Source organism: Carcharodon carcharias, chromosome 6, assembly GCF_017639515.1.
Source record: "Carcharodon carcharias isolate sCarCar2 chromosome 6, sCarCar2.pri, whole genome shotgun sequence".
In the NCBI taxonomy this organism is placed as follows: domain Eukaryota; kingdom Metazoa; phylum Chordata; class Chondrichthyes; order Lamniformes; family Lamnidae; genus Carcharodon; species Carcharodon carcharias.
In genome coordinates, this window is record NC_054472.1 from 42106840 (window position 1) to 42178928 (window position 72089).

Here is a 72089-nt window from a genome sequence, read left to right on the forward strand (position 1 = left end):
TTTATTGTGTTGCCTGCTCTAGCCCAGAAAACTCCACTACCTAGAAAATTCACATTCATAGTCACTTTGATGGCCACCTGGCACTGTCTTCACTCTGCTGTGAGGCTGCAAGACTGGTTCAAGAGGCAGCATAGTTTTTTGACCATCCCCTTGGTAAAGTACAGCTGTCAGACACTGCTTCTGGCTTAGTTAGAGGCAGGAGAAGTAATCCCCTGAAGGGTAAGGCGGAGAAACAGCCTTCCTCCTCCAACTGTGAGCAACTTGTCTTTTTTGCTGCCTCTGCTCCATCTCCCTCTGATGCCTGAGGGGAACTGAAACAATACCCATCCTAGACTGGGAGCAAATAGTGCATGCAGAGGAATTCTAGAAGCACCCAATGCTATCCCAATTTCCAGCACCACTGCCAGCAGACAATGCCAACTTTTTTGAACTCCTCCAGCAACCTAGCACTTACACAAACTCAATTAAGCAGTAAAAAGCAACAAACATGCAAGCTGGATTATGATGCTTTTGAAAAGCACTGGCCAGAGGTCCCTGATGCTGCTGAATGTGTCTGTTAAAGAGAGGGTTTTAACTCGAACAATGAGATTGAAAACAAAATGTTGGTGTCAAATTAGTGTTAGATGTTGACATGTCAGAATCTGTCTTCAGTGCTTCCTTCCAACACAAGCACGTAATGCTCGCACTGTCACCCATATGGCATTAATGGGCATTGTGTTCAGCATGGATCAACTTGCACTGGGCAGGAGCGGCAGGCACATAGTTTTTCACCTAAACTAATATCGCTACAAAGCCAAATTTTGCAGCCCCACTACGTTGAAAGTATTTTCAATGTTTTACATGCTTTCAAAAGAATTGTTTCTGATATTTCAGCTTCTACCTTAATCACATGTGCATGTACCAATAATATTGCTGTCTGTAAAATTTAAATAAAAATGTAGGATAATCAGTGCATTTTGCTTCTTGATTTGCTATCTGTGAGGTAGCTCAATCTGATTGGCAGCTTACCCTGCTGGATACCTAGAAATCCCCTTGATTTGGCACCAGATTCAAACTAATGTCAGGGAAGGAGAAATCCACACTACAGAAATTGCAGCCGCAAAATCTGGACATTATTTGTTACACCACTTTCCCATCTGCCCATGTTTGTGTGCTGCCAGGCAAGTGGTTTTTTCACTCATAAATGGTAAAACAAGACTTAATGGGTAACAATAAAACTACTGCCTGGTTGATTGCAGCATTTTGTGTTGCGTTTGGTGAAAAAGATAGCATGGCAGGATCTGGATTTAACGTGTGGCTGCTGATGAGAGAACTGGTGACTTAACTAGACTAAGGGCATCCCAGACATCTTGGACACCAATATGTACTGCTGTTGGTGAATTGGCTCTATCGCATCCCTCCTCCTCTGATGAGGCTCTGTGATCAGACAATCATTGAATCATAAAATGATTACTGTAGAGTAAAGGGTTAACTCTAAGAGCAGACTGAGCATGTGCAAAAGAAGCTACATCACAATGATGTCACTCACTGAGTGAAAATGCTGAGTTGTATCTCAGAGGGAGCTCTAGCTATATGTTAGTTCTATTTAACCTTTGTAAATAGCATATAAATAAATGTTTTTGAACAAAGACCTTCAACTCAGTCGAGATCTTTTATAGAATAAGAAACTATTGGATCCTGATACTAAACCCATGACTGCAGAATTACAACACAGGAGGACATTCAGCCCATTGTGCTGGTACTCTTTGCAAAAGCAATACACCGAGTCCAACCCTCCTGTCTTTTCCCCATAGCTCTGCAATTTTTTTTTCACATAATTATTCAATTCTCTTTTGAAAGCCATGGTTGAATTTGCTTCCACCATAGTCTCAGGCAGTGCATTCAGATCCTAATCATTTTCTGTATAGAAAAGCTTTTTCTCGTATTGCTGTTGTTTTATCCGTTCACCATCACTCTGTTTCCTGTCACTCAACCAATTTTGTATCCATGCTGCCACTGTCTCTTTCTTTCCATGAGCTCCAACTTTGCTGATAACTATTATAGGGCACTTTTTCAAAATGCCTTTTAGACACCCAGTATGCTGAATCAACCACATTACCCTCATCAACCCTCTCTGTTACCTTATCAGAAAATTCAAGGAAGTTAGTTAAACACGTTTTATTCTTAACAGATCTGTGCTGGCTTTCTTTAATTAATCCAAGTGACTGTTAGTTTTGTTCTGAATTATTGTTGCTAAAAGCTTTCCCATCACCCAGATTAAACTGACTGGCCTGTAGTTGCTAGACTGATCACCCTTTTTGAAATAATTTGCAATTGCCCAGTCCTCTAGCACCAGTCCTGTGGAGGATTGGAAGATATGGCCAGTGCCTCCATAATATTCACCTTTGCTTTCCTCACTATCCTTGGATGCGTTTTATCTAGTCCCGATGACTTATCAACATTAAATACAGCCAAACTAACTAATCCCTCCTCTTTAACAAGCTTTAGTCCACCCAACGGCTCAACTGCCTTCTCTTTCACTATTGTCACGAATCACTGGGGATAGTGCGCTGTAATATCAAGCCCCACTGTTCCGCGAGCCGAGACAAATGTGTAAAGTTGACAAAACCACCAGATTGCCCCAATTCTATCTAACTGTTTAATTTAGGTTAACAGAATATGAGCACCAGATTTGTAAACTTATTAAGTAAATAACTGTTTATTGAACAAATTGTCTTTAACTAGTGACAAAAGGAAGAAATATGAACTGCTAACTTCTAACACTATAACTTAAGCTCCCTTCTTAAATCCCTATACACATACACACGACACACAAGACACTGAAAACGTGGATTTTAAGGGTGAGATAAAACAGTTCAATAGCACCAATTCCTGACCACAGGATTCAATGGGTTGATTTTGCTTGATGCCTTCCAAATTCCTTTCAGTTCTTGTTGATGACACAAGGTCTTCCAACATTTTCAGTATTTAGTTCACTGGTTGACAACTTGCTTTTCAATGTCTCTGGGTGGTTTTCCCCTTTTCCTTTGACAGGGGTTTTCAGAGAGAGAGCAGGTTATAGAGATATGAGAAGAAAAGCCAGCTAGTTATTATTGTGCAATTACTGGAATCTTCCACACACAGGAGAAAGAGGTTTTAGGTCTTGTTCCTTCAGGCTAGGAGCTATTCAGCTGCACTGCCTTTCAACCCTGGTCATCTGGTCAGGAGCTAATTAAAATGCTGTTGTCAGCTGCCTTGGCCCAGGACTCCTTTTCGGCATCATCCTGTCTTTCACAGCACACTCTGGTCCAGACCTGCAACGTTGTATATATCCCTCATCCTGTTACAGTGGATATGTCTTTCAACCTGCAGCCATTTTAGTTCACAGTCCCAACAGAAAATAAAAATATATGTTCCTTACACAATGACCTGGGCAGCATCTTCGTCCTTGGTAAAGACAAATGCAAAGTAGTCATTTAATACCTCCGCCATGCCTCCACTTCCATGTGTAAATCCCTTTTTAGGTTGCTAATCAGCTCCATTTCCCCTTTTGCAACCTTTTGACTATTTATATGCCGATTTAAAAAAAACTTTCAGATTTCCTTTTATGCTAATTTAAAACTTCTTCTCATACTCTGTCTTTGTTTCACTTATTTGTTGTTTCACTGCACCTTTGAAACTTTTATATTTAGCCTGGTGTTCAATTGTATTATCCACCTGACAGCACCTTTGATTAACTTAGCCCACCAAAACAAAGCCCATCTCCTTGTTGGACTGGAGACATACTGATATACAAAATTCTTCTGAACACACACTCAAAATTCTTGCTCCTCTCTGCCCTTTAAGCTATAATTATTGTGTGGATCTAACTGCACAGTATTCAGAACTGAGCACTGGTAGGAGAGTGAGATGCAATCAGGGGACTCCTGCACTACATGTCTGGTCCTCCTTGACTGCCTGCCAGTCACCCATTCCTATGTAGGCATAGAGGGAAAGGGTTAAAGCAAACCTGGAGACAGCTTCAGATATCTCAGACCTTGACGTGATTTGCTTTTTAAACTATCAAAACCATGAACATATTGTCCACTATTCATCACAACAATTTCTTTACTGTGATATCCCACTCCTCAAAGACTGTCTGGCAGCTTAAAGCCTACTAAATCAGTTAGGGAATGAAAATTGTGCATCACCAGAGGTTGCATTTCTTCACATATCTTCCTGGGCTAACAATCTATTCAGACATTCCTAGTATCTGTTACTGTTTCATTCGGAATAATTATAATGTAATAAATTAAAGTAATATGAATTTACTATTTTATCAATTTTAGTGCCTCGACCAGGAGCAGGGTGTTGCATGGATAAAAAATGAGAGACTTCCAGCATTCTTTAAGAGTGACTGTTACTTTGAGTACAGGTGAAAGTTCCAAAAATCTTTCTCTATGTGTGATTATTGTGATAAGATTTTCCTTTGTTGCAACAATGATAATCATATTTTTAATTGTTGCACAGTATTGCATTAATGTACAGCTTAGTATTAAATTTATTCTTTCAGGGATATGGGTATTCCTGGTTAGGCCAGTATTTATTGCTTATCTCTAATTGCCCTTAAGAAGGTTGTGGCGAATGGCTGCAGTCCATGTGATGTAGGTACACCCACAGTGCTGTTAGGAAGGGATTTCCAGGATCTTGACCTAACAACACTGAAGGAATGGCAATATAGTTCCGAGTCAGGATGGTGTGTAACTTGGAGGGCAACTTTCAGGTGATGCTGCTCCCATGCATGCACCTGCTACCCTTGCCATTCTAGGTGGTAGAGGTCCTGGGTTTGGAAGGTACTGTCAAAGGACGCTTGGTGCGTTGCTGCAGTGCATCTTCTATATGAAACACACAGCAACCATTGTGCATTAGCAGTGCAGGGAGTGAATACTTAAACTGATGGATGGGGTGCCAATCCAGCAGGCTGCTTTTCCCTGGATAGTGTCAAGCTTCTTGAGTGTTGTTGGAGCTCCACTTCTATCATTTTTATATAATGATATAAAAACACCAATTACTCTAAAGGGTTTCATTTATTTAGAGTAGAGTAATTTTCCATAATCATGCTCATTGATATAAAGCTCTGCTAGTTAGTACCAAGCCTCTTGGTCTCCAACAACTGTTCCAGATACTCATTCAGTTCCCTGATGGCTTCAGTGGTTTTCCCGTGGGCTTTGAGAATGGCAATCTTACGCTTCCATGCTGCTGTGTTTGTTGCATCTTCCTGCAAAATTGCATCATACATCTTGTTGGCATCTTCATACCTTTCCAGGGATTCGAATTGCATTTTAGTCAATCGCTTCACCCGGTGGCTGTCTGGATATTGTTTGTGGGGTTCATGCAGTCACAGCGCTGCCAAGACACATGAGAATAAAGTTAGAACCATACAACAGCAGAGCTGTTGTCTGCATGTGCACTGCTTAAAAGCAAAAGTAAAACTAAAACTGGATCGCATCCTTTCAAGTGATGTCATGCTGCAATCCCTTAAAGGCATATTACAACTTCCCCATTCTTTTTAAAGATACTTTCCCCACCCCTTCTAAAGAAATAGAACTATTTACAATGCATGTTCTTGTTAGTTACCATTACATAAATGTATAGACCATGGGTCTCTAAAGCATAGAGGTAATCTGCTGGCACACCCAGATCTTGTAATGGTAACCTCGTCTGGAGGTGCCTTTAATTGCTCACAGTGATCTGTTGAGTTATCATTCTTGGGTGTTGTTCCTGGTTTCATTTGGGAACTTGTTCCAGATGCAATAGGAGTGGTTGAGTAGTTGAAATAGATCTGATTTGTCCTTAGTTACGCATCACTGTTGTGCCTTTTTGTGTAATGACTTCATAGGACCTTGGTTCTGAATGAATCCTTGTCGCCTTTGCTGGTTGCCACGTGACTTCAGTGCAATCCTGGATGTGAACTTGTTGTCCCAATTCTAAACTTAGCAGTTCTGTACCTGCATTTTTATCGTGCAAGTTGGCCATGTTCTTTTGCAGTTTTAAAAGTTGCTCTCTAGTTTCTGAGAGAGTAGAATAGATAAGAGTATGTAAATTGCCAAACATGCATTTTGCTGGTGATAGAATAGTTGCATTTAAAGATGTTGCTCTCAGATATAACATTGCAATGTATTGATCTGCTTGGTTTGTGTAGATGTGAAAATTAGGGATTTTGCCATATGAATCATTCGTTCAGCTAGGCTGTTAGACCTCGAGTAATGAGGAAAGGAAGTAGTGTAAGCTATGTTCAGCTTCTCTCTCTCATCCTGAAATTACTTACCAATAAATTGTTATCGTAATGATCTCTCTAGGTGCACCAAATAAAATGGAAATAGCATTGAGTGTGAGCAGCAGTTGTGCATGACATATCGTGCATTGTTGAACACTGGGGACTTGGTAAAGTAGTCGACCACAACGATGACATTAGTGTCATGGACATGAAAGGGGCCAGATGCTATTTTGGACCGAGGATAGGTAGGAATCAGTCGTTCTTTGTGCTAACTTGGCATATGCTCTTGACGTGCCATGCACTTCTTGACATCGACTTCAATGTTACTGCTCCTGCTCAACCAAAAGACTGTGTTTTGATCCTTGACCAGATCCAGGGTCGTGGGCAGGTGGCGGCGGGGCTGAGGTGGGGCGAGATCTGGTTAGGTATCAATAAAGTTGAGGAGGAGATACTGAGTAACCAACCTTAAGTAACACTAACAAATGGTTAAACAGAGTAGAATAACTAATCAACGTGCCAGACAATTCTTAGGTTTATTTAACCCCTATTTACAAACAATCCACCTTACCCGCCCACCGGGGATCAGGCGTTAGGCCTCCCACCCTGGAGATATACAATACCCATCTCGTGCGGCCTCTCCGTCCTCCGTCTTGGGTCTTGTGACATCTCTACGGGTGGTCTTTGTGAGACAATTCTCTGACTACTGGTCTCCGAAGATCTGTAAAAGTTCCAATGTCAGAGATATTGTAAGTCTTGAAGCAAGCTGGGCGAAGGATTTGTACTTATCTCTCAACTTAGTCTACTGCATTCGTTGCTCCCAATGTGGTCTCCTCTACATTGGAGAGACCAAACGTAAACTGGGCGACCGCTTTGCAGAACACCTGCGGTCTGTCCGCAAGAATGACCCAAACCTCCCTGTCGCTTGCCATTTTAACACTCCACCCTGCTCTCTTGCCCACATGTCTGTCCTTGGCTTGCTGCATTGTTCCAGTGAAGCCCAACGCAAACTGGAGGAACAACACCTCATCTTCCGACTAGGGACTTTACAGCCTTCCGGACTGAATATTGAATTCAACAACTTTAGGTCGTGAGTCCCCTCCCCCATCCCCACCCCCTTTCTGTTTCCCCCTTCTCTTTTTTTTTTCCCAATAAATTATAAAGATTTTCCTTTTCCCACCTATTTCCATTATATAAAATAAAAAAAAAAACCCACTAGAGCTATACCTTGAGTGCCCTACCATCCATTCTTAATTAGCACATTCGTTTAGATAATATCACCAACTTTATCTTTAACACCTATGTGTTCTATTGTACTATTGTTGTTGACATCTTTTGATATTCTGCTTCTATCACTGCTTGTTTGTCGCTACAACCACACCAACCCCCTCCACCTCTCTGTCTCTCTATCTCTCCGCCCCCCACACACACACCTTAAACCAGCTTATATTTCAGCTCTTTCCTGGACTCGAACTCAAGTTCTGTCGAAGGGTCATGAGGACTCGAAACGTCAACTCTTTTCTTCTCCGCCGATGCTGCCAGACCTGCTGAGTTTTTCCAGGTAATTCTGTTTTTGTTTTGGATTTCCAGCATCCGCAGTTTTTTTGTTTTTATCTCTGTGTTTAATTGACTGCCACTGCTCTTCAAGAAATGCCTACCTCCTTGAAGAAGTTCTGTTCCTCTCTGCGACAAGATTTCCGGATTTCTCTGTTGCCTTGTTCACCTTCATTGCTTTCCATTTCTCTCCTAGTGTTTGACAAGGTGTTTACTAAAACCCGCTTTCACAGCCATATCTCCTTTCTCAGTGACTGTCTCCGTCTCCGACTTACCCCACATGGATTTCAACTGAAATTCCACCCCTCATGTTTCGAACCCACCCAGGATTACAGGTATCTCCGGGACATAAAACGTTTCTCGGACTGCTGTTCCCGTCACATTCTGAAATCCACTCTCAGTGCCATGCGCCGCCATATGAACACACTCGACCTCTCCCTCCAGCAGCACCGCCGTACCCTTTTTCAAAGCTGCGCGTGCCCCCAGTTTCATTTTATCCTTCGGCTCATCCGACGCCTCAACAAGAAACTTTTTCTCTTTCTCTCAAGTGCTAAGGAACGCAAGCTCCAACAACTCATCGACACCAACACCCATCTAGGACCCTCCACCCCTGCCTGTCCCTCCGTCCCCACCCCATCTTCCAATCCCAACCCCAGCCGTGTATTCACTATACCCCCTGACCTTCCCCTCTCCGATGCTGAACGTTCAGTGCTCAGCAAAGGACTTAGTTTCATACCCTTACGCCCTCACCTCAATGAATTTCGGGCTCGGCATGATACTGAACTCTTCTTCCGCCGTCTTCGTCTCCGGGCTCACTTCTTTGGGCAGGAGTCCTCTCCCAGTTCAACGGATCCTTTTACCCATCTTCAATATTCTCCCTCCACCTGGACCCCTCCCTCTGGATTCTTACCTTCTCTCGATCTTTTCATTGAGAACTGTCGGCGCGACATTAGTCGTCTCAATTTCTCTGCTCCTCTCACCCATTCTAACCTGTCTCTCTCTGAACTTACTGCACTCCATTCTCTCAGGTCCAACCCTGACATTGTCATCAAACCCGCTGACAAGGGTGGTGCTGTTGTTGTCTGGCGCACTGACCTCTACCACGCGGAGGCTGAGCGTCAACTCGCAGACACTTCCTCCTACCTCTCCCTGGACCATGACCCCACCACTGAACATCAAGCCATTGTTTCCAGGACTGTCACTGACCTCATCTCCTCTGGGGATCTCCCTCCCACAGCTTCCAACCTGATAGTTGCCCAACCTCGGACGGCCCGCTTCTATCTCCTACCCAAAATCCACAAACAGAACTGCCCCGGTAGACCGATCGTCTCAGCTTGCTCCTGCCCCACAGAACTCATTTCTCGTTATCTTGACTCCCTTCTCTCTCCCCTTGTCCAGTCCCTTCCCACCTACATCCGTGATTCCTCTGACACCTTACGTCACATCAACAATTTCCAGTTCCCTGGCCCCTACCGCTTCCTCTTCACCATGGACGTCCAATCCCTCTACACCTCCATCCCCCACCAGGATGGTCTGAGGGCCCTTAGCTTCTTCCTCGAACAGAGGCCCGAACAATCCCCATCCACCACTACTCTCCTCCGTCTGGCTGAACTTGTTCTCACGCTGAACAATTTCTCCTTCAACTCCTCTCACTTCCTCCAAATAAAAGGTGTGGCTATGGGTACCCGCATGGGCCCCAGCTATGCCTGTCTCTTTATGGGGTATGTGGAACATTCCTTGTTGCAGTCCTACTCCGGCCCCCTTCCACAACTCTTTCTCCGGTACATCGATGATTATTTCGGTGCTGCTTCATGCTCTCGTCAGGACTTGGAAAAATTTATTAATTTTGCTTCCAATCTCCACCCCTCCATCATTTTCACGTGGTCCATCTCTGACACTTCCCTTCCCTTCCTTGACCTCTCTGTCTCAATCTCTGGTGATAGACTGTCCACCAATATCCATTACAAACCCACCGACACCCACAGCTATCTCGACTACAGCTCCTCACACCCCACTTCCTGTAAGGACTCCATCCCATTCTCTCAGTTCCTTCGCCTCCGTCGCATCTGTTCCGATGATGCTACATTCAAAAACAGTTCCTCTGACATGTCCTCCTTCTTCCTTAACCGAGGTTTTCCACCCACGGTCGTTGACAGGGCCCTCAACCGTGTCCGGCCCATCTCCCGCGCATCCGCCCTCACTCCTTCTCCTCCCTCCCAGAAACATGATAGGGTCCCCCTTGTCCTCACTTATCACCCCACGAGCCTCCGCATTCAAAGGATCATCCTCCGCCATTTCCGCCAACTCCAGCATGATGCCACTACCAAACACATCTTCCCTTCACCCCCCTCATCGGCATTCCGTAGGGATCGCTCCCTCCGGGACACCCTGGTCCACTCCTCCATCACCCCCTACTCCTCAACCCCCTCCTATGGCACAACCCCTTGCCCACGCAAAAGATGCAACACCTGCCCCTTCACTTCCTCTCTCCTCACCGTCCAAGGACCCAAACACTCCTTTCAAGTGAAGCAGCATTTCACTTGCATTTCCCCCAACTTAGTCTACTGCATTCGTTGCTCCCAATGTGGTCTCCTCTACATTGGAGAGACCAAACGTAAACTGGGCGACCGCTTTGCAGAACACCTGCGGTCTGTCCGCAAGAATGACCCAAACCTCCCTGTCGCTTGCCATTTTAACACTCCACCCTGCTCTCTTGCCCACATGTCTGTCCTTGGCTTGCTGCATTGTTCCAGTGAAGCCCAACGCAAACTGGAGGAACAACACCTCATCTTCCGACTAGGGACTTTACAGCCTTCCGGACTGAATATTGAATTCAACAACTTTAGGTCGTGAGTCCCCTCCCCCATCCCCACCCCCTTTCTGTTTCCCCCTTCTCTTTTTTTTTTCCCAATAAATTATAAAGATTTTCCTTTTCCCACCTATTTCCATTATATAAAATAAAAAAAAAAAACCCACTAGAGCTATACCTTGAGTGCCCTACCATCCATTCTTAATTAGCACATTCGTTTAGATAATATCACCAACTTTATCTTTAACACCTATGTGTTCTATTGTACTATTGTTGTTGACATCTTTTGATATTCTGCTTCTATCACTGCTTGTTTGTCGCTACAACCACACCAACCCCCTCCACCTCTCTGTCTCTCTATCTCTCCGCCCCCCACACACACACCTTAAACCAGCTTATATTTCAGCTCTTTCCTGGACTCGAACTCAAGTTCTGTCGAAGGGTCATGAGGACTCGAAACGTCAACTCTTTTCTTCTCCGCCGATGCTGCCAGACCTGCTGAGTTTTTCCAGGTAATTCTGTTTTTGTTTTGGATTTCCAGCATCCGCAGTTTTTTTGTTTTTATCAATAAAGTTTTGTTTGAAGTAGACAAAATCTGAGATTCGAGACGCTTACTAATTGAATAAAACCACAAGATTCCACAGGTTTTGAGCAATCAAAAATAAACTTTACTATACAAGTTCAGAAAGATAAAACAATTTTCAATATTTATCTTCTCCTCTAACATTTGACTATTTGTATGAGGTACATGTGAATTAACAGGCAATACTACACAATAAATGTTAGATGCAACCAAACCGAATCCATGGACTTCTCAACAATCCACCCAGATGTTTGTCACAAATAAAAACCGAAAATGCTGGGAAAACTCAGCAGGTCTGGCAGCATCTGTGGAGGGAAAAGCAGAGTTAATGTTTCAAGTCTGTATGACTGCTTCAGAGCTAAAGAGAAGTAGAGATGTCATGGATGTTATACTGTAAAGGGGATGGAGCAGTTGGAGCCAAATAGAAGGCCAGGGATAGGTGGGAGCTCAGGAGAGATTGACAAAGATGTCATGGACACAAGACAAAGGGAATGTTAATGGTAAAGAAGGTGCTGATAGTGGTGGAAAGGTAAGAAAGCAGAATGTGTTAATAACAGAACAAGGCTCAGCACTCTGTGAAAGGATAACATAGAAAAAATGACAGATGACCATGTAGGAGTGAAAAAAGTACTCAAAAAAGGACTTAAAAATAAATAAATACAAAAAATGAATTAATAAATTTTAAAAATTAAAATAAAATTAAGTAAAAATAGATAAAAAAATAAATAAATTGGTTTTTAAAAAAGGGATAAAGTTGGAGGAGAGAGTTCATGGTGCGAAGTTGTTGAACTCAATGTTAAGTCCAGAAGGCTGTAAAGTGCCTAATGGGAAGGTGAGGTGCTGTTCCCCCAGTTTGGGTTGAGCTTTACTGGGACATTGCAGCAGGCCAAGGACGGACATGTGGGAATGAGAGCAAGATGGTGTGTAGAGATAGCAAGCGACAGGAAGGTCTGGGTCATGCTTACAGACTGAGTGAAGGTGTTCCACAAAGCGGTCACTCAGTTTGTGTTTAGTCTCCCCAATATAGAGGAGATCGCATTTTAAGCAGTGAATACAGTAGACCAAATTGAAGGAGGTGCAAGTGAAGCGCTGAAAGGAGTGTTTATGACCTTGGACCATGAGGAAGAAGGAGGTAAAAAGGTAGGTATTGCACCTTCTGCGATTGCATTAGAAGGTGCTGTAGGGAGTGATGGAGGAGTGGACCAGGGAGGGAACTGTCCCTATGGAATGCTGACAGAGGGTGGTGGGGAGGGCGAGGGGGAAGATGTGTTTGGTGGTGGCATCATGCTGGTGTTGGTGGAAATGGTGGAGGATGATCCTTTGAATGCAGAGGTTGCTGGGTTGAAAAGTGAAGACAACAGAGGGAGCCCTATCATGGTTCTGGGCAGAGGGTAAGGGGTGAGGGCTGAGGTGAATCGGACATGGTAGGGGGCCCTGTCAGAACTCTCGGTTAAGGAAAAAGGAAGACATGTCAGAAGTGCCGTTTTAGAAGGTAGCATCATTGTAACAGATGTGACGGAGGCAGAGGAACTGGGAGAATGGGATGGAGTCTTATCGGAAGCAGGGTGTGAGGAGCTGCAGTCGAGGTAGCTATTGGAGTCGTTGGACTTGTAATGAATATTGCTAAACAGTCTATCACCAGAAATGGAGACAATGAGGTCAAGGAAGGGAAGGGAAATGTCAGAGATGGACCATGTGAAGGTGAGAGAGGGGTGGAAATTGGAAGCAAAATCAATAAATTGTTCCAGGTCTAGACAAGAGCATGAAGCAGTACCGATACAGTCTTCAATGTACTGATAAAAAAAAAGTTGTGGTAGGAGACCTGAGTAGGACTGGAACAAGGAATGTTCCACATATCCCACATAAAGACAGGCATAATTGGGACCCATGCAGGTACCCATAGCCACACCTTTTACTTGGAGGAAGTGAGACAAGTTAAAGGAGAAATTGTTCAGTCAGAGAACAAGTTCAGCCAGGCAGAGGAGAACTAACCATTCCCACTGAAACTTCTTTCTCACGAAGATTTTTAATCTCCACATTTGAAGATCCCACCTTGGAATTCTTTCCAAAAGTCACTCCTACTCGGACGGCTTCAAAAACGGTCCACATACAGGGTTTCAATATCGCCTTCTCAGATTCTGTTGCCCTGGATTTCTCAGTGTAACTCTTTCGGGTACAAACACGTTTCCATCTGTTTCAGATGAAGTTACATTGTTTCATAGTTTTGCCATTGTGAGATTTGAACTCTTGATCTTGGGGTTACAAACCCAGTACCATAACCACTTGGCTATTCAAGCATCACCTTGCAGGCACAATTTCAGCTCTTCGGGCTGTGCAAAGCAGACCACTACTGCTCCAAATGGGTACTTCACCCCAGTGGCCTGCAGCACGGAACCAGAACCTTTGGCTGCTTTCTTAGATCTTCGAGGCTTTTCCTAAGTCCTCTTTAATTATCAGACTGGGACAGCATTAACAGTAGCCCGTCTCCAGGGTTTCAATCTCATCTCCTGTGACTCCGTTCCCTTGGGTTCCTGAGTATGCATTCAAACACCAAATACAGGTACAACTTCAGATCTTTGGCCATGCTGATCAATATGCTACTGCTCCAAAGGGCCCAGGAGGCTCTCTCCAATTACCAGAGCTTCATCTGAGCCCTATTTACTCAAAGTCTGTTCTCTGCAGCTCTTTTTTTAATTTGGAGCCTATCTCTCCCTACTGCTTTCTTTTAACTTAACTTAATGGGACCTGTTCCTGTCGTCTTATCCCTTATCTGGGACTTCATTTTTGGATGTCTCCTGTGCCCCTCTCCCTGGGACCCTGACTCAACAATGGTGCTCTGGACCAGGTCACCTGACCTAAATTTTCGCACCATTCTTCTCTCTTTCTTCTGCGCAGGTCTGTAGGGCTGGTCCTCAGGCTGAAAAAAGTGAAAAGGGCAATACCGCACATATGGGGGGATGCATAGTGGTATTGTCACTGGACTAGTATTCCAGAGACCCATGAGGACCTGGGTTTGAATCCCACCACACCAGAAAGTGAAATTTGAGTTCAATAAAAATCTGGAATTAAAAGCCTGATGATGACCGTGAAACTATTGCTGATTGTTGTAAAAACCTATCTGGTTCACTAATGTCCTTTAGGTAAGGAGATTTGCCGTCCTTACCTGGTCTGGCCTACATGTGACTTCAGGCCCATAGCAATATGGTTGACTCTTAAAAATGCCCACTGAGCAGGAGCAATTAGGGATGGACAATAATTGCTGGCCTGGCCAGTGATGTCCACATCCCATGAAAGAATTTTTTAAGATGTGGCCAGTTCCCAGCCGGCGCATGCGCAAAAGGTCCAAGGTTCATTGGGAATTGGAGTTCCCAACCTCCAAATTCAGCAAGATAATTTTGCATTTCATCACAACTGTAACCCTTGGAAGAAAGAAAGCTTCACTACAGTGTATGTTTCTCTACAATGTCATTACAATTTCTTCACAAGAAGTACTTAACATCATAAATTCCTAACAAATAGCTTATCACTGATAAACTTCTCATTCTGTTGCACAATTACAAATATTGTTTTATAAAGTTACAAAGGTTTCACCAAAACAAAAACCAGTATATGTAACAAGTAGGATCCGCAGGATTTACGCATCGTAGAATCATCATAGTATTATCCTTTTCTCCCATACCATTTCTTTAACTCTGGGTAGAACCCCAACAATTACATGCTTTTTGTCACAATTTTTCATGGTCAACCAAAGATAGTAAAATATTTTTTTTCTCAATGTCTTAACCAGCTTATATCTCTATTTTGTACAATTGTTTCCAACCTGGCTAGTGTGCCTGCAAACTCGCATTCTGCTGGTTTTCCCCACTTCAAATATGGACAGACATTAGTCATGCCATATGCTACAAATGACTTTTGCACAGGTTTCTCAATTTTAATATAGAAGAGCACGGTATTTTTCTTACTCTTTTCCCCTTGTTAATGGAAACATGCCTTCAATGAGTCCTTCATGTTTGCGACAGAAACTGTGTTTGTTTGGCAACCAGCTTCAAAATTATCATCTTCGATCACTTCCTCCATAACACGCTTTCCCTTTTCAAAGCTTTGATTAACAACAGAATAAGAATAACTTGCACCGAGGGACCTTTCCTCTCTTTACACAAATCATTTTTAATTTTATCTAAGATATATGCTGCAGTCTACTGAACACGTTCACATTTTCCCATTGACGTTTCAGAAATTGAACTTTCATTTCCATGTCTTTCACAATTTTATCCAAGTAGTTGTTTACTTTGTTTTCCGATTCTTTTTCAAACTTGTTAATCTTTTCATTCAGCTTAGCAAACACTCTAGTGAGTTTAGTTTTCTTTGTTTGAGTTATCTGTGAAACCTTTTATATAAGCTTAAGGGCGTCACCTTCCTTCACTGTTGCTGGGTCAAAATCCTGGAACTCCCTCCCCAACAGCACTTTGGATGTACCTACACCACAGTGGCTCAAGAAAACAGCTCACCACCACCACCACCTTGTCCAGGGTAATTAGGGATTGCTGTTGGCCTAGTCAGCGACACCCACATCTCATGAAGGAATAAAAAAATACCTGGGCCTTCGGTTCATTTCGGAATCTTTCTTCCATGGTCACTGCTCGCTCCTTAGACTTTTCTAATTCACTAGTTAGATCCTCAATCTGTTTCTTTGGATTTGATTTTCTGCTTTTAAAGTCTGAATTTGCCCATCCATACCACACATCTCATCTTTCATGTGCCCTAGATTGCATCGAAGTTCAATAATCTCATTGTTCTTTTCATGCTGAATTCCTGACAGTTCATCAGTTTTAATTCTACATTCAACCAGCTGTTCTGATTCATCAGCAATTCCTTTTCCTGTTCAAGGCATTTTTCACGATACTTAACAGAGATTTCTGATACTTGAAAGTCATCAAGTTTTCACTGAAGATCTGTTTTGTCGAATTTGCTTCTAGAAATTTGTCATTTAGACATTTCAAGTCCTCCTTCATGTATTTTACTTCCTGTGACTGACACTCCAGTTTTCTCACCAATTCTCATTTTTCATTAGCAAACCCCTCTTTTGTATGTGAACGTTGGTTTTCTGCACTAATCAGATTTTCCTTCAATTGCTTCTCATGTTTAGCCACAGTAATGTTTAAAGTTTGGCAAGGTCAGCACGATCAAGCACCTGCTGCAATACAGTCGTCACCATGGCCCCTGAGCGGGCGGGCACAATATTCTACCCACGCGTACCTACTGACAATTAGCAGGCCTATTAAGGCCATTAAAGTAATAATTAAATGCACTTTTTCACTGCCCATCCAATCTTACAGTTGGCGGGCAGGCAAATCGGCCAGGTGGCCTTTGGATTTTTTATGAAACCTCATCCACAGGCAGGATGAGGTTTCCAACAGGAATTAAAAATGAATTAAAAATGTTTGAATATAATTTATAACATGTCCCTATCCATGTGACAGAGTCACATGAGGGGACATGTTTTTAACATTTTAAAATTCTTAATTCATGTTTTTAAAATTCTTCGGCTCGCCCTCCTCCCGCCCCGCCCCCCCCACCCCAGCAGCACTCAGCATTGCAGTGCGCGATTCATGCAGGCTGGCTGTTAATTGGCCAGCCAGCATGAAATCGCGATCAGGACCTGATCGTGGGTGGTGGTTGGTTTCGCGACCGCTTCCGGGCCTGCCCAACGAGGTAAAAATCGTGCCCCATGTTACTGTCTGCACTAGCCAAATCTTTATCAGAAAAAATTCAACTCTTCAGTAGGTGAACTAGGAACAAAGGCTACTGTAACAATTCAGTTCACTAATTCACTTCGTAAAATGACTTTAAACAAGTGATCAGGCTGATAAATCTCCTATTAATACTTTTTCTTTCATCAAACCATTTAGAATGCAAATTGTACCACCAGCCACCATCAATGACTGACCTGCCCTTATATCCCTCACAATGTTACTTTGATAACTTGTTTTGTTGGAGGAGTTAGGGATGACTTCTCCCCTCGACACAAAATATCTAGAATTTCCAGGAGTAAAAACAAAATGCTGGAAAAACTCAGCAGATTTGGCAGCATCTGTGGGGAGAGAAACAGAGTAAATGTCATAGACAACCCTGCACAGCCCAGTTCTACCTCCTTCCCAAAATCCACAAACACAACTGCCCTGGTAGACCCATTGGGGAGAATTTTCAGCTCGGTGAGCGGGGACAGGGCCCGCTTGCCGAGGCGTAAAATGACACAGGCTGACATCGGGCGTGCATTCCAACATCACTGCGCGTCATTTAGATTTTCAGTTCAGCTCAGCTGCACACCCACTGAACTGTCAAAGGCCTGTTAAGGCCATTAATTAACTAATTAACACTATTGAGAAAACTGCCCATCCAACCTTAAGGTTAGTGGGCAGACGAAGAACCCAGGTGGCCTTCGCGTTTCTCATGGAATCATATTCATGGGTGGAATGAGGTTTCATGAAGGGTTGATAAATAAAATAAATTTTTCCATTAAAGTTCATTGGCATGTCCTAGCTCATGTCTTAAATTTTTTGTTCTTTATGAAAATTTTTAAAACTTAAAGCAACCCTGTGCCTGAGGGAGATTTCTGTGTTCTTTTGCATGTGTGCGTGAAAGAGCGCACTCCCGACTCAGGTAAGCTCCTGTCCGCACAGGGAGCACACAGTGCTTCTGGGTGCGCATCACGCTGTGCAGGCCTTAATTGGCCTGCCCACATAAAATGGCAGCGCGGACCCCCCACAACCCTCATGACGGGGGGAAAATTCTCTCCATTGTTTCAGCCCGTTCCAGCCCCACAGAACTCATTTCTTTCAGTCTACCCCCTTGTCCAGTCTCTCCCCCCAACTTTCATAGAAACTAGGAGCAGGAATAGGCCATTCGGCCTTTCGAGCCTGCTCCACCATTCATTATGATCATGGCTGATCATCCAACTCAATAGCCTGCTCCCACTTTCTCTCAATACCCTTTGATTCCTTTTGCCCCAAGAGCTATATCTAACTCCTCCTTGAAAGCATACAATGTTTTGGTCTCAACTACTTTCTGTGGTAACAAATTCCACAGGCTCACCGCTCTCTGGGTGAAGAAATTTCTCCTCAACTCAGTCCTAAATAGTCTACCCCATATCCTCAGACTGTGACCCCTGGTTCTGGACTCCCCCAACATCGGGAACATCCTTCCTGCATCTACCCTGTCTAGTCCTGTTAGAAGTTTATAGGTTTCCATGAGATCCCCCCTCATTCTTCTGAACTCCAGTGAATATAATCCTCCTCAATCACTCCTCATATGTCAGTCCCGCCATTCCAGGAATCAGTCTGGTAAATCTTGGCTGTACTCCCTCTATAGCAGTACATCCTTCCTCAGATAAGGAGAACAACATTGCGCACAATATTCCAGGTGTGGTCTCACCAAGGCCCTGTACAATTGCAGCAAGACATCCCTGTTCCTGTACTCGAATCCTCTGGCTATGGAGGCCAATATACCATTTGCCTTCTTTACCGCCTGCTGCACCTGCATGCTTACCTTCAGCGACTGGTGTACAAGGACACCCAGGTCTCATTGCACATTACCCTTTCTCAATTCATAGCCATTCAGATAATAATCTGCCTTCCTGTTTTTGCTACCAAAGTGGATAACCTCACATTTATCTACATTATACTGCATCTGCCATGCATTTGCCCACTCACTCAGCTTGTCCAAATCACACTGAAGCATCTCTGCATCCTCCTCCTCACAGCTTTCATGATTCCTCTGATGCCCTATGTTTTTTTAACAATTTCCAGTTTCCTGGCCTTAACTGCCTCTTCTTCACTATGGACATACAAACCCCCAACACCTTTGTCCCTTACCAGTATGGTCTGAGGGCTTTCCACTTCTTCCTTGAACAGAGGCCCAAACAAGCTCCTTCCACCACTACTCTCCGCCTGGCTGAACTTGTTCTCTCACTGAACAATTTATCCTTTAACTTGTCTCACTTCCTCCAAATAATAGGTGCGGCTATGGGTACCTGCTTGGACCCCAGTCTTTTTGTGGGATATGTGGGACATTCCTTGTTCCATTCTTATCAGGCCTCCTCCCACAACTCTTTTTCCGGTACACCGCTTCATGGCCTCATCTGGACCTGGAAAAGCTGAGCAACTTTGCTTTCATTTTTTACCCCCCTCTTAGCTTCACATGGTCCATCTGACAATTCCCTTCCCTTCCCTGACCTCTTTGTCCCCATTTCTGGTATAGACTGTCTACCATTATAAGTCCACTGACTCCCACAGCTACCTTGACTACAGCTCCTCACACCCTGCTTCTTGTAAGGCCCCTATCCCATTCTCCCAGTTTCTCCACCTTCGTCACATCTGTTCTAATGATGCTATCTTCCATAATGGCGCTTCTGACATGTCTCCCTTTTTCCAGATTCGAGGCTCCCCCCCACTGTGGTTGACAGGACCCTCAACCATGTCTGTCCCATCTCCTTCACTTCTGCCCTCACCCTTTCTCCTCCCTCCCAGAATCCTGATAGGGTACCCCTTGTCCTCACTTTTCATCCCACCAGCCTCAGCATCCAAAGGATCTGCCTCTGCCATTTCCGCCAACTCCAGCATGATGCCACCACCAAACACATGTTTCCTCACCTCCATTGTCAGCAACCTGTACCGCCTATGTCACCCTGGTCCACTCCTCTATCACCCTCAACACCTCATCTTCCCACAGCACCTTCCCATGCAATCGCAGGAGGTGTAACACCTGCTCCTTCATGTCCTTCCTCCTCATTGTCCAAAGTCCCAAATACTCCTTCCAGATGAACCAGTGATTCACTTGCACTTCTTTTAGTTTAGTCTACTATATTCGCTGCTACAATGGGGAGACTGCTTTGCAGAACATCTTCACTCTGTCTGCAAGCATGAGACCCTGACCGTCCTATTGTTTGCCATTTCAATTCACCATCTTACTCTCATGCTCACATTTTTGTCCTTGGCCTGCTACAAGGTTCCAGTGAAGCCCAGTACAAATTGGAGAAACAGCACCGCATCTTCCAATTAGGCCTTCTGGACTCAACATTGAGTTCAACAACTTCAGACTATGAACTCTGTCCTCCATTTTCATATATGCTTTGCTTTCAGAGAGTGCTGAGTTTTGTTCTGCTCTTAACACATTCTGCTATCTGACTTTTATGCCACTATTAAAACCTTTAACATGATCATTACGACTTCCTTTGTCTTGTGTCCATAACATCTTTGTCAAATCCCTCCTGAGCTCCCACCTATCCCTGACCTTCTGTTTTGCTCCACCTGCTCCACACCCACCAACCCCTCTCTTAAACAGTATAAAACCCATCTCATTTCTACTTCTCTTCAGCTCTGAAGAATAGTCATATGGACTCAAAACATTAACTCTGTTTCTCTCTCCACAGATGCTGCCAGACCTGCTGGGTTTTTCCCACACCTTCTGATTATATTTCAGATTTACAGTATCTGCAGTAGCTTGCTTTTATATTAGAACCTCCAGTAGCCTGGGTCCCTTTAGCAGTAGTCAAGGAAGAATTCTCTTGATAATCCTGAGCTATATCTACCCTTTTCAGTAGGTTCTGAGGGAACATGCTTCACCTGTGCTGCTCCTGTGGTTTTAATAGCCATTTCCTTTTCTGGTACAGCCTTTTCTACCGACTCTTCAACGGTTCTTATCACTGCCACCAGTTTACTTGTCAGCTTCCAACAATGGGCTTTGAGATGTCCTGTCTTGTGGCAATAAAATCATTCTGATTTCTTTACATCACTTTTATCCTCTATACTATCATTTTTCTTGAATGGAACATCTTCTGCCTTCTCCATAAAGCTGGACACTTTTCTGTTCCTCCAGCTTTCCTAATGATTTACCAATGGAGATTTACAGCTCCCTAGCTTCCAATGTGATATATTATACTCATCTGCCAGAATGACTGCTTACCATACCTCTGAAACCTTACAGCCTTCCAGGTGTGGCCTCATAGCTATTGGGATGCTGTTTTGAAACTCTCCCAGTATTGTTAGATCCCTGATATGTTTTAAGTTTGTTCTAACTTACGGGATCAAAACCACCAGCATTTCTTTCTCCCAAGCGCATTCTACAAACGTTCATTCAGCCTTTTCTTTAAAATCCAAAATTTCAACTGATATGCTTCAGGAACAAGTTTGTAAGTATTAAATACTGCTTGTTTAATCATCTCATAATCTGAAGATTGTTCTTCCGAAAGACTAGAATACACATGACTAGAATCCATAGCCAACCTGACTAACACACTTTATAAAATGAGAGTCCATGGGCAACATTTTCCCCCGTTGTTGGGGGGAATGTGTGGAAGCAAGCGTGGGTGGGTGGGTTCCCGATCGGTGCCCCCAGTTGGGGGGTTGCCGCCATTTTACGTGGGCGGGCCAATTAAGGCCATCCAGTGTGACATCCACCAGGAAGTGCTATGCGCGCCCTGTGTGGGCAAGGGGGGATTCCCTGAGCCGGCAAAGTGCTGCCTCAGGGAGATCGGCTCAAGTTTGAAACTTTAAATTAAGATGAAAAATAAAATTCATTGCCATGTCCCTTTATGTGACACTGTCACATGAGTTGGGACATGTCCATAACTTTTATTTTAAAATAATCTTAAATTCTTAAATCCCTCATGATGAGGTTTCATGTTTTTTCAGAAGCCCGCCGGGAGGGCCTGCCCGCCAATCTTAACGTTGGATGGGCAGGCCCATTAATGATTTCAATTACTTTTTTACTGGCCTTAATAGGCCGTTGACAGGTTGGCAGGTGCACCTGAGAATATAAATGATGTGGGGTCACATTGGGATGCCACTTCTGAGATCCATGCCATGGATGCTCCATCCACCTACATGGTGTTTCAGGGTCTGATTGCTGGAGACCTCCATGTTCTCTTCCGATCTCCATGAACTGCCCAGGCTTTCTTGCAGGTAAACCCAACAACTGCGTACCTCGTTGGTCCTGACATATTCTGGACTGGCATGAAAACCTGGTGGATGATTGGACGGGGGAAAGTTCCGGCCGGGCCTTCATCTCCATTCCATTGACAGGATGCAAAATTGTTTCATGTCAGCCTCTGGTGGGAATCGCTCCTTGACAGGCAGGAGTGCATGTTCCCGCCGGCGTAAACTGGCTCTCACCGTATTACCCCCCCACCCCCACACCCCCCATGGGATGGTGGGGTTCTCGAGCGTTCCGCCCTTAATCTCCAGTCTTTACTTCCAGTGAACATTCTCTGCTAACAATGTCAGATAAATTCCCAAGTCTGTTGTGAAGAAGACAGTGAGATTAGGATGCTTTGGTAGAGACTGTTTATTGCTCATCACAGAGCTTACTTCTCCACTCTAATACCAAACACCCAGTGCTAGCTGACTCTTCTTTATATATACATCTTAATATAATTAGCTAATCAATATCCACCACTTGTTCACCTTAACCTGCTGAAAATTTAACATCCATCAAACAGATTCTATTAGATACTAGCATTGGGATCTTCAGGGCTTTTCTTGAGCCTTCTTTAATGACCAGACTGGGATGGCATTAACAGCAGCCCATCTCCAGGGTTTGAACCTCACGTCCTGAGATTCCTTTCCCCTGGATTTCTGAGTATATATTCAAATACCCAATTGCAGGCACAACTTCAAATCTTTGGCCACACCGAGCTGAACACGACTGCTCCAAGGGACAAGTGGCTCTCTTCAACTACTAGAGTTTCTCCTGAGCTCTCTGTTCTTTGTCTACTCCCTGCAGTTCTTTCTTTACTTTGGACCCTGTCTCTCTGCTCCTTTCTTTTAACTTAACTTAATGGGACCTGTTCCTGTCTCCTGACTTTTATCCCTCACCTAAGACCTCCTTTTGGGACCTCTCCCTATCCCCATCCCGTGTACCTTTTCCTGGGATGCTTATCATTAAGTCATCTAACCTAGGTTTTCGTGCCATTCTCCTCTCTTTCTTCTGCGCAGGTGTGCACGGCCAGTCCTCAGCCTAAAGAAGGTGAAAAAGGCAATGCTGCGCATGTGTGGCCAGTTCCCGGCCAGCGCATGCGCAATAGCTCCAAGGTTCATCAGGAATCAGAGTTCCCAACCTCTGAACACAACAAGGTAAGTTTGAGTTTAATTATTACTGTATCGCTTGTGAGTCTGCTCATTTTATTTAGGCCCATGTATGAGTGATGATGTTATTGAAGAATATCAGTTCACAAAGATGACCTGCCTGCCTGCCTTTAAAAATGACACTGTAAAAACTTTAGGAGATGCCTAGCTCACCTTAGTAAGACCAAAATGGTCTCACATGTTTTTAAATTGAATCGGGCCATCCTTCAATGATGGTTTTCCACCGTTTCTGTAGGTTGGAACCTTCTTGTAGCTGCTGGTGTTTGCGATGCACAAAATGTACCACTCTCCTTCAAGTATAATGTTGCAACTCCCTTGAAACTGCAATTTTTATTGAAATATTCTGGGTATTTTGACGTTCAGTCATGAACCGAGGCATTAGGAGTAGTTTCTGATGTTGATCTGCCGTGTGAGGTCTGACTGATTCCATGGATTGTCACAAATGCGAGGCCATGGCATGCCAGTAGACCTACTATTGTTGGGCCTTTAGTCCCCACAACGTAGAACATGTGTGACACCCGGGAGGATTGATTGTGCTTGCACCCTAGGGCGATGGATCCTGCGCACAGATTTAGTGAACTGTTGTATGCTGAGAGTTTCACAGCAGTAGGTTTTGCCATGGCCTTCCATGTCTGTGGATGCATGTCTTTTAGAATTCACAGGGGTAGTATGTTGGCACTTGCCCCGTGTCAATCTTGGTCAATAATGAGTAATTTCAAACTTTCTTAGGGCAGATAATTTGAATCTCGGCAAACACTTTGGACAGTGCATTTGATGTAGTCTACGTAATCTACTTGGCCTTCAGCAAGGCTTTTGATAAGGTCCCGCATAGGAGACTGATAACAAAGGTAAGAGCCCATGGGATCCAAGGCAATTTGGCAAATTGGATCCAGAATTGGCTGAGTGGCAGGAAGCAGAGGGTGACAGTCGAGGGGTGTATTGTGACTGGATGCCTGTGCCCAGTGGGGTTCCACAGGGATCAGTGTTGGGTCCCTTGCTGTTTGTGGTATATATAAATGATTTAGACTTGAATGTAGGAGGGTTGATCAGTAAGTTCATGGATGACACTAAAATTGGTGGAGTGATAAATAATGGAGGAGGATAGCCTTAGATTACAGGAGGATATTGACAGGCTGGTCAGATGGATTGATCAGTGGCAAATGGAATTTAATCTGGATAAGTGTGAGGTGATGCACTTGGGCAGAACAAACAAGGCACGGGAAGACATGGTGAATGGTAGCACTCTGTGAAGTACCAAGGATCAGAGGGACTTTGACGTGCATGTCCACCAAGGTAGCAGGACAGGTAGGTAAGGTGGTTATGAAGGCACATGGGATACTAGCCTTTTTTAGCCGAGGCATAGAATATAAGAGCAGGGAGGTTATGCTGGAACTGTATAAAATGCTGGTTAGGTCACAGCTAGAGTATTGCGTGCAGTTCTAGAATCCGCATTATAGGAAGGATGTGATTGCACTAGAGAGAGTGCAGAGGAGATTTACCAGGATGTTGCCTGGGCTGGCAAGTTTTAGTTATGAGGAGAGATTGGATTATTTTCCCTGGAGCAAAGGAGATTGAGAGGGAACATAACTGAGGTGTATAAAATTATTTGGGGCATAGATAGGGTAGACAGAAAGGAACTTTTCCCCTTGGTGGAAGGATCTATAACCAGGGAGCATAGATTTAAGGTAAGGGGCAGAAGATTTAGAGGGGATGTGAGGAAGAATTTTTTCACCCAGAGGGTGGCAGGAATCTGGAACTCACTGCCTAAAAGGGTGGTAGAGGCAGAAACCCTCATAACATTTAAGAAGTATTTGGATGTGCACTTGCGATGCCATGGCCTAGTGCTGGAAAATGGGATTAGAATAGTTAGGTACTCGTTTGATCGGTGCAGATGCGATGGGCTGAAGGGCATTTTTCTGTGCTGTGGACCTTTATGACTCTATGAGTGTGACTCTATGTTTTCCACGAGCCTGATGGTGTGAAGTGTGTTCACTGCTCATTGTCTTATCATGCACATCATCACCATGTTTTGGTTTGTCAGCTACCTCATGTAAGTGTTTCTGATGAGACCAGATGGCCATTCTTATTGTTTGAAGGTACCTGTTGTGTATGGTCTATTGTGTTTGGATCAGCGCATGATTCTTTGTAGCTGCATGAGCCTTTGTCTGCTGCTGCCAATGTTCTTTTCTGCCAAATGCTTTGCAGAATTGCTGGAAAGCTTGGCATTTTCTTGGTGCATGCAGAAGGCCGTACCTTCCACATGTCTTGCTAGGTTTGGATGTTCTTGTGAGCGCGTCAACAATTGAGGTTATACTAAGCTTTGTTGACCTGCGAGGATTGCTTCATGCTTACATCCATCCTTGGATAGTTCTTTGCTATATGTTTTTGCTTTGTCTAACACATCCTTCTGGAATTCTTTCATGGGAGTGGATACAATCACCAACTCAGCAATTCTCTTTGCTAGCTCTGCATCTGAAAAATCACAGTACCTACCCTTTTCTTTGCATCTGCTGAAAAGTTGTCTCTGGATTCTGTAGACTGATGTCAAAAAATCAATGAATACGGAAGTTTAACCTGATACTGAATTGATCTTCCAATGTTGTCCATATCTTTTGGGGATCCTTTAGCCCTTCTGCTGTTAATCCTGACATGTTCACTCTGTGTAGACCTTCATTCCCAAGGCAAATTTTTGTGGATTGTTTTTCTGGTTCAGATACAGCTGAATCAAGAAACTAAAGCTCTGTACATTGTTTAAACATTTTGAATTCGGAAGTAGGTCAGTTACATCCCAATTCAAACTGGGGAATTTTTAGGACATTCTGACAATATTCCTTTGATCTTCCTTCTCCTACAGGACCTGGGACGAATGTTGCTGTAGCCTCTTCCGTGCCCTTTTCCATTAGAATCGCAACCTTCTCTGGGCTAATTTTTATGACCCTTTTTTCCCTTAACTCTCCCTGACTTGCTATTGATCTGGCCACAACTGGTCACGCCTTTACTGACTGAGCTAACCCGGTGTTGGTCCTCTTGACGCACTGTCCCACTCGCTGAATGGACAGTCCTTGTGCTGCACTCTCATTGCGAGGGATCCATCTGCTTACCAGCTCTTTACTTGAGCACTGTGTCTTCAAAGCTTTTCTGTGCACTCACCACGCTGTTATTTCAACACTTTCTAACACTGTAAACTTATTGCGCTCTGTCCAGAACATCAAGGGTCATTTCATGTCATGTAGCATGCTCTAAGACTGTTCACAATGTCATACCTGTACTTAATCTTGCTGTCATGCTGTTTGACCATCATTGAACACCATGTCAGGCATGTTATAATGATATAAAGGTACCAATCGCTCATAAGGGGTTGGATAAACACATTGTGGGTTCGTGTCAAAAACAAAAACAAAATTACCTGGAAAAACTCAGCAGGTTTGGCAACATCTGCGGAGAGGAGCACAGTTAATGTTTCGAGTCCAAATGACTCTTCAACAGAACTAAGTAAAAATAGAAGAGAGGTGAAATATAAGCTGATTTAAGGGGGGGTGGGACAAGTAGAGCTGGATAAAGGGCCAGTGATAGTTGGAGATAACCAAAAGATGTCACAGACAAAAGGACAAAGAGGTGTTGAAGGTGGTGATATTATCTAAGGAATGTGCTAATTAAGGGTAGAAAGCAGGACAAGCAAGGTACAGTTAGCCCTAGTGGGAGTGGGGTGGGGTGAAGGAATCGAAAAAGGCTAAAAGGTAGAGATAAAAAGGTAGAGATCCATCCATTGTTTTATCTCTACTTTTAGCCTTTTTCGATTCCTTCACCCCACCCCACTCCCACTAGGGCTATTTGTACCTTGCTTTTCCTACTTTCTACCCTTGATTAGCACATTCCTTAGATAATATCACCACCTTCAACACCTCTTTGTCCTTTTGTCTGTGGTTATCTCCACCCGTCACTGGCCCTTTATCCAGCTCTACTTGTCCCACCCCTCCACCCCCACTTAAACCAGCTTATATTTCACCTATCTTCTATTTTTACTTAGTTCTGTTGGAGGGTCATTCGGACTCAAAATGTTAACTGTGCTCCTCTTTGCAGATGCTGCCAGACCTGCTGAGTCTTTCCAGGTATTTTTGTTTTTGTTTTGGATTTCCAGGAGTTGAAGGAGAAATTGTTCAGTGTGAGAACAAGTTCAGCCAGTTGGAGGAGAGTACTGGGAGATGGGGATTGTTCGGGCCTCTGTTCGAGGAAGAAGCTAAGGGCCCTCAGACTATCCTGGTGGGGGATGGAGGTGTAGAGGGATTGGACGTCCATGGTGAAGAGGAAGCGGTTGGGGCCAGGGAACTGGAAATTGTTGATGTGACGTAAGGTGTCAGTGGAATCACGGATGTAGGTAGGAAGGAATTGGACAAGGGGAGAGAGAAGGGAGTCAAGATAACGAGAAATGAGTTCCATGGGGCAGGAGCAAGCTGACACAATCAGTCTACCGGGACAGTTCTGTTTGTGGATTTTGGATAGGAGGTAGAAGCGGGCCGTCAGAAGTTGGGCGACTATCAGGTTGGAAGCTGTGGGAGGAAGATCTCCAGAGGAGATGAGGTCAGTGACAGTCCTGGAAACAATGGCTTGATGTTCAGTGGTGGGGTCATGGTCCAGGGAGAGGTAGGAGGAAGTGTCTGCGAGTTGACGCTCAGCCTCCGCGAGGTAGAGGTCAGTGCACCAGACAACAACACCACCACCCTTGTCAGCGGGTTTGATGACAATGTTGGGGTTGGACCTGAGAGAACGGAGTGCAGTAAGTTCAGAGAGAGACAGATTAGAATGGGCGAGAGGAGCAGAGGAATTGAGATGACTAATGTCGCACCGGCAGCTCTCAATGAAAAGATCAAGAAAAGGTAAGAATCCAGAGGGAGGCGTCCAGGTGGAGAGAGAATTTTGGAAGCGGGTAAAAGGATCCCTTGAACGGGGAGAGGACTCCTGCCCAAAGAAGTGAGCCCGGAGCCGAAGACGGCAGAAGAAGAGTTCAGCATCGTGCCAAGCCCGAAATTCATTGAGATGAGGGCGTAAGGGTATGAAACTAAGTCCTTTGCTGAGCACTGAACGTTCAGTGTCGGAGAGGGGAAGGTCATGGGGTATAGTGAATACACGGCTTGGGCTGGGATTGGAAGATGGGGTGGGGACGGAGGGACAGGCAGGGATGGAGGGTCCTAGATGGGTGTTGGTGTCGATGAGTTGTTGGAGCTTGCGTTCTTTAGCACTTGAGAGAAAGAGAAAAAAGTTTCTTGTTGAGGCGTCGGATGAGACGAAGAATAAAATTAAACTGGGGGCATGCGCAGCATTGATAAAGTGTACGGCGGTGCTGCTGGAGGGAGAGGTCGAGTGTGTTCATATGGCAACGCATTGCACTGAGTGTTGATCTCAGAATGTGACGGGAACAGCAGTCCGAGAAACATTTTATGTCCTGGAGATACCTGTAATCTTGGGTGGGTTCGAAACAAGAGGGATGGAATTTCAGTTGAAATCCACGTGGGGTAAGTCAGAGACGGAGACAGTCACTGAGAAAGGAGATATGGCTGTGAAAGCGGGTTTCAGTAAACACCTTGTCAAACACCAGCAGAGAAATAGAAAGCAATGAAGGTGAACAAGGCAAAAGAGAGATACGGAAATCTTGTTGCAGAGACGAACAAAACTTCTTCAAGGTAGGCATTTCTTGAAGAGGAGTGGCAGTCAATTAAACAAAGAGATAAAAACAAAAAACTGCAGATGCTGGAAATCCAAAACAATAACAGAATTACCTGGAAAAACTCAGCAGGTCTGGCAGCATTGGCGGAGAAGAAAAGAGTTGATGTTTCGAGTCATCATGACCCTTCAACAGAACTGGGTGAATCCAAGGAGATGGGTGAAATATAAGCTGGTTTAAGGTTGGGGGGGGCAGTTGGGTTGGGGGAGAGAAGTGGAGGGGGATGGTGTGGTTGTAGGGGCAAGCAAGCAGTGATAGGAGCAGATAATCAAAAGATGTCACAGACAAAAGAACACAGAGGTGTTGAAGTTGGTGGTATCATCTAAACAAATGTGCTAATTAAGAATGGATGATAGGGCACTCAAGGTACAGCTCTAGTGGGAGTGGAGGGGCATAAAAGATTTAAAAATAATGGAAATAGGTAGGAAAAGAAAAATCTATATAAATTATTGGAAAAAACAAAAGGAAGGGGGAAGAAACAGAAAGGAGGTGGGGATGGAGGAGGGAGTTCAAGATCTAAAGTTGTTGAATTCAATATTCGTCTGGAAGGCTGTAAAGTGCCTAGTCGGGAGATGAGGTGCTGTTCCTCCAGTTTGCATTGGGCTTCACTGGAACAATGCAGCAAGCCAAGAACAGACATGTGGGCAAAAGAGCAGGCTGGAGTGTTAAAATGGCAAGCGATAGGGAGGTTTGGGTCATTCTTGTGGACAGACCGCAGGTGCTCTGCAAAGCGGTTGCCCAGTTTACATTTGGCCTCTCCAATGTAGAGGAGACCACATTGGGAGCAGCGAATGCAGTAGACTAAGTTGGGGGAAATGCAAGTGAAATGCTGGTTCACTTGAGCCCTTGGACGGTGAGGAGAGAGGAAGTGAAGGGGCAGGTGTTGCATCTTTTGCGTGGGCATGGGGAGGTGCCATAGGTGGGGGTTGATGAGTAGGGGGTGATGGAGGAGTGGACCAGGGTGTCCCGGAGGGAATGATCCCTACGGAATGCCACCGGGGGGGGGTGAAGGGAAGATGTGTTTGGTGGTGGCATCATGCTGGAGTTGGCGGAAATGGCGGAGGATGATCCTTTGAATGCGGAGGCTGCTGGGCTGATAAGTGAGGACAAGGGGGACGCTATCATGTTTCTGGGAGGGAGGAGAAGGCGTGAGGGCGGATGCGCGGGAGATGGGCCGGACACGGTTGAGGGCCCTGTCAACAACCATGGGTGGAAAACCTCGGTTAAGCAAAGAGGAGGACATATCAGAGGAACTGTTTTTGAAGGTAGCGTCATCAGAACAGATGCGACGGAGGCGAAGGAACTGAGAGAATGGGATGGAGTCCTTACAGGAAGCGGGGTGAGAGGAGCTGTAGTCGAGGTAGCTGTGGGAGTCGGTAGGCTTGTTATGGATATTGGTGAACAGTCTTTCACCAGAGATTGAGACAGAGAGGTCAAGGAAGGGAAGGGAAGTGTCAGAGATGGACCACATGAAAATGATGGAGGGGTGGAGATTGGAAGCAAAATTGATAACTTTTTCCAAGTCCCGACGAGAGCATGAAGCAGCACCAAAGTAATCATCGATGTACCGGAGAAAGAGTTGTGGAAGGGGGCCGGAGTAGGACTGGAACAAGGAATGTTCCACATACGCAATAAAGAGACGGACATAGCTGGGGCCCATGCAGGTACCCATAGCCACACCTTTTATTTGGAGGAAGTGAGAGGAGTTGAAGGAGAAATTGTTCAGTGTGAGAACAAGTTCAGCCAGACGGAGGAGAGTAGTGGTGGATGGGGATTGTTCGGGCCTCTGTTCAAGGAAGAAGCTAAGGGCTCTCAGACCATCCTGGTGGGGGATGGAGGTGTAGAGGGATTGGACGTCCATGTTGAAGAGGAAGCGGTTGGGGCCAGGGAACTGGAAATTTTTGATGTGACGTAAGGTGTCAGTGGAATCACGGATGTAGGTGGGAAGGGACTGGACAAGGGGAGAGAGAAGGGAGTCAAAATAATGAGAAATGAGTTCCGTGGGGCAAGAGCAAGCTGACACGATCGGTCTACCGGGACAGTTCTGTTTGTGGATTTTGATAGGAGGTAGAAGCGGGCCATCAGATGTTGGGCGACTATCAGGTTGGAAGCTGTGGGAGGAAGATCTCCAGAGGAGATGAGGTCAGTGACAGTCCTGGAAACAATGGCTTGATGTTCAGTGGTGGGGTCATGGTCCAGGGAGAGGTAGGAGGAAGTGTCTGCGAGTTGACGCTCAGCCTCTGCGAGGTAGAGGTCAGTGCACCAGACAACAACAGCACCACCCTTGTCAGCGGGTTTGATGACAATGTTGGGGTTGGACCTGAGAGAACGGAGTGCAGTAAGTTCAGAGTGAGACAAATTAGAATGGGTGAGAGGAGCAGAGAAATTGAGATGACTAATGTTGCGCCGACAGTTCTCAATGAAAAGATCAAGAGAAGGTAAGAATCCAGAGGGAGGCGTCCAGTTGGAGGGAGATTATTGGAGGTGGGTAAAAGGATCCGGTGAACAGACTCCTGCCCAAAGAAGTGAGCCCGGAGACGAAGACGGCGGAAAAAGAGTTCAGCATCGTGCCGAGCCCAAAATTCATTGAGATGAGGGCGTAAGGGTATGAAACTAAGTCCTTTGCTGAGCACTGAACGTTCAGCGTCGGAGAGGGGAAGGTCAGGGGGTATAGTGAATACACAGCTGGGGCTTCTATACTTACTTGCACCTGGGACTGGGGGTGATCCTGAGATCACTGCTTTAGAAGTCCTGTGTTTCAATCTCCTTCCTAGCTCCCTAAGATCTGCTTTCAGGACCTCATCCCTTTTCCTACCTAAGTCATTGGTACCCATGTGGACCATGACCTCTGGCTACTGCCCTGCCCTAGAAGAATATCCTGCAGCCATTCCGTGACTTCCTCGGCACCAGGGAGGCAACATACCATCCTGGAGTCATGTCTACGGCCACCAAAATGCCTGTCTGTTCCCTAACCAACATATTCCCTATCACTATTGCTCCTCCCTTCATCTTTCTCCCCTCCTTCCACATGGCTCATCTGTGGTGCCACAAACTTGGCTCTGACTGCACTCCTCCGAGGAACCAACGCCCTTACCAGTATCCATAGCTGAAAACTGGTTGGCGAGCAGGACCCCAGGGAACTCCTGCACTACCTGCTTAGCTCACTTGGACTGCCTGGCAGTTATCCATTCCCTTTCTGCCTCCATGCTCTTAGTGTGTGGTGTGACCACCACTCTGAATGTGCAATCCACATAGCTCTCAGCCTTGCGTATGTGCCACAGTGACTCCAGCTGCTGTTCGAACTCCAAAGCCCGGAGCTCAAGGTTCTGCAGTTGGTGACACAAACATGAGGTTGTCTAGAACACCCATCACATCCATGACTTCACACATATTACAGAAGTTGCAGTGAAATCTGGCATCTCGGAGACTCGGGTACAGTTTTTGATTATTTATTCAAGTGAAGGCAGGGAGAGATTGTCTTAGTCAATCCAATCCAAGTTAATACTCTGCCCTCTGAATTGTTAAACTGTCTTTATACATTGTTACATTGTCTTTTCCTTTCATGACTGAGGACATGTTCTTGGTCACATAGGCTTACAATCTATCACAATGGGTGCAAAGTGTTTCAGATCAACTATCCTGTTTTGCTCTGTAACTTAGCATTCTAGTGACTGACGTTTTGTTCTTTGTAATCACTATCACAATTTATCACACTAAGTGCTAAGTGTTGTAGACCAACTGTCCTGTTTTGCTTAGCATTCTAGTGACTGCCACCTATCTGTCTACAATCTCTGGGTTCACACCTGTTTTGGGCATGTGTGGGATAATTTTTGCTGTGTCCTTTGTCTAGGCTAACATGTCAAGTACCCCTCAGCCTTTGCTTTACAGGCTCCTTCCTGATACCTTTTCATGGCTAAACCACTACTGCTGTCATGCTGTACTAATCATAGATTATCTTTGCTAATAAATGACAACACCTGGTACTCTCTAACATAGGATATGCATTCCAAATGACTCAGCTGTCCTGCCATGGTTTCAATTTACTCCCCTTATGTTAACTTTATTTTACTTTGGTTTACTTATATTACTTTATTTTACCTGCCTTGACTTAACTTTACTTCCCTATTGCTTGTGTTTTTTTACTGAAATCTAAGTAGTGTTATGACGTGCAGGTGATGTGTGCCAGACGGATCAAATTCACAAGGGAACCTTGGCCACGCTGTCACACGGTTTTGCAATTTGTATTTATTATGACAAGATATGTGTACTGAATTCCGAAGTAACGAGTCCACTAAGACCTTTAGAGATTTTAAAAATTAAATTACAATATTTATTAACGAAAGAAAAGATTTCAAGCACCTACATAAGACTACAATTACTTAATACTATAACAAATCCTAAAATTCCTAATAAATCTGAATCCCAATTACACACCCCCTTTAAGGCAACAGTCCAAAATACATTTTAAATTTCAAAAGCAAGCCAGCAAGTTACCATAGTACCCACTTGACAGTGGGATTCCCAAAGGCGCTTCTCCAACTTTAGTCACTGGACACAGCAAACTTATGCACAAATGGCTTGAGGTTTCCTGAAGGCTGTTTCACAAAATCCTGTTAGATCTTATATGCCTCCCCACTCCCCACATAGCCTTTTATTCTCCTTTTTTCTCTTTCCGTTTCTCTCTCTTTAATCTGTGAATTCCATTGTTCCATATGTCTTTGGAAATGTATTTTTCCCGTAAAAACTTCCATGTTGTCAATATTGCCAGTAACCTTTGGGAAAAATAAACACACTGCTTGGCCTTGCTTACCTGACTAGTTGTAAACATCCTAACATCCCTTTGAAATCCAAAGAACTCCTTCACTTATCTAATAATGCAAATTTCCTTTGCACCTTATATGCTAAGACCTCACCCATGTTTACTCATTAGTATTTCAAGTACACTTCTATACCTAACTTCTTTTGATAATTTCAAGCTTGCAGTCTACCTGACTCCAATGTAATTAAATCACACAGACAGAATCATCTACACTTACACCCATAACCTACTTTACAATATGAATATTATTATACTTTCATAAAAGTAGCTCCTTCTTTTAAAAAGACTGTGGTTTTCTAATTTTCAGCTACTTGAAGACCCTCCCCAACAGCAGTTTCTCACCAACTGATGAACTTGTGCTCCTCCTGTTATGTCACTCTTGGATGTTTTCAAAACTCAGTCCTCTTGTGCAACTTTTCAACTCCTGCTCTCCTGCAGTCTGAGAAAGATAGAGAAAGAAAAAGAAAAAAGTACCTCCCTCTCCTCCTCACTGAACACCCTTCTCATCAAACTTGAATTAATTACACTCTGTGCAGTTTTAAGACACTGCTTTTTTTCCCCTTTCTTATTCTCATCACCCCATGCCATTAATACTTCCTGAACATTCTGATTGTTAAGGGGACACAATAGTGCCCTGATTGGATGAACTGCAGATTCACTGACTTTCAAAAAACAATTTCTTTATCAAATGTTCCTTGTCCAGTTTCATTTTTCCCTTTCTCATGGAAGGCTTATTTAACAGCAAAGGTATCTCACTAGAGATCACACTCCAATTATTTAGCATGGAATCTCCACTCTTTTTAGTGACCTCAGTGTGTTGTCAACCCTGAACCTAAAACAAGTAGAACTTTCATACTACTGCTGTTCTGTTTTGGGCAGTTCATTGCTGTTGTGGTCACTTTGATAAACAGATCACAGGAGTCTCAGGTACACTTATTTGAGCAATTGCAAAGAGAGCTGGAGATGCTCAATGCAGCTGGAGATGGCACTTTGCTAAATTACAAATGTTCAACATATTTATACATTATTGGTCACGAGATTTTAAGTAATTCATTCTCTTTCAATAAGTTCTTACTGTATCCCCATATTCCCCCAAACAATTGCATAATGATATTTTGAGTCACATTGATCCCCAAGCATTCCTGGGGTTCCTTTATTTACTATTTCTGCCATTCCTGTCATCATCTGTGGTATCCAGATCTGCTGATAGTGCTTTTGTCCATATTACTTCTCTTTGTAACAGTTCCTTCATACTGGCACCTGCATCCAGTATCTGGCCATTCTCAATATGCCACAATCATTGAGTCCTCCATCTTTTGTGATACTGTAAAATGTCTCATTTGTGCCATCAAAGCTGCTGGAAATGACTGCTTCCTCTGGAGCTGACATCTGCTCCAAAAAGGAGCCTCTTTCCGAGAACCTAAGGTTAACACAATCCAGTAATTTGAACATGAGTGTTGAACAAGGAATCTCCAAATTGAACTTTCGCAATTCTTTTATATAGCCTGTTAAAGTCCATGATCTATTCCTTCGTGGAATGATTGTCCTTCTTTCAAAATCTGTCAAGGCCTGACCATGCCTTGTGCATCTGATAGATCATCTTTCTTGTAAATTTCATCCATGAAACTTAATAGAAGAGCTAAACCTTCATTAACCAAGCTCTGGACCTTCCAGCTCACAAAATACTTTGCTTCTGATTTTACTTTGCTCAGAAGTGACAATGCCAAGGCCACACCTTTTTATAATTTTTGGTAGGAGCGTAACCTGTGCCCACATACCCATTTCATTCTTTCACTGGTCATAAGGCTCAGTCTCTGATAGCTTCAGAGAGTAATCGTATCCTGAAAGTTTACACTTGGGACAGGACTTTTAGCTCGACGCCTGACCCACTCGAGCATAATATAGTGTGTTATATTTTGGTTGGCGGGCGCGTGCGAAAGTTGGAAGCATGCCCACCGACAATCAAAAGGGCAATTCAGCCAATTAAAGTTACCATTGACTCAGATTTTTCTTGGTCCGTCTAACCTTACTGTTGGCGGATGGGCGAATCTGCCAGGTGGACTTGCATTTTTGATAAACCTCATCCAAGGGCAGGATGAGGTTTCTGTTATTAAATAAAAAATAAATAAAAATGTTTGGACAGAATTTTCATCATCTATATGTTGAGGTGACTAATTCTGATGTGGACATTTTTTTCAGGATTTAAAATCTCAATTGATTGTTTTTAAATTCTTCAGCTCCCTGAGGCAGTTCTCTGTCTTCAGGGAGCTTTCATTCAATGCTCTCCCGCAACCTTGCACACTTCAGCGCCTGCCCGCCTCCCACCCCCACCCCTGCAGTGCTGAGCATTGCAGTATGTGTTTCATGCTGGCTAGCCATTTTGACCAGCCAGCGTGAAATCACAGTTGAGGGCCAATTACGATCAGCGGTCTTTTCCACGGCCGCTTCTGGGCCCGCCGATCACGCGTACCTTCAAACTAAAAATCCTGCCCTTGCTTTCAGTTATTCTTCACAAAAACTACTTGGATTGTAATCTTCTGTCTTTCAAAAAATTTGTAGTTTTGCTGCTACCATGTTCCATGGTAAAATTCTTACAATCAGTTGGTGAAAGAGGAAATCAGAAGTCAATCATTACTCAGTTTTAGATTTATTCACAAAGTGAGACATTTCGAAAATAGAACTCCTAATTCGACAACCCAACACCAGTGTTAGTGTCTCTTTGTGAGGCGGTGGAAGCAGATACGATAGTGGTGTTTAAGAGGCAGCTTGACAAGTACATGAATAGGATGGGAATAGAGGGATACGGACCACGGAAGTACAAAATGTTTTAGCTGACGGGCAATATGATTGGCGCAGGCTTGGAAGGCCGAAGGGCCTGTTCTTGTGCTGTACTTTTGTTTGTTCTTTATTCTTTGTTCTTTATACACTTTTGAACAAACTAAAAAAAAACACATTAGCTAATGAAATAATTAGCAGCCCCTTAAAAGGCACTGAAACATAAAACAAATCTTTGAAGGAAACTTACCAAATTAAATTAGAAATCACATTTTGGGATGGTGGGCGAGGAATGGTGGTCGTAGGGAAATTATGCACCTAGCCCCTAGTTGAGGCAAGCAGATTCTTTACACTCTTTTGAGTAAACAAGAAAAAATGAAAAAAATCACTACTGACTCTTTTGAGTATACCAAGAGAAACAAATGAACTAAATAACAAATTAACTAATAAACAAATTAACAAGTTAACGGCCCTTTGAAGGGGCTGTTTATGTTCTCTTTTAAGCTAATACCAATGATCAAAAATAAACTAACGAGAGGGGGTGACGTGTGGTGAGGCACTGTAGCAAAAAACAAATTTTCGTAAGGAAACTTACAAAATCAAATCAAAATATAATTTCTTGGGGTGCACCCCAGTCCCCACGGTGCCCACCAGTCGTGGAAGGCCTGGATCGTACTGGTGGATACTGCATGCTCCCTCTCCAGTGCCACCCAGCCACGAACATAGCTGCGGTAGAGGGGCAGACAGTTGAGCTGGATGACACCTTTGACCACCTGCTACCTGGAACTGTTGGCCTCCTTGGCCAGGCCCAGGAGTAGACTTCCAAGGAGGTCCTCCTCTCTTCTCGGCACCCCCTCTGCACCAGGTAAAGTGTCTGTCATGAAGCTATTAATGTATATAATGTTATTGGAATTTTTTTTTTAAATAAAGGTTTAGTCTGTGTGTGTGCTAATTAGATTAAATCCAGCTAGTCTGGGTGCTTTGATGTATAGTTGTTTTGAGATGTAAACACTAAGGTAGTGTGCATTTGCAATTTGTTGAATAGAGCATTCAAGAGTGGGAGCGAAAGCTAGGAGACACCAAGCAATGTTTATATTACTGATAAAATTGGTACTATGAAAAGGGTTTATTGTTAGAGGTGGAATTCAAAGGGCCTGGTGATTCAATGAGAGTTTACATTCAAAGAGAAGTACTAGGTATAACAGAAAGCAGTTTTGTGTGTGCAGAGCAGAGGTATGTAACGTCAAAGCCACTGTAAGCCTATAACTGTCGGCAAAGGAACCAAGGTGAAAAGAACATCATTTTGAATTTGTAAGGTGAAAATGCTTTGCCTGGTGCCTGCTTAAAGCCTATGGGGTGTTGTTGCCTTAGTGCAGACTAGTTTGGTAATTTGTTAAAAAGTTATGATAATAGTAATTTGTAGCCATGTGTATATGTTTAACTTGTGTAAATTAATAAATGTCTCATGTAGCTTGATATAAAACCTCTCGAGAACTGGTGGTCTTATTCCTGAATTTCGAGCTGCAACTCCAACTTGAAAATATTGGTTGACAGTTGTTTAAAGTTTCTCTCTGGGATTTTAGATAACACCTTTACTAACTGTTGTGTCATATCAGTCTCTTTATATGTGCATAAGCAATTATCCAATGAGTGCATGCAAATGACATTAGATACCTTCTTCACTGTACTCTCCAATTGGAAAAGACATTTTGAGGAGCTTTAATATGTTGTCTTCATATTTTCATAATTAATATATTATGAAATACCAATACAGTATATCACAGTTTTTATAGAACCATTATAATCATCAGTGATTTTAATGTCTGTTATCTGCTTATCTGCAGTCTAATGTATATCTCTGAATTTAAACTCAGGAGTTATTCAGATCTTTAAAGAGAAATTGTAAATATGCGGTGTCAGTCAAAGTTCTTTATTGATGTTTAATATCTAAACAAAGAAAGGAATCATGTTTTAATCACAGAAACATAATCTGCCTGACCAGGATTTTGTTCCTATTTTCAATTACAGGCTTGCAAAGTTGCTGTCTCAGTTAGATTGCAATACTGGACCTGGAACACCAGAAATAGATTGTGCATATCACCCATGGATCCTTGAAACAGAACAACCCATGCCTAAAATTGCAGACAAAGTTGAAGTTGCCATGAAAGAGTTGTATGTCTGCCTTGGAGAGGTAATGATGTCAGTGTTGAGGGAGGCATGTATGCCAGTGGCATCTTTAAGTCTTCCTGTATTTTAAGCTATTAATACAACAGTGGCTCTGCCTTTGAAATACCTAATCTTACACTGATAGTGTAATAATAGAGTCAAACAAAATGAAAAAGTGATATTTAAATTTGAAAATAGCCATAAGATCTTTGTTTTCAAATGATGGGAGTAATTTAAAGTATATATATGGATTTTCAAAGTAGTTGGAGCAAAGATAGTGAACAATTTTGCATATAAAAAAATTAGGTATCACATAGGTATGAGGGATTAAGACCTCAACCTGTATATTTTTTTTATAAATATCCTCATTGATATTTCTAAAAATTTAAAACTGGACAAAGACCTTTAAAATAGCTGAATCTATGCCTACCTGTGACCCCTGAACAAAAGGTGCTGCCTGGCAGTATGAGGGAAACTTGCACTTCATTATCTCTGGGGAGCCACTCTGTGGGCTGCACAGGCCAATTTCAAAGAGAGCTATGCAACAGCAATCTGCATTTCCTGACCCAAGCTGGCCTTAACGTGAAGAGCATTCGCAATAAAGTGGATGAATTAACCGCGCAAATAGATGTAAACAGGTATGATATAGTTGGGATTACGGAGACATGGCTGCAGGGTGACCAGGGATGGGAACTGAACATCCAGGGGTATTCAGTATTTAGGAAGGACAAACAAAAAGGAAAAGGCGGAGGTGTTGCATTGCTGGTTAAAGAGGAAATTAACGCAATAGTGAGGAAAGATATTAGCTCCGATGATATGGAATCTGTATGGGTAGAGCTGAGAAACACTAAGGGGCAAAAAACGTTAGTGGGGGTTGTATATAGACCCCCAAACTGTAGTGGTGATGTTGGGAATGGCATTAAACAGGAAATTAGAGACGCATGTAATAAAGGAACATCTGTAATTATGGGTGACTTTAATATGCCTATAGATTGGCCAAATCAAATTAGTAACAATACCATAGAGGAGGAATTCCTGGAGTGTATACAGGATGTTTTTCTGGACAAATACATTGAGGAACCAACGAGAGAACAGGCCATCCTTGACTGGGTATTGTGTAATGAGTAAGGAATATTTGCCAATCTACATGTGCGAGGCTCCTTGGGGATGAGCAACCATAATATGATAGAATTCTTCATCAAGATGGAGAGTGACGTAGTTGATTCTGAGACTTGGGTCCTGAATCTTAATAAAAGAAACTACGATGGTATGAGGCGCGAGTTGGCTATGATGGATTGGGAAATGTTATTTAAAGGGATGATGGTGGATAGGCAATGGCAAACATTCAAAGAGTGTATGGGTGAACTGCAACAATTGATTATTCCTGTCTGGTGCAAAAGTAAAACAGGAAAGGTGGCCAAACCATGGCTTACAAGAGAAATTAGAGATGGTATTAGATGCAAGGAAGAGGCATACAAATTGGCCAGAAAAAGCAACAGACCTGAGGATTGGGATCAGTTTAGAATTCAGCAAAGGAGGACCAAGAGATTGATTAAGAAGGGGAAAATACAGTACGAAAATAGAAAACTCTCGTAAACTTGCAGGGAACATAAAAACTGACTGTAAAAGTTGCTATAGGTATGTGAAGAGAAAAAGATTGGTGAAGACAAATGTAGGTCCCTTACAGTCAGAAACAGGGGAATTTATAAAGGGGAACAAAGAAATGGCTGACCAGCTAAATACATACTTGGGTTCTGTCTTCACAAAGCAGGACACTAATAACATATCAGAAATGTTGGGGAACACAGGGTTTAGTGAGAGGGAGGAACTGAAAGAAATCAGTACTAGTACGGAAATGGTGTTGGGGAAATTGATGGGATTGAAGGCTGATAAATCCCCAGGGCCTGATAATCTATATCCCAAAGTACTTAAGGAAGTGGCCCTTGAAATAGTGCATGCATTGGTGGTCATCTTCTGAGATTCGATAGACTCTGGAACAGTTCCTACAGATTGGAGGGTAGTAATGTAACCCCGGGGAATTATAGACCGGTCAGCCTGAAGTTGGTAGCGGGGAAAATTCTAGAGTCCATTATAAAAAATTTAACAGCTGAGCACATGGAAAAAAGTGGCAGAATCAAACAGAGTCAGCATGGATTTATGAAAGGGAAATCATGCTTGACAAATCTACCAGACTTTTTTGAGGGTGTAACAAATAGAGTTGATGAAGGGGAGCCAGTGGATATGATTTATTTGGTCTTTCAGAAGGCTTTCGACAAAGTCCCACATAAGAGATTGGTGGGTAAAGTTGAAGCGCATGGGATTGGGGGTAGTGCATTGAGATAGAAAACTGGTTGGCAGATAGGGAAAAAAGAGTGGGAATAAATGGGTCTTTTTCTGAATGGCAGGCAGTGACTAGTGGGGTACTGGGATCGGTACTGGGACCCCAGTTATTCACAATATATATATTTATATGAGGGAATTAAATGTAATATCTCCTAATTTGCAGATGGCACAAAGCTGGGTGGGAGGGTGACCTGTGAGGAGGATGCTGAGATGCTTCAGTGTGATTTGGACAAGCTGAATGAGTGGGCAAATGCATGGCAGATGCAATATAATGTAGATAAATGTGAGGTTATCCATTTTGGTAGCAAAACAGGAAGGCATATGATTATCTGAATGGCTATAAATTGAGAGAGGGGAATGTGCAACGAGACCTGGGTGTCCTTATACATCAGTCGTTGAAGGTAAGCATGCAGGTGCAGCAGGTGATAAAGAAGGCAAATGGTATTTTGGCCTTCATAGCCAGAGGATTCGAGTACACAAACAAGGATGTCTTGCTGCAATTATACAGACCCTTGGTGAGACCACACCTGGAATATTGTGTGCAGTTTTGGTCGTCTTATCTGAGGAAGGATGTACTTTCTATAGAGGGAGTGCAACGAAGATTTACCCAACTGATTCCTGGGATCGCAGGACTGACATATGAGGAGAGATTGAGTCGATTAGGATTATATTCGCTGGAGTTCAGAAGAATGAGGGGGGGATCTCATAGAAACCTATACATTTCTAACAGGACTAGACAGGATAGATACAGGAAGGATGTTCCCGATGGTGGGGGAGTCCAGAACCAGGGGTCACAGTCTGGGGATATGGGGTAGACCATTTAGGACTGAGATGAGGAGAAATTTCTTCACCCAGAGACTGGTGAACCTGTGTAATTCATTACCACAGAAAGTCGTTAAGACCAAAACATTGTATGTTTTCAAGAAGGAGTTAGATATAGCTGTTGGGGCAAAAGAGATCAAAGGATATGGGGAGAAAGCAGGAGCAGGCTATTGAGTTTGATGATCAGCCATGATCATAATGAATGGCGGAGCAGGCTCGAAGGGCTGAATGGCCTACTTCAGCTCCTAGCTTCTATGTTTTTAAAAGGAGTCCCCTCGTCTCCTGAGACAAAGGGCCCTAGAATCTTCCTTTCAATCCTTATGGTTGAGACATTTACAATCCCAGGGTCCCAGATGAGGGATACACATCCTTTGTCAAAGACAGTATGGAGAGGTGGGAGTCATGTGACATGGACCTCTGACTTGTGGAACCAGTAGTACTGTTTCGTTGAACTGCAAAGCTCAGTTTACTGTTTACCATATGACTGGCATCCTCACAGAAAAGGAGCTCTGCTCAGGTTTAACGCCTGGCTCCATCTACACTGCTTTTGCTTGGAAATTTGCATGCCTATCTCATCATGTCAAGTCAACGCCACCTGAAAAGTAAATTATACAGCATTGGTTTTCAACCCACCAACCTCCCTGAATGTATTCTGGAATCTAGAAACAATTCTTTTTGCTGTTTAGTCTCTGCATTGTAAACCTTTCTTTTCTGTATCCCTCTGTTTGCTGTCTGTGTATGGAGGCAATGTTGTGACCATCTTTTGCATTTTGGGTGTATGCAAATAAACTAATCCCTTGAGTTCATCCTATCTTGAGTTTACTGTGGGGTTATTCATGGAAAGTAGCGAGAGAAGAAATTACTGCTGTTTAAATTATGCCCCCCCACCCCCAACTCCTGCTGTCCATAGCATAGGTATATAGGTGGAGGATTACATAGGCCTTGAATATCCACGATTCTATTCTACCCTCTTATGGCAGAAAAGCAAAAATTGTGACTAACTGGGAGAGTGAGAGATTAACCCTGCCAGAGGTCTGGGGGCATGGGAGAGCCAAGGAATATTAAAATGATTCGTCCCTGAAAATAGGCATAGGATCATGATGTGCAACTAACCTGTGCTCATTTAATGGAATGCAAGTAGAACACTAATTTTGGGTTGCTTGCTCAATCTAATGATTTCTGCATATAACCAGCACTCATTGTGCTGTTCATTGGCTGTTTGCATCAGCAGGGCACCCAATATGGCTACTGCCTAACATTATTTAAAGCTATTCTCAATTTCTTAAAGGGAGAGCCTTTGGAATTCACTGGGATGCCACCAGGGTGTACATGACATTCTCACCACCTAGTCCTCCCAACACAGACAAAATGCCTGCAGGGTAGGAGCTGGCCCTTAATTGAGAAATTAATTGCTTCAGTTGGCTGTCATATTGCTAGCCCTCCAAACTCCAAAGGGCTGGGAAAATTCATCCCACAGTGTCTGCAAAGTTATATTGATGGAGCACGAATGTGGCAGATGAAGTATAATGTGGGAAAATATGAAGTTACTCATTTCGCTAGGAAAAAGAAAAAAATTGAGTATTAAACAGTGAGAAACTAAGTGTTGGTGTTCAGAAGGATTTGGGTGTTCCTGTGTAAGAAACAAAGTTAACATGCAGGTACAGAAATCAATTTGGAAGGTGAATGGGTACGAGGTAGTCTTGTTGCAATTGTACAGACCTTTGGTGAAATGACACCTGGAATGAGCAGTTTTAGTCTTCATACCTGAAGAAGGATATAGTTACTTTAGAGTGTGCGCAACAAAGTTCACTCTATTGATTTGTGGGGTGGAAGGGATATGAGAAGAGATTGAGTTGAATGGGCCTATTCTTTCTGGAGTTCAATGAGGGTCCAGAACTAGGGATTGTATCCTCAGGATAAGGTGCTGGCCATTTCAGATGAAGATGTCAACAAATTTCTTCACTCAGATGTTTATGAATCTTTGGTACCTTCTATGTTCAGATTTTTGGACCCCAAGCAAATCAAGGGATATGGGGATGGGATGGGAAAGTAGAGCTGATCCTATTAAATGACTATTGCTCCTACTTCTTATGCTCTTAGGTTCTTATCAGTTAAAAATATTGCAGGGCACACTTTTCCTTTCTACTGATATGCAAAGATGGAGTACAACAGGACACAACAGAAAAGAAACAAAGGAGGGCAAGCACACCAACGTGTTTTACCCCTTATGGAGTAAACAGTACTGGCCATCATGAGAAAAGAAATTGCTGAGACTGTGGTCACTGGTAGGGCGAGAGGCATCAATGATGATGGTATGTACATACATAATTCTCCTCTCTTCACAATTCTCCTCAGGCTCAAAAGCTGCAGATGGTGTAAGCACATTCTTCTTACTTATTTCTCACCCCTTACCACAACACAACCCTATTCCCATTTCATTTTCAATACCAAAGTAGTGGAACCTCCCCTGCCATAGGATGAAGAGCAAGAAGACATTGAAGACACAAAATTTGAAAGAATAGTGAACTGAATAGGATAGTAGTAGACTTGAAGAGTTAATAGACAGGCTGGCCGAAAGGCCAGACATATGGAAGATGAAATTTAATGCCGAAAACTGAGAAGTGATACATTTTGGGAGGAAGAATGAGGCAATATACACTAAAGGTTACAATTCTAAAGGGGGTGCAGGAACTTGAAGATATTTGCATAGATTATTGAAGTTGGCAGGACAGGTTGTGAAAGTGGTTAAAAAGGCATATGGATTCCTGAGCTTTATAAATAGAAGCATAAAGTCCAAAAACAAGTAAGATGTGATGAACCTTTAGAAAATGCTGGTTCACCCTCAACTGGAGTATTGTGACGAACTTTGGGCTCCACATTTTAGGATGGCTTTTAGAACAGGCTTGTCTAACCTCCAGCCCACAGGCCATATGATTCAGCCCGCTGTGTCGTTGGACTCAACTGGCAAAGACAATCTGGACAGAATTTTGAAAAATGCTGTGAACCTGCTCACCCAATGCAGGCTGGTTTCTCTATGCATTGGCTCTTGATTAGCTCACCAGTGAGCCTAACACCAGCCAATGCAGGGAGGAGCCAGCCTGTGATTCGATGAGCAACACGTATTCAGTTGTCAGGTAAGTTTTAATTCTCGGTTTCAGCATGGGGAGCTCAGAGCAACGGGTAAGTTCAGCAGGGAGTAGCTGCAGCAGGCAAAGCTGGGGGTGGGGGTTGCTTGCGTGGCCTCCATTTTAATTTACTGGGAGTAGTGGGGGTGCAATGGACTTGGCAGGCCTGCACCTCTGAAGGCCTCAGGCAAGAATTGGGGAGCCTGAGGAACGCGGAGCCAAGGAGCGAGGAGTGGAAAGCCCGAGGGCCAAGGAGGCGGGGAGCAGGAAAGCCTGAGGAGCAAGCAGCATGAGGTCCAAGGAAGTGACGAGTGGGGGGGCCCGAGGGACAAGGAGATGAGAAGCAGGGAACCCAAGGAGCGGAGAGCCTGAGGGCCAAGGAGGTGGGGAGCCCGAGGAGCAGGGAGGTGTCCAGAGTGGGTGCCAGACGGGCTGGAGTGGGGCCCAGGTGCTCAGAGCAGGGCCTAAGCAGGCCAAAGCGCAGCATGAGGCAGCGGGAGTGGTGCCCACTGGTGTCTGAGTAGGTGAGTGACTTGAGAGGGTGTGAGGGGGGAAAGAGTGAGTGTGAGTAGGAAGGGTGAGTGTGAGCGGGAGGGAGAGTGAGGGGGAGAGAAATTGAGTTTGAGGGGGGAAGAGAGGATGAATGTGTCCGTAAGTCTGGCTCACTCCCAGGATCAGGGTTCTCATACCCCTCACCCCACACACATCATGCAGTCTCATCCACTCTCACAGTGGATGAGGGTAAGTGAGTGAGCACCCTGAGCCTGGGAGTGAACCGGACACACACTCTCACCCTATTGTACTCTAATACCCATCTTTATTTATTACTCTTTTTTTCCTCAGCAAGCTGTTTCTTTTCATACCTCAGTACTTTTTAAATCCATGTGTAACATTGTGCCAAACTTTAACTTTCTAAAATTTGCTCATCTGCCCTTTGAGTGAGAAAAATTTTGAAACGTGGCCCCCGCCACATGAAAAGGTTGGACAAGCCTGTTTTAGAGAAAAGATGCGGAAAGGATTTCTAAAAACGGTTCCAGTTAGACTGAAAGATTGGAGAAGCTGGGTTTGTCCTCCTTAGTAAATGGAAGATTCACGAGGCTTTTGATAGAGGTAATCAAAATCATGAGATGGTTAAACAGAGTAGATAGGAAAAAGTATTCCCAGTGGAGGAAAGGTCGAGAAGTAGAGGACACATTTAAAGTGGTTGACAAATAGAATTGACATGAGATAAAACTTTATGCAGTGAGTGGTTAGGATATGGAATGCATTGCCTGAAAGTGTGCTGGAGACAGATTTGACCATGGCTTACAAAATGGAATTGGATGAATACCAGAAAGGATAAAATATCAATGCAAGGATATGGAGATAGGGCAGTGGAGGGGGACCAGCTAACTTGATCTTACAAAGAGCTGGCATGGGCCGAATGGCCTCCCTTGCATAAAAGTAGGACATCCGGCCCATGTCAGCTCTTTATAAGATCAAGTTAGCTGGTTAGCATATGTAACCATTCAATGATTCTATTCTGTGATTGTATTCAGTTGTCACTCAATCATAAACTACTAGAGAAACTGACACCTGTGCAATGGAGGTTAGGATAGCATGTTAATCGTATCTTAATTATATTGTTGAGATACGCAGGTGAAGGGCATTATTTAATTAAGTACTTAGAGCCCTTATAATGAGAAACCCTTCCGCAACCGGTATGCATCGCCGTGGCTGGAGTACATCATTGGTCCCCGAAATGAGATTTTCATTGAATTCAGTAAGGTTCCTTTACATATTTACTTTAGTTATAGTCCCCCTTAGGGATTGGTTAATTTGCCAATTTGTTAAATTTGTTTAATTGATATGCTCAAAAGAGTATACAGAGATACTGTTCCACAACCAGTGGACACTGCAGGGGCTGGAGTGCCCCTTCATCCCCCAAAACCACATTTTGGTTTAATTAGATAAGTTTTCTTTGGAGTTTTGTTCTGTTACAGTGCTCCTTTAAGGGGCTATCACTTTAATTTGTCTTGTTAATCTGTTAATTTGCCCACCTGTTTATTGTTTTATTCATAAGAGTACAAAGAGACACTCTTTAGGTTCTGATGAAGAATCATAATACGGACTCGAAACGTTAACTGTATTCCTCTCTGCAAATGCTAGGTTTTTCCAGCTATTTTTGTTTTGGTATAAAGAAAGACTGCGGGGACACTGGGTTGGTAGGTAGGAGGCAGATATATAGAATGCTGCGTTCTGTAAATGAAGGAACTATCAAGAAAAGGATTTGTGTCTGGTTTCATACTTCATCATCTGGCTTAGGATCCATTTATCATAGTAGCAGAGGATGATTGCCTAAAAGTGAAGTTTGGAGACTAAGGCTTTTTTTTCAGACAGAAGATTGTAATTTGAGTTTCTTTTGAGAAGAATGGCTGAAACCAAGTATAAATTGTCAGATCATGATTTCCCACTGATTTTCTCTGAATATGAGCCTTATAAACAATTGAAAAATGAAGTGGATAGGTGGACATGGGTTATGTCCTTACCAAAGAGAAGACAAGGTATGGCCTTGGTACTCTTGCTTCCTAACAAAACCAAAATCAAGTTCAAAGTATTTTGTGAGCTAGAAGCCCATCAGTTGGACACTGATGGATGTTTGGATATTCTATTAAGTTTCATAGATCATACTTCTTATAAATTGTATCCATTAAATGTACTTGAGGTATGGTCAGCCTTTGACAAATTTAGAAAGATAGATGGCTATTCCGTAGAGGAATATATAATGGAATTTAAAAGGCTATAAAAGATAGTCTTATTACAGAAATTCAGTTTGGAAATTCCTCAGTTGGAGCTCGCTTTCAAATTGTTGGATTATGCTAAAGTATCGCACATGGATAGGCTTCCAGTCTTAACTGGAGTTAGATTCTCAGAAAGAGACATGATTTTGGATCAGAGATCGGATGCTTCAAAAAAGATTTCTGGGAAAACAATAATTTCCAACAACCTTCATAGCACACAAATGGGACATTTGGCATTGGCACAGAAGATGGGAGGACTCAGTGGTTGCAGCCTTTCAAGCTAGTTCAGATCTGGGGCACAGGCATGAATATCACAGAAGAATCACAGAAAAGGAAATGAGGATGGAGACATTTTTGTCAGATGAGGCAGACATTAGCATTGGAACAATAATAACAGACGAATGAACTCCTGGAGCTATCAAAAAATGGGATTGGAAATATCATTATGTGGTTAATTGTCCCAAATGGAACAACAGGGTTTTCGAGGCAACGCATGAGATGGAAGGTGTGAAAGTGAAAGGTCAGTTTAGGAGAATTGTGGTGGTCACAAAAATCTTCAGTTTGGTACAAGTTGCAGATTCATTTAATTGTACTGTGTTGGAGATTGGTTGGATATCAACAGAACGTGAAATGAATTGGTTGAAATATTATTTAGGTTTACTCAGTATTAAGTGTCACGGATGCTTTAAAAGTTGTTTCCCAAAAGTCACCTGTGAACAATATGTAGGTGTGTGTGTGTATTTTCTTACCTGTCGAGTGAGAAATTCAATTTAAAATAACCCAGCCTTTTCACTTAAAAGAAGAGAAGTTTAGTTTATTTCACTCAATTGCTCTGGAAATTACCTAAGAAAGGATAAACTTGCTAACGCACATGTACACAAAGATTAGTTACAAATGGAAATAAAACGATAGTTCTAAAAATTGGATCAGTTTAGTCCATGTTTAGTGCAGACCCTGACATTTTTGAAGTTGAGATGTTGCATTGTCCGAAGTGAAGGTTTGAAGTTGTAGGATTGTCTCTGCAGCTGCAATGCCTTCTGTCAAATTGCTAGAGATTGCTTGAGCAGATGAGCTTAGTAGGTGGAATCAGCTTTTACAGGGAAGAGAGGAGATTCCTTTCTTCTGGTTCTGCAGGCGTGGAACTTTCAAACTGTCTAGTTATTTACAACAGAAGCCAAGGTTGTTTCTGGGTGCCTTTCTCTGTCTCCCTCTGGTTTAAAGCTTCTTCAAGATGGTTCCCTGCTGATCTGCCCATTTCCTGCCCTTTTCAATGCTTTTTTGCAGGTAAGGCAAGATGACCTCCAATGTCAAGTGACCTGTACAAGAATGCCAAGTCACTTTCCATATAAGGCAAGGGGCAATTCCATTACACTAATCTGAAGTCTCCTTACCCTCTGTAGTGATTAAAAGGGTCAAGGTTGTTCACAACTTATGGTGGCTTTGTGTTTGGAAGGAAAGCTATCAAGTCAGTGAATTTCTGTTTCAGTTTTAAACGTACATGACTGAGGATGTATGCGCTCTGTCTGGCTGTAGGTATTCCAGCCCAAATCCGCAAGAAGAGAGTCAAGTTGACCTCGGAGTCCATTTTAGAAGCAATCTTTAAACTCAGTGCAAGGTTTACAAAATGTGACCTTCAAATCAGATTTTCTATAAAAATTGTAATATCATAAATGCACACCCTAACATAAAGATCCAATTAAGGTCAGGAAATAAAGTTTTACTTGCTTCAGGTTTGATGATGGCAACACATTGAGGTCACTGGAAAGAGTGGTGTTTGCAGGCAGAATAGTTGGAGTAACCACTGTATGTGGTACAGATGTGTTATCTACTGAAAAAACTTTGCTGCTGAGCAAGCCTTCCATTAAAACGGCACAAATGAGATTGGACATGGAACACGATAAAGCAATTGCCTTTGGAAAGTCAGTAGTTCTGAACTTTCCCAGTTAGGACATTATTGCATCCCTTCAATAAAACATAGCATTTCCAATCAGAATGTTAAGGAAGTGTTAGCAGCATCAGGTAATAGGCATTTGAGAGAAAAGAAACAAACTGTCTTAAAGCTGCATCGACAGTTTTCTCATCCATCTTGTCACGGATTAATGGTCCTACTGTAGGACACAGGTGTGGTTGATGATAAGTACACAAAAGCTTATTGAAGAGATTAGTAAAATAGGTATGGGACAAGGACATTTTCATCTTGGATTCTGCAACATGGCTATTGTGTTTCTTTGTCTACTTTACACAGTCGCCAATATCACGCATGGGACTGGCAAACTATATGTGGGTTCAGTTAGTTTTAAGATACATTGCAGGATGGTTCAGCAGATAGATCTACTTTAGGGATTCAGCAACCATTACTTACAAGGACTGCACAGCTGCAATGGCTACATCTACGATGAGATGCTGGTCACATGCTGCTTTACAGCCTGGTTACTTGATCATTTGCGTAATCCCTTAAAATGATTTCACAACATCCCCTTTTTTCCAAGATAATATTGCATACATTAAGGGCAGAATTTTACGTTCCAGGATTGAGCGTGCAGCCGAACCGACCTGACTGACCAAGGGTGAAATTGTGCGCGATTACATTGGGCAGGTGTCACAACGTCATGAGGACATCGTCCAATATGCGGTATGCAAGCGCATGCAGAAGTTGGAAGTGCACCCACAGACAATTAATCTGGCAATTAAGCCACTTTAATACCCAATTGTTTGCGATTTTACATTGCCAGTGCAATTTAGTAGTTGGCGCAGAGGCAACACAGGTAGACAGCCACCCTGTTTTTATTGGTTTCTCCATCCAGAGCGTGATAAAAGTCATCCGGAGCAGTGGCAATGTGCATAGTTAGGAGTTTAGGTGAGAGTTACATGTTGGTTGATTCCTGATAGTTCATAGTATTTTCAGTATTTTTGGAGGACTCTGCCTTTCCTGTTTTTTTTAGGTTGTTTGGCACAAACCTTCTTGGAAGCTTTCTGCCGAGTGCACCCTTCAGTGCATGACAGTGCCATCTGCATTTCTGCAAATGGGGATTGTTTACTCAACTGGTAGAACCTCCTCTGAAGAGGATGAGAGAGCCAGAGGGAGAGGATGCCAGGTGTCAGCAGGTAGTGACCCAGAGAGCAATCTGTGGGAAGAGGTGCAGCCACATGGAATGAAGGGCCAGCAGGAAGTGCAAGGTGGAAGGGTCCACACAAGACGGCACTATCCTGCATCTAGAGTCTACAGACATCACTCCAACTACCTCAACATATCTAAGGTGCAGTGCTGAAGGAGGCTCTGCCTGTCTAGGGAAATTGTAGCCTCCATGTGCCTGATGATTGGACCGGAGATTGCTTCCAACTGTGTAGGTGGCCACTCTATGCTAGTGATTCTAAACTTTACAGTAGCCCTCAACTTTTTCACCTCCGATTCTTTCCGGAGTCAGTGGGAGTGTGGAGTGTCCCAATCTGCTGTTCACAATTGCATTAAGATGATCACTGTCGCTCTCTTCAGACGGGTCATAACCTTCATTCATTTCCGAACCAACGAAGCCAGGCAAGTTGAGCAAACCTGAGGCTTTGCAGCAATTGCTGTGTTCCCTCGATCCAGGGTGCCTTGGACTGTACTCATGTGGCCATCAAAGCACCAATAGGTGAGCCAGGTTCCTTTGTGAACAGAAAGGGGTTTCACTCCATGAACATTCAGATAGCTTGTGATCACGGGACACAGATTTTGCAAGTCTGTGTGCTGGATTCCCTGGAAGCGCCCATGATGCCTACATCCTGCGACACTCCCAGGTGCCAAGGCTGTTCATGGCTCCAGCTTGGTTGGATGATTGGTGATAAAGGCTATCTCTTGAAAAGGTGGATATGGCGCCACTCGGGCACTCAAGGACAGGAGCAGAGGAGTGGTACAACAGAAGCCATGCTTCCACAAGGGCAGTGATTGAGAGGACCTTTGGACTTCTGGAGATGAGGTTCAGATGCCTGGACTGATCAGGGGTAGCTCTGCAATCCTTCTGAGCATGTTTCATTTATAGTCATTGTATAGAGTGCAGCAGACAACCTGGCTCTGTCAAGAGGGTACCCATTGGAGGATAGTCAGCGAGGCAGCTCCACAGGCTGCTGAGGAAGTGATAGTTCTGATGAGCCGGGGAGACACAGGGTGAGGACGTGGAGGCTGAAATGATGATCCTTCAGGAAAGCTGGGACACCAGGGAGGCCTTGATTTTCCACACATTCAACTAGGCATCCAACGCATGGCTTGAAATTTAGGCCAAGATTGCACCTCCTGAATAAACATTCCTGATGATGCCATCCTATATCTCTGTTATTGATTCATAACCTCTGAAGTAAAGTTTTCAGCCCTTACTGTTTATCACGAGTCACGAGCCCTGTACCTATGAAAAACATGAAGCACACTCAGGCCATGAAAAGAAATGCCGTGAAAAGAAAATAAATATTTATGTTTTGATGATGTTGATGCTAAATGAATATAAATCTATCCCTTGTTGATGTAGCCACACAATGAACATGTATAAGACATAAGACGTAGGAGCAGAAGTAGGCCATTCAGCTCATTGCATATGCTCCGCCATTCCATGAGGTCATGGCTGATCTGATAATCCTCAACTCCACTTTCCTGCCTTTTCCCCATAATCCTTGATTCCCTTACTGATCAAAAATCTGTCTATCTCAGCCCTGAATTTACTTAACAATCCAGCCTCCACAGCCCTCTGTGGTAAATAATTCCACAGATTCATTACCTACTGACAGAACAAATTCCTCCTCATCTCTGTTTTAAATGGACGACCCCTTACTCTGAGATTATGCCCTCTGGTCCTAGCCTCTCCCACAAGGGGAAACAATCTCTCAGCATCTACCCTGTCAAGCCTCCGAAGAATATTATGTTTCAATAAGATCGCCTCTCATCCTTCTAAACTCCAATGAGTACAAGCCCAACCTACTCAACCTCTCCTCATATGAAAATCCGTCCATACCCAGGATCAACCTAGTGAACCTTCTCCGTACTGCCTCCAATGTCAGTATATATCTTTCCTTAGATAAGGGGACCAAAATTGTTCACAGTATTCTCGGTGTGGCCTTGTATAGTTTTAACAAGACTTCTCTATTTTTATAATCCATTCTCTTTGAAATAAAGACCAACATTCCATTTTCTTTCCCTATTAGTGTCTTGATCATTTGCGTAATCCCTTAAAGTGATATCACAACATCCCCTTTTTTCCAAGATAATATTGCATACATTAAGGGCAGAATTTTACATTCCAGGATTGAGCGCGCAGCCAAACCAACCCAACTGACCAAGGGTGAAATTGTGCGCGATTACATTGGGCAGGTGTCACAACGTCATGAGGACATCGTCCAATATGCGGTATGCAAGCGCATGCAGAAGTTGGAAGCGCACCCACAGACAATTAATCTTGCAATTAAGCCACTTTAATACCCATTTATTCAACTCCTGTGCCATTTCTTGATTCCCTACAACAAAACTTAGCGTTTCCAGTCAGAATGTTAAGGAAGTGTTAGCGGCATCAGGTATTAGGCATTTGAGAGAAAAAAAACAAGTTGTCTTAAAGCTACATCGACAGTTTTCTCATCAAAATCGCAAACGTGAAGACTGAAGCAAAGTATTTATTCAACTCCTGTGCCATTTCTTGATTCTCCGTTATTATTTCCCCAGCCTCATTCTCAAAGGGGCCATGTTCACATTGGTCTCTCTCTTCCTTTTTATATATTTAAAGAAGCCCTTACTGTCTGTTACTTGCTAGTTTACCCTCTAATTTTATTTTCTCCCACTTTATCATTGTTTTCGTCATCTTTTGTTGGCTCTTAAAACTTCCCCAATTCCCTGGCTTACCACTAATCTTTGCCACATTGTATGTTTTTTCTTTCATTTGATATTATCCTTAACTTACTTGGTTAACCATGGTTCGTTTATCCCCTCCCTAGAATCCTTCTTCCTCACTGGGATGTCTTTGTTGTGAATCATGAACTATTTCCTTAAATATCTGCCATTGTTCATCAACCGTCTCTTCTGCTAAACGTCTTTTCCAGTCCACTCCAGCCAACTCTGCCCTCATTCCATTGTAATTACCCTTATTTAAGTTTAGCACAGTTGTTTCTGACCCAAGTTTCTCACTCTCAAACTGAATGCTAAATTCTACCATGTTATGGTCGCTGTTTCCTTGGAGAACTTTCAATCTGAGATCATTTATTAAACCTGCTTCATTACACGTTACCAGATCCAAAATAGCCTGATCCTTAGTTGGATCCACAACATATTGTTCAAAGAAACTGTCCTGGGCACACGCTATGAATTCTTGCTCATGGCTATCTCGGCCAATTTCATTTTCCAAATCTGCATGAGGATTAAATTCACCCATGATTAATATACTGCCTTTTTTACATGCCCTCATTATCTCACAGCTACTGTTAGGTGGCCTATAGACTACTCCCGCCAGTGGCTTCTTCCCCTTGTTATTTCTTACCTCCACCCACTTGGATTCTATATCTTATGATCCAAGATCATTTCTTGCTATCATACTTATTCTATCTTGTACTAACAAAGCTACCCCGCCACCCTTTCCTTCCTGCCTGTCCTTTCGAAAAGTCGCAAAGCCCTGAATATTTAGTTCCCAGTTTTGATCTTGTAACCATGTTTCTGCAATGGCTATAAGATCATACTCATTAACCTCTATTTGTGCCGTTCATTCATTTACTTTGTTCCAAATACTACGTGCGTTTGAGTAACAGCCATTAATTTTGCCCTTTTACCATTTTTTCCCCCTTTAACCCTATTTGCTGTTTTTTTAATGTTTGTACATTGTACCCCTTTCTGTCACACTCTGGGTATCATTACCTAAATAGCTGCCCTGCAATTATGCCACATATTTTTGCTTTGTAAGCCTACTTATCCCCTCTCCAGAACCTTCCCCGCCCCCACTCCCCACCCTCTACTAACACTGCTCAAATGAAGTAATCTCACTCATGAAAACCCCCTCTTGTGCTCACAGTGCCTTAAACCTATGCTTGCAAGTGCCCTGTCTTGGTGCCCCCTTAGCTGGCAGCAAGATTGGAGGCAGCCTGCTGACTGTGCTGTCCTCGGCCCGGATGACCTTGGCGGTCGTCGTCTGGCCAGCAGAGCCTGTGCAGGTGTCGCCTGGGAGGCTACGTCCAGCGCTATAGCTTGGCACTCCTCAGTTGTCAAAGCGTCATCAGATGCCATGGTCACTGGCAGAGAGGTGGAGGAGTGCTGTCATCGCCCAGAGCACTGTGAGAGGAGCCCACAGAGATGATAAGCAGCTCATCTGCCAGTGTTTGAACCTCCCTGTTGACCATTGATGGAAGGGCACCTAGCAGAGAGACTAGATGCCTCATTGATCTCTCACACTGGCAGGTCTGGGCGCAACCCCAGAAATCGCTGATTCTGCTCCTGGAGCTTGCTCTCCATGAGAGTCACCACTCAATTGTGGAGGCTGTATACTCAGAGCTCAGGGTTAACACAGCATTCAAAATCCTCATGGACTTCTCCATGATAGTATCCATGGCATGCAGATCCTTGGGGATCTCCACCAGATCTTCCTGTGACATCTGAGCATCTGCCGCCTGATGGACGGCTCTAAAGACTCATCATCTGTCTCAGACTCAGCATCGTCCTCATCTCCAGCAGTCCTCTGACAGCTGGCCCCATGGGCACCCTCTGCCTCTGCCAGCTCCTCATGCGAGTGTGCACTACCATCCGAACCAACAAACTCATGCCTATTGATGTGCATGTGTCTCTGCAGGTGCCTGGTTCCAAGGGAGGATGTGACGTGGGTGGATCTGGCTGGGGGTCCTGCTCAGGTGTTAAAGGAGGTCCTCAAGGTCTCGGCAGCCTTATGAGGTTGGCTCATTTGAGGGAGCAAGACAATAGGCAGAAATGGCATTTTATCTGCCAGCCGCAATGGCGGCTTTTCACGCCATATGCTAAACCCACCGTATTAATTGTGTATTCCTGGGAAACCCTGTCGGATTCCCATCCCCCTGACAAGTTGGTTTAAACCCTCCCCAAAAGCACTAATAAATTTTCCTGTGAGGACATTGGTCCTGGTCTTGCTAATGTGTAACCCCCTCCTCCTTGTACACTTGCCCCAAAACAGGCCCTAATGTCTCAGAAATCTAAAGCTTTTCTTTCTGGACCATCTCTCCAGCCATGGGTCATTTGCTCCATCTTTCTATTTCTGTACTCACTAGCATGTGACACTTAACCCTGAGATTACTGCATTTGAAGTCTTGCTTTTTAATTCTCTATCCTAGCTCTTTAAAATCTGTTTTCAGGACATTGGGCAGAATTTTCTGTGAGCACTGATGGGCACGGACAATATGTGCGATCTGGTTAACGATGGCGGGAAGGCAGGTCACGATTGTCCGCTCAGCCTGTCAACAGCGGACTGCGTTTCCTGCCAACGGTCGACGGTGAGCTCATTATAATACATCAGCATATCATTAAAAGGCCTTCCCGCCAGGTTCTTGGACGCCTGCCGGATTGTCTGTCCACGTCGGCGGGAAGGCATGTTGACATACTTCACAACAGCACACACTTGGCGTCCTTCACTTTGGGGAGCTCAGGTGAGTGAACAGCATGATTTTCCACAGCTTGCCAGGGTCACCTGTTGTTTTGCAGGTTTCGGGGCACCTGGGGGCCTGGGTGAAGTGCCGCCCTGCCTTGGCAGCAACTGTTTTCGGCGGGTGGGGGTGTGGGATGGGGGTGGTGTCTGGGGCAACTGCTGCCCTGGCGTTGGATCCCATTCACAAGCAATCGAGATGGGAGGCAGGATAGGCAAGGAAAGTAGTTTTGCAATAGGGATACCTGCATAACCTGACCATCCATCTGCAATTGAGACAGTTCAGGCACAACCACAGTGATAATATGATTGGGGTTGTGTTCCTAGCCTGACCACCTATGCAAGCAATACGGAGGCACCAAAGTGCCACCAAGCCCTCCAGACCTTACACCCCACCATCCTGACATAGATTGTGATCCTGCGACCACTTTACTGGACCGCACAGCAGATGGACTGCACAAGTTGTACAATCTCCTTGCCAATGCTGGCCATGTAGCAGTCACTGCTGGAGGCGCTCACAGCCCCTTGTAATCTCACCATCCCAGTTTGGACCAGTATCCCCCATGTCACAGGTTAACAAGGCAGCCATACAACAAACTCAAGGGGCAGTCACACAGGGCCAGGAAAGGATGCTAAGTAAACCCATGCTAACCATGTCTCTCTCTCTCTTTCATGCTACAGGAGGACCACGTCAGGATCATGGATCCTGGTGATCTAGCTGTATGCCTGGTGGCCTACAGAGAGCGAAGAAGGAGGAGGAGACAGCGACTGAGGCACCTGGCTGCGCAAAGGCAGGAGCAGCAACCTCAGGAAGAAGGGGCAGCAGGGGCTCCCGCACACGCTACCCAGGAGCGACACTGAGCCGTGGCTGGTCGGTGCCTAGTGACACCCAGGGTCTATAGATGCCACCTGCCATTCCTGCAGATGACTAAGAGTTAGTGTCACTGAAGATTGCGTGTGTCTAGGGACGTGGTCGCTCATATCTGCCAATTACTGCAGGACATGGCGCCAAGGAGACATGGAGGGCATCCACTGTCAGTGGCTGTGAAAGTGACCGCAGGGCTCAATTTCTATGCCAGTGGCTCCTTTCAGGGCTCCACAGGTGATCCCTATGGGATCTCTCAAGCCTCCAACCACAAATGCATCCATGAGGTCACAGATGCCATCTTCTCGAGGACACACAACTTTGTGCATTTTGCCCAGGACCGGGACAGCCAGGATGCAAGGGCCATTGGATTCACCCAGATCTCGGAATCCCCACAGGTGCAGGGTGTCATCAACTGCATCCATGTGGCGCTCAGGGCTCCGTTACCACACAAGGTCGATTACATCAACCGCAAGGTCTTCCACTCACTCAACGTGCAGCTGGTATGCAACCACCTGCACATCCTGCAGGCATGCGCACGGTTTCCAAGGAGTGTCCTTGATGCCAACATCTTCAGCTGCTCACAGATCCCTGCAGTCTTCCAGGGTTCACAGAGGCTGCAGGGATTGCTCCTTGAGGACAAGGGCTACCTGCAGAGGCCGTGGCTGGTGACACACGAGCAGTGGCCCCAGACTGCGGCAGAGCGACGCTATAATGAGGCTCATGTTGCAGCTCGCAACTTGGTGGAGCAGACCATCAGGATGCTAAAGATGTGGTTCTGGTGCCTGGACTGGTCTGGTGGTGCCCTGCGTGCAATATAATCCACAGAGGGTGTCACAAATCATCGTCTGCTGCGCCCTTTACAACCTGGCACTCCAACAGGGAGACGAACTGGCTGAGGAGGAGATGGAGGAGCTGGAGGTCTCTTCGGATGAGGAGGACAGCAGCGGGGATGAGGGTGAGGAGGTCCTCGATGGCTAGATGAGGTAGGCATGCTCAGGAGGCCCTCTTAGCTGCCAGATTTGTGGAGGATGATGACAACATGCACTGAGGTGTCCTCATAGATCTTCACATCGCAGTTGTGAACCTTTGACGGCTTATGGCAGCTCCTGTCATGGAGATGCAACGGAGGCCCTAATAGTTGCTTGATTGCTGGTGGATGATCACAATATGCAGTGAGGACACTCCATGAATCTTCAGATAGCCTCTGTGAATGCCTGACTCCTGTCTGGCCGAGGGCAGTTCGCTTGCGCTCCATGATCAGGGCCATCTCATAGAGATGTAGCCATGAAACTTTAGACACATCTGCTGCTATGTCTGTCTTCACCACCTGAGTCCTTCAGGAGCTGGTGCACAGCATCATTGGTCGCAGACACTGGTGTGATGGGGGCCAGGCCCATTTTAAATCTCCTGAGAACACACAGAGAATGCGAGAACTATGTGGCACCTGCCCACTACATTCTAGCAGCAATGACTAGCACTGCCGAGGAGTAGGGATAAGTAATGTCTCCAGAAAGTGTGAGGCCAGACCATCACTGTGGTCTGAAGGCTGCACAGGGCATAGGGAAGAGGCCCTGGACTAAGACACCTGCCTTTTATCTTATGCAGAAAGGTTTCACATCCGAGTGACAAGAACACTGCTCATCAGAACATGGAGCCACAGGCAGGCGACATTCTTAGGAGTTTATTGACAACAGTAAACAGTATGTACAAGTAATTAACACCCATTTCCAGGCTGTGCAGCTACTTTTCCTTAACTGCCTTCACCCTGCCGCTACGTCTTGGTACTCCTCGGACATCCACAGTGGAGGTGGAGGCAGTCTGCTGACTGCGACACCCTGTCTGTGATGACTTTGGCAGGCATCCTTTGGAGGGCCCCAGCCTGCGTTCAGAGTCCTGCTGTATGTCAGTGGCACCCTCCTCAGCCTGAGAAGCTGGAGCTGTGGAGGTCACAGAAAGAGGGGATTCAGATATTCCGGACACTCCCAGAGTCACCTGGGGTGGATGTGCACATGCTGATCCTCCTCCCCATTGGTGCCCGAGGGCCCCTAGCTGACTCCATGAGGGGTAGGGGTAGCTGGAGTGAGATTGAGCTGCCTGGCACCCCTTTCACACATACACTGTTGGAAGCCAACTATGACATCAGCAATGGAATTAAGCCCATGTAGCAGTGCAGGAGCGACGTCCTGGACCAAGGTCTCCATGGCGGCCGCCCTCCTGTCAGTGTTGACCCTGGTGCGTTGCAATGCCTCTGCTATCACCTCAGCCTGAAGACAGATGGAGTCCTCTATCGTGCCTTGCAATCTGAAGAGTGCAGTAGACATCCCCTCCTGTTGTTCCCTAGCTTGCCTTTGCAGCTCTAGCAACTGTGACATGACCAAGTCCAGAGGCTCATCATCTGACTCAACTCAACAGGTTCCTGGCCTCCAGCAGCCATCTGCTGTAGATCAGACTGTGCCCTGTGCTCACCAGCATGTGACCCCGTGCCTATTCACTGTATAGTGTTATGACACAGCAGTTTGGTAAAGACTAAGTTATTTAAAATCCCAGAGAGAAATTTTAAACAACTGCCATAACCTAAATTTTCCAATTGGTATGTTTTGAGTTGCAGCTCTAAATTCAGGAATAAGACCACCAGTTCTCGCGAGGTTTTTATATCAAACTAAATGAAGCATTTATTAATTTACAACAAATTAAACACATACACATGGCTACAAATTACTACTATCATAACTTTTAACAAAGTCCCAAGTTAATCTCCACTAAGGCAGCAATAACCAATAGACTTAACCAGACATCAGGGAAAGCATTTTAACCTTACAAATTCGAAATGTGGTTCCTTTCAATTTGTTCCTTTGCAGACAGTTGTAGTCTTACAGGCTTAGATCTTACTTGCTTCTGACCTGCACAAACTCTTCTCAGGTTATACCTAGCCTTTCTCTTTGAATGTAAATTCTCATTGTATCACCAGGCCCTTTGAACCCCTTTCATAGCACCAATTTTATTAATAATATAAACATTGCTTGGTGTCTCCTAGCTAGGTGCAAGATTTTACTCCCACTCTTGAATGCTCTATTCAACAAAATGCAAATGTACCCTCCACCTCTGTTTACATCTCAAAGTTACTATACACCGAAGCACCCAGAGTAGCTGGCTTTAATCCAATTAACACACACAGACTAAATCTCTATTTTAAAAAAAATTCCAATAACATTATATACATTAATATCTCTTCATGACAGCTAGGTCTCACTGAGGTGTCTGTCTCTGCACTGGTGGAGGGTGTGGGTGAGCACTGTGATGGAACTTCAAGCAGGGTGCCTCCAGATTCCCTTTCAGAGGTTTCTTCGAGGCTTGATTGGAGGCCCTGGGTCATGGAGTCTATCGGCTGTTTGGCAGATGCGCTTGCAAAAGCAAGGAGAGATAATTAGTGCATGACAGTGGCCTGTGAAAGAGGGCACATCACTCATGGCATGGTTGTCTGATGGATGTTGCACTGCTGGATTCTCATTTGGTAGATCAGCGCGACCTCAGCGTCAGCACAGGACCGGCCCAAAGCGTGGCCAGCCAGCTGGATGGCTCTGTTTTCAAAGTCCATAAGGACCTTGATTTTGGGCATTCCGCCACCGGCCTGCGACCTCTCTCTTGTTGTGTGCCAGCTTGTCCTGCATGGATAGAGATGGAGAAAGTGTAAGCAGGATGCTTGTCAGGCCAGATGATAAATGTGCCTGGCCTGTGTGGGTGGTGGGTGGTCCCATGAATGGACTGAGGACAATGAAAGTGTGTGTGAGAGAGTAAATGGCGATGTACCTTGAACTGGCAGTGAGTGAGATCCCTATGATGTGTTTGTGGGTGTGTGAGTTGAGAGTGATGGAAAGAATGACTTACCCTGGTGGATCAGAGAAGATCATTCATTGTCTAGCAACATTGGGTGCTGTCCTCTTCTGAAGGGTGTTGGCGCTGACCACCACTGCCACTGCCTCCCAAGTCGGCTGGGTCATGCTGCCCATCTAGTGGCCAGAGTGGGTAACAGGGCACCCTGGCGAGCCTCCACAGCATCTAGCATTGAGGGATCCGTCAGTGAACCAGGGGGCTGCGGTCTTTTCTCCTTTGCTGCCCATGTCTCCAGGGCTGGTAGTAATGAGCGGTCTGCTTTTTAGACATGGTGGCTAATGTGATACTATGGCGGGCTGATGGCAGGCTGATGGCGGGGTGGGGGTGGAGGGGTGAATGGAAACGGTGTATTTCCCAGGAATGCATAATGAGGCGGGTTTGGGATAATATGGTGTGAAAACCTGCCATCACAGCTGGCAGGTAAAGCATCGTTTTACCTGCCCGGCACTGGACTTGGTGCAAATCTGGGAAAATTCAGCCTCATATCTGTCTTTCTACCTACGTTGTTGGTACCATTGTGGACCATGGCCTCTGGCTGTTTACTATCCCCCATAAGAATGACCTGCAGTCATTCTGTGACATCCTTGATCCTGGCATCACGGAGGCAACATATCATCCTGGAGTCACATCTGTAGTATAAAGGCCTGGCACATAAAGCGTTAATGTGGGACTGAGTACAGTACCACCCACACCGTGATGTAAGAAAACACATGACCTGCCACTTGGAGTGAATGTAGTGTTGGTCAGTGTGGTGTAGAAGCAAGCATGGAGACAGGTCCAAGCTTGGACTTTACAGTACCTATGTATATAGTTTCTTATAGTTAATAAATACTTACTGTTGAACTAGCTAAGACAATGAATACCTTAATACCCACTGAACTATGCCCAACAGCTTACAACATGGTGGCAGCAAAAAGAATAACTCAAAGTCTCACAGAGATGGCAGAAGAAAATTAAAATGCTGGAAAACTGAAGAAAAAATTAAAGCATCCTGAAGAAAAGCTCAAAAAGCAAAAGAGCCAAAGGAATTCACCAAAGAAGAGCTCCAAAGAAAGGCTTGGAAGCTGAAGGCAGAAATTAAATTCCTCATTACAGCAGAAGACTCCCATTGAATCCTGTGGAAGTCCAGCTTCAATATCCAGAGTGTGGAGAGTCAGCAGACCTAGAAGGCTAAGCTGAATGTTTAAAATTACTAGACAACAGAAGTCCTGAAAAGTTAAAAACTGCAGTGGTCAGAAATTGCCGCTTAAATCACAGTCCGAGAGACCTGATTCCTGCATCGGCACTTGAATACGTGGCAGCTGAGTTCAGACTGAACAAAGAAAATAAAATTAATTAAAAATTAATCATGACTGAGTTGGCAGCTTAAAAAACCAAGCAAAACCTGGCATTCACTGCTTCCAAGACCTGGGCACATGGTGCTAATCAGTCGATTGAGTTATTGTTGAAAAAATGTAAATGCTGAAATCACAAATACCATTACTGCAAGAGCCTGCCAAAACTGGCAAGCATGGGAAAACCCTTGAGGAAGAAGCACATAGCAGCGCCATCTTGGATTTTTGGAAATCTCTTCAAGCTGAATCTGCAATTTAGAATTTTAACCATGGATCGGAAATCCATTCTTCCAGATCAATCGGGTTTCTTGGATTGCAATTTAAACAGCAATTTCTGACCACTGCAGTATTTAATTTGTCAGGACTTCTGTTGTCTAGTAATTTTAAACTTTTAGCTTAGCGCTGCTAGGTCTGCAGATCAATTTAGACTTATCCCAGGTCCAGATCAATTGCAAAATTGGGGACTTTGGGGAAAGAGATTCCTTAGATACATGATTGCTTCAGGCCTAGATAAAAAGACAGAAGCAGAAAAAGTTAACTCGTGAATTTATTCAGTTGGCCTGATAGCCGATGATATAATGGCTAGACAAGGAATCAATGAATCACCTGCAAAATTTGATGAAGTTATAAAATAATTTGGTGTTTATTTTAACCTCAGAAGTAACAAAATGCTTGAAAGAGCTAAATTTAATAAACGTATCCAGCAGCCAGGAGACCTATCAACTCCTTTATTAATGAACTGTAAAGAATGGTTGAAGGCTGTGATTACAGTGACCTGTAATTTGAGCTAATCAGGGATAAAATAGTTGTAGGAGTGGTGGACAATGCACAGTTCAGACATGCTTCAAGTGGAGGAAGATTTAACTCTTGAGAAGACCATCCAGATTGTCAGGCAATCTGAAACCCATTTGAAGCACAGGTTCATATTAAGGGGAGAAAGAATACTGTGGTACAAAGTAAACTGCACAGTCCAGTTAGTGAAACAGTACAGTAACAGGGACACTCCCTAACTGATCAGTAAGGCGACCATGCTAGTGGTTTGGAGCAAAGTGCCCCACGGGCACAGGAACATAGGTACAGAGGCAGGCCATTCAGCCCATCAAGCCTATTCCACCATTCAAAACGATCATGGTTGATCATCCACTTTAATTTTTTTCCTCCACACCCTATATGCCTTTATCTTACTGGTATTTAGAAGTCTGTCAATCTCTACTTTAAAATTATTCAATGACTGAACTTCCACAGCTTTCTGGGGTAGAGGATTCCAAAGATCACAATCCTCTGAGCAATAGCTTTCCCCTCATCTCGGTCCTAAGTGGCTTCTCCCTTATTTTGAAATTGTGCCCCCTGTTTCTAGACTCCCCAGTCAGGAAAAACATCTTACCTGTATCTACCCTGTCTATCCCTTTAAGTATTTTGTAGGTTTCAATGAGTTCACCTCTCATTCTTCGAAGCTCTAGAGAATACAGGCCCAGTCTCCCCAAACTCTCTTCATAAGGCAGTCCTGCTATCCCAGGAACAAGTCTGGTGAACCTTCGTTACACCCCCTCTGTGGCAATAATATCCTTCCTAAGGTAAGAGGACCAAAACTGCACATGGTACTCCAGGTCTAACCAAGGTTCTATACAATTAAAGCAAGACTTCACTACTCCTGTACTCAAATCCTCTTGTAAAAAAGGCCAACATACCATTAGCCTTCCTAATTGCTTGCTGCACCGGCATGTTAGCATTCAGTGACTTATTGATGAGGGCACCCAGGTCCCTTTCAGGAACCATTGCCCTTACTAATGTCCAAAATGGAAAACCAGTTCGTGAGCCTGATGGGCTCAGGTAAGTTCTAGATTGTTTGGCAGTCACCCGTTTACTCTCTGCCTGTAATTTCTTAAGCTGTGGTGTGACCACCTTCTTAAACATGCTACCCATGTGGTTCTCAGCCTTGCAGATGCACCACAGTGACTCCAGCCATCCTTGAGTTCCAAAGCCCAGACCTCAAGTTTCTGCAACAGTTGACATTTCCAACACATGTGGTCATCTAGGCCACACCAAACATTCACAACTTCCCACATGCCACAGGATGCACATTCTGCACTGTAAAGAGTGAGACTTTAGCAAGGAGAGTGAGGCTGGGCTGCTAAAAGCAAGACTTCATCAAGAAGTCAGGAACTCAGAAGGAGCTGGGAGTAGCAGCAGCAGGGAGATGGACCTGTTTGAGACCTGCTGAGCTGTGCAGCTTCAGCTTCCAGCATGTGTTGAGTTTGGGAGAAAAGAAATTCAGACAGTGAGTTTGATTGGTTTGTCAGTAACCGCTATTGGAAAATACTTGTATAGAGCTAGAATTTAGAAAAATGTAAACTTTTAAATAACCCTACCCTTATAATTAATTTCACGGCATTAGGAGAAAAGAAATAAAAAACTAGTGAACCCATTATTTCCTTTCTTCTTAACTGATAGCATTTATTGGACTAATAAGGATTAAGTTAGGATGGTAAGTGGGGTGAGAGGAAGCATTAATTTAATTAAAAATTAATTAAGAAAATAACTAATTAGTTACTTCATTAAGATACAATAAGGATGGCAGGGCAGGTGATGCACTCCGACTGCAGGATACGGAAGCTCATGGATGCCAATGTAATCCAGGGCAAACGGGTCTGCAATAAATGTCTGAGGCTTAAGGAGATTCAACTCAGGTTCAATGATTTGGCGCTGTGGACACTGCGACACATCTGGGAGGGGGAATCTTACCTGGACACATTATTTCTGGAGATGGTTGTGCCAGAGGGCGCTGGTGAAAAGTGACTGAAGCATTCTGGGAGAAGTCAGCGCAGTCACCACGACTCAGGAGGGAATCAAGGAGAAGGACTCTTGCACTCATCATTTGAAAAAGAGCGTGGATCTTGAAGGCAGGTCGGTTGAAAAAGAGCGCAGAGATTGAAAATAAAAGGAGGGGAAGCTGAAGAGGAGCGGCCAGCCTGTGAGCGGCCAGTGTGTGAGTGGCCCAGTGAAGTAGTGGAGCTTTGAGGCTTTGGCTTGAGAGGCTTTGGTGAGCAGAGGCTGAGGACGAGCTTGCTTCCAGTGGGATAGGGCCGGGTAAAGTCCTTTAAGTAAATTAGGAGTAGGTAATGGAGGCAGCAGTTGGGGCAGTCGAGTGCTCCGAATGCAGCACGTGGGAAGTCATGGACAGCACAATTGTCCCTGATGACTACACCTGCAAAAGGTGCATCCAGCTGCAGCTCCTGAGAAGCCGAGTTAGGGAGCTGGAGCTGGATGAACTTCAGATCTTACGGGAGGCAGAGGCAGTAATAGACAGGAGTTTCAGGGAGACAGTCACCCCTAAAAGTCAGGAGGCAGGCAGCTGGGTGAATGTCGGGAGAGGGAAGAGGAGTAGACAGAAAGAGCAGAGCACCCCTGTGGCCATTCCCATCAACAATAGGTATACCGTTTGGGATACTGTTAGTGGGGACGACCTACCAGGGACAAGTTGTAGGGGTCGCGTCTCTGGCACCAAGGCTGGACCTTCAGCTCAGAAAGGAGGGAAGGAAAAGAGGAGAGCAGTAGTGATAGGGGATTCGATAGTTAGGGGGACAGATAGGAGGTTCTGTAGGAGAGATCGAGAATCCTGGATGGTCTGTTGCCTCCCTGGTGCCAGGGTCCGCGATATCTCGAATTGAGTTCTCAGTATTCTCAGGAGGGAGGGTGAGCAGCCAGATGTCGTGGTCCATGTAGGGACCAATGACATGGATAGGAAGGAGGAGGAGGTCCTGCAAAGAGAGTTTAGGGAGTTAGGTGCTAAGTTGAAGGACAGGACCTCCAGGGTTATGATCTCAGGAGTGCTACCCGCCCACGTGCTAGTGAGGCTAGAAATAGGAGGATATTGCAGCTAAATATGTGGCTAAGGAGATGGTGCAGGAGGGAGGGCTCCATGTTTCTTGACAATTGGGCTCTGTTCCAGGGAAGGTGGGACCTGTTCTGACGGGACGGTTTGCACCTGAACTGGAGGGGGACTAACCTACCTTGCGGGTAGCTTTGCTAGTGCTGCTCCTGGGCGTTTAAACTAGATTTGCAGGGGGAGGGGAACCAGAGTGTTAGAGCAGATAGTGAGGTGGAGGAGGATAAAGGTCAAGCGAGGAATGCACGTATCGACAGAAATCAAGGGTTCGTATGTGATAGAAATGTTCTCAGGTGCATCTATTTCAATGCAAGGAGTATTGTCGGAAAGGTAGATGAGCTTAGGGCGTGGATTGGCACGTGGGATTACAACATTATTGCTATTTGTGAGACTTGGTTGCAGGTGGGGCAGCTCAATGTTCCAGGCTTCCGTTGTTTCAGACGTGATAGAGGGGAAGGGATGAAAGGGGGAGGAGTGGCATTACTAGTCAGGGAAAATATCACAGCTTTGCGTAAGCAGGACAGCCTGGAGGGCTCGTCTACAGAGGCCATATGGGTGGAGCTGAAGAATGGGAAAGGCGTGACCACACTAATAGGGTTGTACTATAGACCGCCCAATAGTCAGAGAGAATTGGAGGAGCAAATCTGTAGAGAGATAGCAGACCGATGTAAGAAACAGAAAGTTGTGACAGTAGGAGATTTTAACTTTCCACATATTGACTGGGATTCCCATACTGTAAAAGGGCTGGATGGCTTGGAGTTTTTCAAAAGTGTTCGGGAAAGTTTTCTAAATCAATATATAGAGGTACCAATGAGAGAGGATGCAATACTTGATCTCCTATTAGGGAAACAGACAGGTCAGGTGACAGAAGTATGTGTAGGTGAGCATTTTGGGTCCAGTGACCACAATGTCATTAGTTTTAAGCTTATTATGGATAAGGATAGGTCTGGTCCTTGAGTTGAGATTCTAAATTGGAGAAATCCAATTTTGTGGAAATGCGAAAGGATCTAGGAAGAGTGGATTGGCATAAGTTGTTTTCTGGCAAGGATGTGTTCAGTAAGTGGAAGGCATTCAAAGGCGAAATTTTGAGAGTGTAGAGTTTGCATTCCTGTCAGGATTAAAGGCAAAGTTAACAGGCATAGGGAACCTTTTTCAAGGGGTATTGGTGATCTGGTTAAGAAGAAGAGAGAGGTGTATAGGCAACAAGAAGCAAATGAGGTACTTGTAGAGTATAGGAAATGTAAGAAAATACTAAAAAAGGAAATCAGGAAGGCAAAAAGAAGACATGAGGTTGCTTTGGCAGATAATGTGTTGGTAAACCCGAAAGGTTTTTTCAAGTATATTAAGAGTAAAAGGATAGTAAGGGACACAATTGGTCCCCTTGAAGATCAGAGTGGCCGTCAATGTGTGGAGCCTCACAAGATGGGGGAGATCTTAAACAGTTTTTTTGCATCAGTATTTACTTAGGAAACTGGCATAGCATATAAGGAAGGAAGGGAAACAAGCAGTTTCATGGAACATATAGAGATTAAAGAGGAGGAGGTGCTTGCTGCCTTACAGCGAATAAAGGTAGATAAATCCCCCAGGCCTGACATGATATTCCCTCGGACCTTGAGGGAGACTAGTGTAGAAATTGCAGGGGCCCTGGCAGAAATATTTAAAATGTCCTTAGCCACGGATGAGGTGCCGGAGGATTGGAGGATGGCTGGTGTTGTTCTGTTGTTTAAAAAAGGCTCCAAAAGTAAACCAGGTAATTACAGGCCAGTGAGACTGATGTCAGTAGTAGGTAAATTATTGGAAGCTGTTCTGAGAGATCGGATATATAATTATTTGGACAGCCTAGGGCTGATTAAGGATAGTTAGCATGGCTTTGTGCGTGGTAGGTCGTGTTTAACAAACCTTGTAGAGTTTTTCGAGGAGGTTACCAAGAAAGTAGATGAAGGAAAGGCTGTGGATGTTGTCTACATGGACTTTAGTAAGGCCTTTGACCAGGTCCCACATGGGAGGTTATTCAGAAGATTCAGACACTTGGTATCCACAGAGAGATTGTAAACTGGATTCGAAATTGGCTGTGTGGGAGAAGACAGAGAGTGGTAGTGGATGATTGCTTCTCAGACTGGAGGTCTGTGACTAATGGTGTGCCTCAGGGATCTGTGCTGGGACCATTGTTGTTTGTTGTCTATATCAATGATTTGGATGATAATGTGGTGAATTGGATCAGCAAGTTTGCTGAAGACACTAAGATTGGAGGCGTTGTGGACAGCGAGGAAGGCTGTCAAAGCTTGCAGAAAGATCTGGACCAACTGGAAAAATGGGCCAGAAAATGGCAGATGGAAATTAATGTGGAAAAGTGTGAGGTGTTACATTTTGGAATGTCAAACCAAGGTAGGACATACACAGTAAATGGTAGGGCACTGAGGAGTGCGGAGGAACAAAGGGATCTGGGAGTTCAGATACATAGTTCCCTGAAAGTGGCATTACAGGTAGACAAGGTTGTAAAGAAAGTTTTTGGCATACTGGCCTTCATAAATCAAAGTATTGAGTATAGGAGTTGGGATGTTATGGTAAGGTTGTATAAGACATTGATGAGGCTAACTTTGGAGTATTGTGTGCAGTTCTGGTCGCCTAACTACAGGAAGGATATCAGTAAGATTGAGAGAGTGCAGAGAAGATTTACTAGGATGTTGCCGGGTCTTAAGGAGTTGAGGTTACAGGGAAAGATTAAACAAGTTAGGACTTTACTCCTTGGAGCGTAGAAGAATGAGGGGAGATGTGATAGAAGTTTACAAAATTATGAGGGGTAGAGACACAGAGTAAATGTGAGTAGGCTCTTTCCACTTAGATTAGGAGAAATAAACACGAGAGGACATGGCTTTAGGGTGAAAGGGGAAAGGTTTAGGGGGAACATTAGGGGGAACTTCTTCACTCAGAGAGTGGTGAGAGTGTGGAACGAGCTACCATTTGATGTGGTAAATGCGGGATCACTCTTAAGTTTTAAGAATAAATTAGATAGATACATGGATGGGAGAGGTCTGGAGGGTTATGGACTAGGTGCAGGTCAATGGGACTAGCGGAATAATATTTCGGCACAGACTAGAAGGGCCAAATGGCCTGTTTTCTGTGTTGTAGTGTTCTATGGTTCTATTTGCCCCCTTAGGATAGGATCTTCTGTTTTGGTCAGTGGTCAGGGACAGGAGGGTAGACCTCAAGTGAGGCAGGTAAGAGGATCAAGAAGGTAGGAGTGGAGGAGCCTCAGCCCTTGAAATTGTCTAACAGGTTTAGGGTGTTTGCAACCTGTACAGATGAGACTGCAGGGTGGATGAGCGAACTGACCAAGGCTCCATGGCACAGGAAGCCATTCAAACGGGGGGATCTAACAGGAATGTGTGGTAGTAGGGTGCAGTATAGTGAGGGGGATAGACACAGTTCTCTGGAGCCAAGAGCAAGAGTCCAGATGGCTGTGTTGCCAGGGTTTGGGATATCTGGTCAGGGCTGGAGAGGAACTTGCAGTGGGAGGAGGAGGATCTAGTGGTCGTGGTCCACATAGCTACCAGTAACATTGGTAGGATGAGGAAAGAGGTTCTGCTTAGACAATATGAGCATCTAGAGGCTAAGTTAAAAAGCAAAACCTCAAAGGTAATAATCTCTGGATTATTATCCCTGAACCAGGAGCATATTGGTGTAGAGCAAATAAAATTAGAGCGTTAAATGTTTGGCTCAAAGATTGTTGTGGAAGAAATGGGTTTTGATTCCTGGGGCATTGGCATCAGTATTCCGGAAAGTGGGAGCTGTGCCTTTGGGATGGTTTTCACCTGAACCATGTTGGGACTAGTGTTCTGGCGAATCATATAACTAGGACAGTAGATAAGGCTTTAAACTAAATAGTGGGGATGAGAGAAAATGGGATAAACTAAAGACCGGGGAGAAGGTAAGAGAGTAGGTTAGCCATAGGGAAATGGTTATCACAATGTGGCGGGACGGGGCAGAGCATACAAACATAAGAGTGCATCAGCAGTTAAGGCTAGGATTTGCAAAAATAATAAGACAGAATTAAAGGCAATCTATCTGAATGCATGCACCATTCATAGCAAGGTGGATGAATCAATGGCACAAATAGAAGTAAACAGATATGACCTAATTGCCATTACAGAGATGTTGCTTCAGGGTGACCAAAGGTAGGAACTGAAAGTTCGAGGGTAATCGGGATTTTGGAAGGATGGACAAAAAGGAATAGGAGGTGGTGTTTCACTGTTAATAAAGGATGGCATCAGTACATTAGTGACAGGATCTTAGATTGGTAGATCAAGATGTAGAATCAGTCTGAATCACAGAATCTTAACGGCACAGAAGGGGGCCATTCAGCCCATTATGCCTGCACCGGTTCTCCAAATGAGCATTATGACCTATTGCCATTGCCCTCACTTTTCCCTGTACCCTTGCACATTGCTTCTATTCAAATAATCATCTAACATCCTCTTGAAGCCTCGATTGAACCTGCCTCCACCACACTTTCAGGCAGTGCAATCCCGACCCAAACCACTTGTGTGAAAAAGTTTTTTCTCACGTCACACTTGCTTCTTTTGCAAGTCACTTTAAATCTGTGCCCTCTCATTCTTTATCCTTTTACAAGTAGGAACAGCTTCTCCCTGTCTATTCTGTCCACTCCCCTCATGATGGTGAACTTCTCTATCAAATCTCCACTCAGCCTTCTTCTCTCCAAGGAGAGCAGTCCCAACCTCTTCAATCTATCCTCATAGCTGAAGTTTCTCATCCCTGGAACCATTCTTATAAACCTCTTCTGCATTCTCTCCAATGTGTTCACATCCTATAATATGGTGCCCAGATCATACACAATATTCCAGCTGAGGTCTAACAAGTGTCTTATATAAATTCAACATAGCCTCCCTACCCTTGTACTCTATGCCCCTATTAATAAAGCCCAATATAGTATAAGCTTTACTAACTGCTCTCTCTACCTGTCCTGCCATCTTCAATGATCTATGCACATATACACCCAAGTTCTTGGCTCCTGCACCCTCTTCAAAATTTCACCCCTTATTTTGTATTGTCTGTCCATGTTCTCCCTATCAAAATGTATCATCTCACACTTCTCTGCATTGAACTTCATCTGCCACCTATCTGCCCACTCCACCGACTTGTCTATGCCCTCTTGAAGTTCCACACCGCCGTCCTCGTAGTTCACAACTCCAAAGCTTCGTATCATCCACAAACTTTGAAGTTGTCCCCTGCACACCAAGATCTAGATGATTAATATATATCAGGAAATGCAAGGGTCCCAGTACGGACCCCTGGGGAACTCCACTACAAATCTTCCTGCAGCCTGAAAAATATCCATTGACCATTACACTCTGTTTCCTATTTTTCAGCCAATTTTATATCCACATTACTACTGCCCCTTTTATTCCATGAGCAATAACTTTTCTCACAAGTTGGTTGTGTGGCACGGTGTCAAATGTCTTTTCAAAGTCTATGTACACATCAACATCATTACCCTCATTTACCTTTTCTGTTTCTCTTCAAAAAACTCCAGCAAGTTAGTTAAATACGATTTCCCCTTTAGAAATCCATGCTGGCTCTTCCTTATCAACCCATATTTTTCCATGTGACTACTAATTCTAT